The 71,783-nt window shown below is 43.7% G+C and overlaps 1 protein-coding gene and 1 long non-coding RNA gene across 3 annotated transcripts; one reads left to right on the top strand and one right to left on the bottom strand.

Moving 5' to 3' along the window:
- Positions 1–27,145: 27,145 nt before the first annotated feature.
- On the bottom strand, positions 27,146–30,171 carry LOC123462918. Of its 2 annotated transcripts, none has more exons than XR_006638560.1 (2): positions 29,687–30,171; positions 27,146–27,784 (listed from the first exon to the last, which is right to left on the bottom strand). It is a non-coding gene; the product is annotated as an uncharacterized LOC123462918 (long non-coding RNA). The 2 variants fall into 2 exon arrangements; XR_006638559.1 differs by having other exon boundaries at positions 27,146–27,644.
- Positions 30,024–71,129, top strand: Cat (catalase). The gene is made up of 13 exons (XM_004660823.2): positions 30,024–30,181; positions 44,992–45,163; positions 46,018–46,128; positions 47,998–48,128; positions 48,847–48,951; positions 49,778–49,903; positions 54,589–54,780; positions 55,920–56,072; positions 60,936–61,074; positions 64,359–64,489; positions 68,667–68,774; positions 69,796–69,879; positions 70,412–71,129. Exons 1-13 carry the CDS (start codon positions 30,116–30,118, stop codon positions 70,475–70,477), a joined length of 1,584 nt encoding a protein of 527 aa, XP_004660880.1. The 5' UTR covers positions 30,024–30,115; the 3' UTR covers positions 70,478–71,129.
- Positions 71,130–71,783: the final 654 nt, after the last annotated feature.

Raw genomic sequence — 71,783 nt, 5'->3', positions numbered from 1 at the left:
GCACTTTTCATAATAGTTCAAATATGGAATAGAAGTGTCCATCAGTAGATGAGTGGATAAAGATGAGGGATATGTACACAGTGGATTATGATTCAATCACAAAAGGGCTAAACTCTGTCCTTTGAGACAACACAGATGGAACTGGAAGATATTGTGTGAAGTAAACTGAAATACACAGACAAACACCATGTGGTATCACTCATATGGAATCTGCGCATGTCCAGTTCACAGGATCAGAGAGTAGACTAATGATTTCCAGAAACCGGGGATAGAGTGTTGGGAGATGTCTGCCAACATTTCATTCAGAAAAAAGGAGTGGTCCCAATAGATCTATGGTATAGCATGGTGACTATACTTAGTAATATATTCTTAACATATGCTGAGAGTTCAGTGTCTCACTGCAAAAATATGCATATGTGGCGTGATAGCAAATCCTCACTGACAACATAACTGGATTTAGATTATCCATAGATAGACATACCTCCTAGGTGTGTCTCTGTGTATGTGCACACGTGTGTGTGTGTCTTGAGTGTGTTTTCAGCTATGATTAACTGAAGAAGAAAGACCCACTTTGAAGCGGGTGGTGCCAGCCCATGGATTGGGCGCTCAAAATGAAGAGAAAAAAGGAGAAAGCGAGCTGCGTACCGCCGTTCATCTTCCTCTGCTCCCTTCCTGTGGACACAGCGTAACCAGCTGCTGACATGAGGGACTATGTCCTTCTTCACCTGTGAGCCAAAGCAAACCCTTCCTTCCACTAAGTTCCTTTTCATCAGGTCTTTCATGACAGCAGTAAGAAAAGTAGCTAATACTTGGGGGTCATGCACATCTTAGCTTGATTTAGCCCTTTTGCAACTTAAATTTCAAAGCATCCTGTTTTACACGGTAAATATATAAAATAGTTGTTTATTTTAAAAGGTTCCCAGAGCACATTATTAACATGGAAAAAAGATGGAAACTGGGGCTGGAGAGATGGCTTAGCGGTTAAGCGCTCGTCTGTGAAGCCTAAGGACCCTGGTTCAAGGCTCGGTTCCCCAGGTCCCACATTAGCCAGATGCACAAGGGGGCGCACGCGTCTGGAGTTCGTTTGCAGAGGCTGGAAGCCCTGGCGCTCCCATTCTCTCTCTCTCTCCCTCTATCTGTCTTTCTCTCTGTGTCTGTCGCTCTCAAATTAATAAATATTAAAAAAAAAAAGATGGAAACTGGCTGGATCTACGTGAGTCAGCAGGACATGTCTACCTGTTGTGTTCATGACCGGGATGTGTGCTGCAACTGATCCTATTGAGACAGAGTACCGAGAGAGAAACAGGTTTAATTTAGCAACAAGCCTCGGGCTGGAAATGAAATACTGGTTTCATCTTGTCTTGGGCTGCTGAGGGAAAGTTTGAACAGCACCTCTGGGAGAATGCTGTCTGTCTCAGGCGGGTGGGTACTAGAGTACGTCCCCAATCTCCAGTAGCGGCCAGTTCTGGCCTGTGGGTTGTTAGTGTCGTATGTGAGTCCCCAAATCCCTGAGTTGCTTGGATCTGTGAAGGTTGGTGTCTCTGGTTTCTGTCACAGTCTTCAGTATATGCTTATTTTTTTTGCATGTGTGTTTGTGTGTGTTTGTATGTGTTTGGGCACATGTCTGTGTTTGTGTGTGCATGCACATGTGTGTGTATGCATGTGGGCACACATGTATATGCATATTTGTGTGGGGGGCACACGTGTATATGTGTTTTTATGTGTGGTCACATGTGTGAGCATGCACGTTTGTAGGGGGCACACATGTATGTATACATATTTGTATGTGTGTGGACACATGTGTGTATATGTGTTGTTATATGTGTGGCCACATGTCTGCATGTGTGTTTGTGTGTGGGGGTACACGTGTGTATAGGAGGCCAGAGGTTGATGTTGAGTGTCTTCCTCCAGGACCATCCACCTTATTTGAGACACTTGAACTCAGATCTCATAGATTCCAGTAGCTTAGCTAGCCAGCTTGCCCTGGGGTCCCTTTTCTCTGCCTCCCAATTGCTGTGAGTACAGGCAGATCACTGCACCCACCTAGCGTTGACCTGTGTGCTCAAGTTCAGCAGGTCCTTAGGCTTGCAAAGCAAACACCTTGAGCCCTGTTCCAGCCCATTGTTTTGTTTCTTAGTTACAGTCTTTCCCTGATAACTTGGGAATGTGGAGTGTGTAGGGAAAGGGTTAAAGCCTCTAACATTTTATGGTTTCTCAGCAAGATGTGGAGCAAGCAGAAAACAAGGAAAGGGAGTGCACTGGAAAGAAGGAAGACAGGAGAAAGAAAGAGTTTGTAACTCAGGCTCAGCTTCACCACGAGTTGGCAAAGATGCCTTGAAGCCAGCTCCTCTCACTGCACTTGACCTTGGAATACTGCTCATTCTGCCAGCCCAGAAATGAAGGAGACTTTCTTTTGACATCTGGTTATATGGCTGTTTTGACCAAATGTTGAAAAGTATGTGAAAAACCAGTGAGAACTAATAAAGAGATGGAAAAGGAAGGAGAGGAGAATAGGAATGGGGAATTGGGAAGAGTCATTGCAGAGAGCAGGGAGGTTTGTGTGTCTTTATAAACAGTGCTGTGTTAGATGGTGATGGAGCAGTGACATACCACCTGGCCTGCTTGGCAGCCTAAAGGACCGTTGTCGAGCATGGGAGTCACCCCTTCACTAATGCGTTCTGCTCCCCTGCATCAGCTATGGTAGCTTGTGCTCAATGGCACAGTAGAGCCAGATGTCAACACAGAACAATCCTGGGAGACAGATTCAGAAGGTGAGAGCTGCTGGTGGGGCACAGCTGTCACCCCAGCACTCAGGAGGCACTGGTAGGAGGATCACTGTGAGTTTGAGGCCAGCCTGGAACTACAGCTTTAATTCCAGGATAGCCTGGGCTAGAGTGAGACCCTACCTCAAAACAATGAAGACAAACAAACAAACAAACAAACCACACAAGGTTAGATCAATGTTTTTGATGAGCCAAGTCGTAAACCATGAAAGTAAAATGTGACGGTTTAGACTAAATTAGATGTCATGGTTCCATAGAGTATATTAGTCAATCAAATGTCCTCAGGTAAATTGACAAAAGGGCAGGTTTCCCTTCCATCTGTATGTGTATATTAATGCATTAGGTTCTGAGAAGATGATATCATGCGACACTCAATGAGAATGTGTGTGTGTGTGTGTGCGCGCACACACACACGTGTGCATGTGTTGCTGGGGATTATATCCAGGAGCTTCAGGATTAGGGCTGATGACCTGAAAGACCAAGGCTTCATTAGAGAGTTAGAATTTATAGCACCATCCTACAAATCTCTAGGGAAGAGGCAGAGGAGAAAACCAGGAACTGAAGGTTATGTGGCCGACTAATGTCTAATGATGTCATCAACAGTGTCTATGTAACAGCTTCCATAAATCCAACTATAGGGGGTTCACAGAGTAGCTGCATGGCTGAGTTCATGGGGTCCCCGAAGAGTGACATGCCCATTGGGGAATGGATTCTCCCCACCCCTTCCCACCTGCCTTTGCCCCTTCAACTCTTCCATCTGGCTCTTCACTGTATCCTTTGTAATGCTGCTTATCATAAGCAGGTCAACATGGGTGGGTGTCTCCCTGAGTTGTGAGCTGAGCCATTTTAGCAAATTCAACCCAAGGAGGGGTTTATAAGCCTGATTTATAGCCAGCTGATCAGAAGCACAAGGTAGAGAGAGAGAGAGAGAGAGAGAGAGAGAGAGAGAGAGAGAGAGAGAGAGAGAATAGAGAGAATATATGTGTACTTATGGTGTGGTGTGTGTGTGTGATATAGATGTGTGTATACAGAGTCACATCCTTTGTGGAAACCAGAGGAGAACATTTGGGGCCTTCTTTTATCACTCATCTATTTTATTGAGATGGAGTCTTTATCTTTTCATTGTTGTTGTTTGTTTTTTGAGGTAGGGTCTCACCAGCTTAGGCTGACCTAGAATTTACTATGTAGTCTCAGGGTGGCCTTGAACTCACGGCAATCCTCTCACCTCTGCCTCCCGAGTACTGGGATTAAAGGCGTGCACCACCAGGCCCGGCTTGGAGCCTCTATCTTAACCTAGAGAAGCTGCTGGATATTTTGCAGCCCAACAATTCTTCCTGTTGTTTGTTCCCCACAGGACTTGGGTTGTAGGCATGCATTGCCATGCCCAGTTGCTTACATGGGCGATGGAGAATCAAACCTAGACTGTCTCAGGCCCTCTCAGACCCTCATGCTTACATGGTGAACACTTTTAACTGTTCAGCCATTTCCTCAGTCTTGCAAGGTCTGTTTTAAATGTCTGTGTGCATGTTCAATTATGTGCAAGCATATGTGTGTGTGTGTGTGTGTGTGTGTGTGTAGGTCAGAGGATAACTTTAGTGTCAGTCCTTGGGAAAGCTTTCCACCTCTTTCTGAGACAGGGTCTGTCACTGGCCTGCAGCTCACCAGTTAGGTTGGCACCAATGAGCCCTGGAGATCCTCCTGTGCTCCTTTGTTAACTTCCCCAGCACTGGTATTACAAGTCGGTGTTACCAGACCTGACATTTTAACATGGTTTCTAGGCAATCAAACTCATGTCCTCATGCTTGTAAGGTGAGCACTTTACTCACTGAGCTATGGCTCCAGTCTCCAGGTACTCAGAGTGAGTTAGATTCTAAGACATTCAGCTGGTCTCTGCCAAAGAATTTCTTAATGGGTGGGGAAAAATTACATATCTGTGTATAAAAAGTGAGAGAGTAAGAAGCACCCTGTGGTATTTCTTTTTCCCAATGGCCATGTTTAGGACATGCTGTTTTCCCTAATTTAGAAGGTGTAATGTTTGCTCGTAGAAGATGCTGATGACTTCCTTTCTGAATGGATAGGAGATTAAATGAGACTCAGACTGGGATCTGGGAGGAAGTCACACAAGGAGGAAGGACTGTAATCAGATTGCCTCTGTTTCATACTGGAGAAAAGACATTGACAGAGGTCTGGCTGTACTTTCAAGCCTACCTTGGACTGAAGAAAGGAAGCTCTACATGTGGTATGAGTAAGGACTTACTAATCAATTTGGGAAATGGGCTATGAGCATCTTCACTTGTCTATTCACTGGTCAGGTAACCCATCTGGTTGGAAGGAGGTATAGGGGGTGGATTTACTCTTCAGGATATTTGTTTACCTTGGAGTAGAAAATGGGTATTGGGCTGTGACAGGGGGACATTTCTTCACTTTGTGGGGATCTGGGATATGAAGGAGAAGACAAATTCTTCTGGTGTTGGTTGAGTCACTTCTAGCATTACTTGAAATTCCTGTAGCCAGTGTATTGTTGCTTACATAAGCATGGGCGGGGAGTTATTATCTGGAGCGTGGACAATTTTCCAGTGATTAAGACACTGAGGAACGTGATTCCTCTCCCCAAGCAATCATTAACCGCCAATAGCTCCTTTGGGAGGAATGGGGCCCCATCACTTTCATTTTCTTGTTTAAGCACATCACCAGGTTGTTCTTTCATCAAGCATCCATGGATTTCTTTAGGTTAGTAATGTCTTTATTATGCTGGTGCTTTGGAGTGGCTTTTAGCTGGGTATAAAAATTCATGTTTCTATTTCCCTTTAGCACAGACTCCCTTTCATTGCTTTTGAGTATATACTGTTGCAAAGAGAAGTCTTCCACTAAGATGATTTCTTTTTAAATTTATTTTATATAAAATATAGCAGGTTATACTCTTTTATCCCCTTGTCCCTGGCTCCTGTTACCCTGGGGACCCTCTTCAGTGATGTTATAGAATTCACCATTGGACATGAAGGCCTGAGTCAATTATTGCGGGGTAGCAGGGTAGAGACACTGTGTCTCAGAGTATTCCTTCCCATTCTGTGGTTCTTAAAATCTTCCCACCCCCATCTTCTGCAATGTTAGGATGATATTTTGTGCAACTACTCTGCTGTTTCATTTTGTTAGCCTTTGTGATTTTTCTCTTTTTGATGATTTATCTATTTATTTTATAAGTTTGTTATAGTGTGTCAAGGTAGGTTTTACTTTACTTTTTTTTTTTATAAATATTTATTTATTTATTTGAGAGCGACAGACACAGAGAGAAAGACAGATAGAGGGAGAGAGAGAGAATGGGCGCGCCAGGGCTTCCAGCCTCTGCAAACGAACTCCAGACGCGTGCGCCCCCTTGTGCATCTGGCTAACGTGGGACCTGGGGAACCGAGCCTTGAACCAGGGTCCTTAGGCTTCACAGGCAAGCGCTTAACCACTAGGCCATCTCTCCAACCCAAGGTAGGTTTTACTTTAAATTAACCTTTTTGTCACCTAATATATACTTGTAATCTAAAAGTGTTCTTCCTGTTTCATTCTATCCTCCTGGAAACCCTAATAAATTATACATTTAATTAGCCCCTTAACCTAACCTCACTTTCTCTTAATTCCTTATTCACATTTTAATATCTCTGTTGCTCCGTGCTTTAGTAGTAGAAAATTATAGCACTAGCTTCCAAAATTTACTAAGTCTGTCTTTGATCTTGTCTGGGCTAGGGTATAAGCCATTCATACATTTCACAGTGCCATGGGGACTGAAACTTACATATATCAGAACTGTGATTTCAGTTATCACAGACCATGTGAAGCAAGGACATTGTTTTAGTTAACACATACCCTGTAATGTGGGAACTGCCACTATATTCAGTTTATTAATTTTTTTACTGCTTTAGATTTTAATTTATAGAATTTTAAAACAAATGTTTTATCAATTTATTTACTTGAGAGAGAGAGTGAGAGATAAAAAGAATGGGCATGCCAGGGCTTCTAGCCACTGCAGATAAGCTCCAGTCACATGCACCATCTTGTACATCTAGCTTATGTGAATACTGGGGAATTGAACCTGGGTCTGCAGGATTTGCAGTGTCTTAATTGCTAAGCCATCTTTCCAGCTCCATGTATAGGATTTTTAATTATTTCTTTACTACATTCATTGGTTCTTAATTTAATAGGGTTTTTGCTTATCTTTCTCACAATGTTTAAAGCATGCTATTGTCTCATTTTATTTTTCTTTTCTTTTTTTGGCATGTGTGTGTTACTGTGTGTGCAGTATATGCACATGTGCACACACACACACACACACACACACACACACACACACACACATGTGGAGGTTAGAGGAAGATGTTGGGTGTCCTCCTCTACTGCTCTTCCACCTTATTTCCCTGAGACAAGGTCTCTCACTGACCTAATTTATTAGTAGATTGGATAACTAGTGAACCCCAGTGATCCTTCTGTCTCTGCCACCTCAGTGCTGGGGTTACACTCATGCACAGCCATACCTGGCTCTTTTTAAAAAAAAAACAACAACATTTTTATTGACTACTTTCATAAATATAAATAATATACCATGATCATAATTTCCCCATTACCCTCCATTTCCCTCTCCTAAATCCCCCCTCCCCCTCTACTGGATCCCTTATTTACAAATAGTCTCTCCTCTATTTTGATATTGTCATTTTTTTTTAATGCACAACTTAAAAAAAAAAAAAAGTGCTCAGGAGGCAGAGGTAGGAGGATCACCATGAGTTCAAGGCCACCTTGAGAGTACATAGTGAATTCCAGGTCAGCCTGGGCCAGAGTGAAACCCTACCTTGAAAAAATAAAAAGTGGATCCTGGGGATGGAACTCAGGTCATCATGCATAAGCAGCAAGCACTCCTTTTACCTGCTGAGCCATCTCCTAAGTTCTTCACTTTCCTAAAGTTCTTAAATGTACTTTAATTGAAAAATGCTGTTCACAATTGCATTTTTGAGCTTTAATTTTTCTGTGATTAAATTTGTTAGCAAGATCTTTCTGTTCATTCACTGCTCTGGCTTTTTTTTTTTTTTTTTTTTGAGATTTGGTCTCTTTGTTTTTGTTTTTCAAGGTAGGGTTTCACTCTGGCCCAGGTTGACCTGGAATTCACTATGTACTCAGGGTGGCCTTGAACTCATGGCAATCCTCCTACCTCTGCCTCCCAAGTGCTGGAATTAAAGGCATGTGCCACCATGCCAGGCTTTCTATAATAGCCCAGGCTGGCTCTAAACTCATTCCCAAGTGCTGAAGTTACACTGGGATTTTAGGTATGTGCCATTAAGACCACTCTTGCTCTGAAACTGTTACCAAATATTCATCTGGAGTAGTTTTCTTTTCTCTATGCTGAATCTATACTGTTGGGCATGTTTTGAGGTTGTCAGCCATTTTAGTGCAGGACTTGCAAACTAGAACTGGTTGTGCAATGAGAAGTCCAAGGTACTTGTTTTGCATTGATACTGAAGACAACATACACAGTCATTCAGCCAGTGGGAGTTTGCCAGCTCTGGTCCACATGGTGTTCTCTGCCTTCTCCAGCCACCATGTGCAGAGTTTACTTCTGTTACCGTGCACTAGCTCTGCCCCAAGCTTCTCTTCCCAGTGTGAGGTTGACTAGGCTACTTTCCTATGCAAAAGGTGCCTTGCTTCCTGTTGCCCAGATCTTCCTGTCTCAAGGTGGGGTGGATGGCGCTCTTGAATGATACACAATGTTGTCCTTTGGTTTCCGCATGCACATACACACTTGAGTATGAATACACACATACGTATAAACACATTCATATTATAAAAAACAAACTGTGGGGAGTGGAGTTTCAAAGGGGAAAGTGGGGGGAGGGAGGGAATTCCCATGGGATATTGTTTGTAATCATGGTCGTTTTCAATAAAACAAACAAACAAACAAAACAACAACAACAAACTGGAGGCTGGAGAGAATGCTCAATCACTAACGTACTTGCCATGCAAACATAAGGACCTGGTTTGGATTCCCCAGAACCCACATAAGAGCCAGATAGAGGTAGTGAGCTGCCTATAATCCCAGCACTAGGGAGGCAGAGACATGTGATCCTTGGGTCAAACTGGCTAGCTAGTATTGCTGAATTAGTGAGCTCTGAGTTCACGTGTGGAAGCTTATGCCAATAAATAAGGTTGACAGCAATCAAGGAAGACACTTGACATTAACTTCTGTGTGCCCTGACACACATGAACATACATGCATGCATATACAACCACACACACACATGCAAAAGACTCTGGACTTCTTGAATATACAACTACTGATTGCCCTCAGTTTATGATGGGGTTCTATCCCAATAACCTATGTAAGTTAAAATATTAAAGTCCTAACTGTATCCCCCAATTAGCCTGCCAAACATCCTAGCTTAGCAAGAGTATTGAGAGCCCATCACCAGCCTGGGGAAAGATCATACTCAAAGTATGGTTTCAACTGAACACATACTAACTTCTATATTATCACAAAGTTGAACTTGTGAGCGGAACCACTGTAATTTGGGAACCATGTGCAATCATGGGTACTTAGAGGTTTACCAAACATGAATTTCCTGAGAAAGATACATCTTAAAAAATGTTTCAGGGGAGACTTCCAGGTAAGATGGCTACTTAGGAATCACACGAAACCAGCTGAGGTAGGGATTCAAGCAAAACCACAGCAAAATACACTTTTCTTCAGAAAAGTGAAGGTGAATAGGTTCTTATTGGCCACAGCAGAGAAGCAGGAGAGAACAAGATCTACTAGAAGCTTTCTGTTCATTCCCTGGTCTCTTTCTTTTTTGTTTTTTCAAGGTAGGGTATCACTCTGGACCAGGCTGACCTGGAATTAATTAGTCTCAGGGTGGCCTTGAACTCCCAGCAATCCTCCTACCTCTGCCTCCCAAAGGAGGCATGCACCACCATGCCCAGATTTGAGATTTAGTCTCTTTCTATAGCCAGGAAACTGTTAGAGCTGATAAACGCTTTTAAGGAAGGTAGAAAGATACAAAATAAATACATAGAAATCAGTAGCTTTCCTGTATACTAACAACAAACATTTGGAGGATGAAATCAGGAAATCTCTCCCATTCACAATTGCTTCAAAGAAATAAATAAATAAAGTACCTTGGAATAAACCTAACAAAGGAAGTGAAGGATATCTACAATGAGAACTTTAAATCACTCAAGTGAGAAATTTCAGAAGACACTAGGAAATGGAAAGACATCCCATGTTCTTGGATTGGAAGAATCAATTTTGTAAAAATGTCAATCTTACCAAAAGCAATCTACATATTTAATGCAATCCCCATTAAATTTCCAATGGCATTCTTCACAGAAATAGAAAAAATTAATTGGGAAGCACAAAAAACCTCAAATAGCCAAAAAATTTTTTAGCAACAAAAATAAGGCTGATGGTATCACTATACCTGATTTTAAGCTATATTACAGAGCCATAGTAACAAAAACAGCATGGTACTGGCACAAAGACAGACAGGATGATCAATAGAACAGAATAGAGGACCCAGATGTTAATTCAGGCAGCTACAGCCATCTGATTTTTGACAAAAATGCCAAAAATATTCATTGGAGAAAAGACAGCCTCTTCAACAAGTGGTGCAGGAAAAACTGGGTATTGATATGTAGAATGTTAAAAATAGATCCTTGTCTTTCTCCACCCACAAGAATCAAGCCCAAGGGGATCAGCGACCATAATATCAGACCTAAAACTCTGAAACTGCTGGAGGAAAGAGTAGGGGAAATCCTTCAACATGTTGGTCTTGGCAAAGTCTTTCTGAATATAACCTCACTTGCTCAGGAAATAAAACCACAGATCAACCACTGGGATCTCATGAAATTCCAAAGCTTTTGTACAGCAAAGGACACTGTGAATAAAGCCAAGAAACGACCTATAAAATAGGCGAAAATCTTTGCCAGCTACACATCTGACAGAGGATTAATATCCAGAATATACAAAGAACACCAAAAAACAAAACAATAAAAAAATCAAACAACCCAATTAAAAATGGGCTATGGAACTAGAGAGTTTTCAAAAGAAGAAATACAGAAGGCATATAAACATCTTAAAAAGTGTTCTACATCCTTATCCATCAGGGAAATGCAAATTAAAAGTACTTTGAGATTCCATCTCACTCCTGTCAGAATGGCTACCATCAAGAAAACAAATGAAAGTAAATGTTGGTGATGATGTGGAAAAAGGGAACATTTCTGCATTGTTGGTGGGAATGTAAATCTGGTATAGCCATTGTGGAAATCAGTGTGGAGTTTTTTGAGACAGCTAAAAATAGATTTGCCATGTGATCCAGCTATAGAACTCCTAGGCATACATCCTAATGTCTCTTCTCACTACCTTAGAGATACTTGCACAACCATATTTATTGGTGCTATACTCACATTAGCTTGGAAATGGAAACAGCCTAGATGTCCCTTAACTGATGAATGGATAATAAAGATGTGGTACATTTACACAATGGAGTTCTATTGAGTGGTAAAGAAAAATGAAATTATGAAATTTGCAGAGAAATAGGTGGATCTGGAAAGGATGATACTAAGTGAGATAACCCAGGCCCAGAAAGCCAAATGTCATATGTGGATCCTAGCTACAAATGTTTAGACTTGTGTGTGAGCTGGAACCAAAGATTGGTAGCAAAGGCCAGTAAGCTAGAAAAAGGCTATAAAGGAGGGAGGAGAGGGAAGGACTTTAGGGGATGGTATTGTGTATATGTAAGTAGAAGGACAGATTACAGGGAGTGGAATGGCCTAAGTGAGGCCACAGGAAGAGATTGAGTAAAATAAGGGTGGGAGAGGCTCAATAAAAATTTAAGATATTCTGAGTAAGACATATGAAAGCCTACCTTTGTGGATAATGGCACATACAGAAGCCACAGATTGTTACTAGAAAATTTTCAGTGCCAGGGATGGGATACCATCCAGTGCGTTATTGGCCAGGGAGGTCCCTGTTGCCTCAAAACATTATAGGCTATTGTCAAGGCCCTTGGTTTCCTATCAGAAACAGATGGTAAGACCCTATTGCTGAAAACTTCACATTCCTGTGTGGCAAGGTCACTGAGAAATCAAGCTGGGGCTGAACTGAAAACCTCCTCCCTGTAGACCAGCCAACTGGAAGCTGGATAAAGCTGAACTGCACTCCCTACAGGAGACAGAAGTCACCAGCAGTGAAAACAGTGGACACCAGAAGCCTCAAGTTTGGCCAGACAGGCCAAATGATCAAACAGGTGCAATAGTGGCATGTCTGCTCTGGTGGAAACCAACTGCTCTCTAATTAGACTGGAGGCCCACTCTATGGGAGGGAATACATGCCTGGTACTGAAAACCCAATCAAAAGCCTATGTCAGGGGAGGTCATGAGGCTTGTGGCATAAAGCCTGCTCTTGTTTGGCTAAATGCATATACTGTGCTCACTAAACTGCCCTGTAAGCACTATACTTAATGTTCATATTCCTATGTTAACGCTACTCTCACTTTTGGTTAGAGAAGCTTCTCTTTTCAGATGGTGGTGACCACTGGGATGACCCAAAAGGCAACATATTGCTGAGAAGAAGTGACAGAGGAGTGTCCAGCACTGAAACATCACTACCACACCCTCAAAGACTCAGGGTCCATTGTGGAAGAGGTGGTGGAAAGAATGTAAGAGCCAAGGGAAGGGTACCACTCTTTATAATGCAACTGTCCATACAGAAATGCATGACCTTGAAGTACTTAGCAATACCTTCAGAAGACCCTAATAATAGGAGAAAAAGATGATGACATCAAAATAAAAGAGACACTAACAGAGAGAGGGAGGGGATATGATGGAGAGTGGAGCTGTGAAGGGGGAAGTGGGAGAGGGGAGGGAAATATGATTTATTGTCTGTAAGTATAGAAGTTGTCAATTAAAAAAATTATGCATTGGAAAAAAAAAGAAAAAAATGTTTCAGGATTGGGGAGATGGTGTAACAGTTAAGGCACTTGCCTGTGAAGCCTAAGGACTCATGTTTGACTCTCCAGATCCCACATAAGGCAGACACATGGGGTGACACAAGCTTGCAAGGCAGAACATGTGCACAAGATGGCTGATGTGTCTGGAGTTCAATTGTTATGGCTGGAGGCCCTGGCATGCCAATTCTCTCTTTCATAAAAAAATGTTTCAGGGGGCTGTAGAGATAGCTCAGCAGTTAAGGTACTTATCTGCAAAGCCCAACATCCCTGGTTCGATTCCCCAGGATACACATGAAGCCAGACACTCAAAGTGGCACATGCATCTGGAGCTCCTTTGCATTGGCTGGAGGCCCCGGCACACCCATTCTCTCTATCTCTGTGTGTCTCTCTTCTATTTCTCTCGTTACTTGCAAATAAATAAATAGTTTTTGAAAAGTTTCATTCCATCTCTCTTTAATTTCAAGGAAAAATAACCAGTGTCTAGAGTGACAGCAGTTCTCTAATCCAGCCTGCTCATACCCCAGCTTTCAGTTGAGCTTGTCTCTGCCCGCATGTTCTGTTATGTGCAGAATGGACTTAAGAAGTTCCCTAGAAAGCAGCACTGTATCTTCTTCAGTCTGCATTCACATGGCCCATTTCTACTTCTAATGAAAATTTACAGGTTGGCAGGTTTCCCCCGCCCCCTCCACCCCAAGGCAGTGTCTTATTCTAGCCCAGTGACCTGGAATTCACTATGTAGTCTCAGGCTGGCCTCAAACTCATAGTGATCTTTCTACCTTTGCCTCCCGAATGCTGGGGTTAAAGATGTGTGCCACCATACCTGGCCTTGATTAGAAGATTGTAACACTCAACACCCATGTCAAAGTTCACTAGGCATCATCTCAGAGTGGTTAACTTCCCTGTGTGGTTTGAATAGATGGTCCCCAATATATTCAATTGTTTATTTGTTTGTAGATTGCATCTGCAGTCACCTGGCTGGAGGCATTGTCACTGGGTGGCTCTTAAATTGTGGTGGTGGGTTTCAGATTTCAATCTAAAGATATGCAAAGTGTGCCTAGCAGGAGTTCCTGAAGTGTGCTGTGGCTTTTGGTTTTTGGCTTGTACCTCTCTCTCTCTCTGCTTGGTCCTGTGAAAGCAGGCCAGCTTCTTCTGCTATTTAAGGAACTTCTCCTGGATCTGTAAGCTTCAATAAATATCCCTGCCTGGTCTGGAAGTTCATCTCAGTGAACCTGAAGCTGTCTGATACATTCCCATCTTAGGATCTGGGCAAGTCACACACCTAGTTTTTGTGCATTTCTGTGTCACTTAGGACTTTCACAGTTCAAGTGATCAGAAAGCTCAACTCAAACTGATTATGTTAAGGAGAAACTGTATGGGGCAATGTAACCCATAGTCAAGGAGGAAATAGCCAGGCAGACCTGTTAGCTCTAGACTCAGGACTGAAAACATTGTCAGCATGGCTCAAGTTCTTCCCCCCTGCTGGTTTAATTTTGTCTTCCCTGAGTGTTCATTTTATTCTCAGATTCTATGTGGCAATAAATAGCTATAGACATTGTGTCTCATATCCTCTCATTTTACTTTTGTTGACATGTATGTGTTGTGAGTGTGGTGCACCCGTGTGTGCTGGTGTGGGTACATGTATACATGTGTACATGTGTATGTGGAGACCAGAGGATAACCCATGTAAAACCCGGACAATGTAACATGTACTGCTGACCCTAGCATTGGTGAGGCAGCAACAAGGAGATCCCTAGGGCTTACTGGTTAGCTAATTTGGCTGGATTGGTGAGCGAAGGTAGGGTCAGTGAGAGGCAGTCTTAAAAAATCAAGTGGAGAGCAACTGAAGAAGGCACTTGATGTAGACCTCTGGCCTCCACATGTGTGCATGCATACAGGCATGTGAGTACCCCCACACACATACAAACATGCATACATACACATGTACACCGCACACATATATTACATGCCAAAACTATATAAAAACTAAAAACTATAAAAATCAAGTTTAAAATCATATAGACTTCTTTCCAAATCTATCATGTGTGGAAAACCATGTTGGCTAAACTAGGAAAGCAAAGGTATGTCCAGGAGGGAAATAGAACAGGGCTTACCCACAATGGTTAGGCCCTACTTTTAAAGTTGAATGGTGGCTCCATTGGTTTGACTTTATGATTATTTACTTTATGTACATACATTACAAATAGATGAGTCATCATATTCACAATTTTGAATATGCAATATCTCACAACTCAACATTTGCTCTGACTTAAGACATTTAAGTAGTACAATTCTGCATTGGTTTCTTTTTTTTTTTAATTTTATTTATTTATTTATTTGAGAGCGACAGACACAGAGAGAAAGACAGATAGAGGGAGAGAGAGAGAATGGGCGCGCCAGGGCTTCCAGCCTCTGCAAACGAGCTCCAGACGCGTGCGCCCCCTTGTGCATCTGGCTAACTTGGGACCTGGGGAACCGAGCCTTGAACCGGGGTCCTTAGGCTTCACAGGCAAGAGCTTGACCGCTAAGCCATCTCTCCAGCCCTGCATTGGTTTCTTAAGACTTTTTCATGTCTTTTCCTTTTCATTATCACTAGTGTCTTTCAAGTGCTGGAGAGCCCTATTCATGGTTGCCTCCTTTTTAAAACATAATATTTATTTGTTTATTTGCAAGGAGAGGGAGAGGGAGAGAGAGAGAATGAATGGGTGCGCCAGGGCCTCTAGCTGCTGCAAATCAACTCCAGATGCATGTACCACCTTGTGCATCTGGCTTTACATGGGTCCTGGGGAACTGACCCTGGGTTGTTAGGCTTTGCAGGCATGCACCTTAACCACTGAGCGATCTCTCCAGTTGCCTCCTTTTCTTTTTCTTTTTCTGCTTGTGTGTGGGCGTGTGTGTGTGTGCCCTGCAACATTCCATGTGCTTGTCTGTTGTGGCTGGAGCAGGATGTTGGGGTCCTGCTCTCTTACTCTCTTCCACTTTTTCTTTTTTTTTAAACTGGGGTCTCTTTCTGGAGCTGGCTGTTTGTTTCCATGATCTCCAGTGATTCCTGGGTCTCTCTGCTCCCCTACAGGACTACAGGTGTAGATGTGTGAAGAGCCATGTCTAGCTGTTCATCAAATGCCGGTCATTTCTCAGGGCTCCTCAGGCCCTCATGATTGCACAGGAACTGCTCTTGACCTCCAGCCATCCCTCCAGCCCACTTCTTCTTTTCTGTTTTCTCTTATGACTTCCCTCTGCTTCCTTCCTGACTGCTGGTTTCCTTACCCAGCTCTTGGGAACTTGTTTTCACCTGTTTGGACTCAGGTTCTGGCAGACCCATGGCCTTCTCCTCATGGTTCTTGCTTTCTGGAATGGTTTCCTGCCCACAGCAATGCATCACTATCAGTCAGACCAGAATGCCTCTGGGATTTCTCTTCCCTTCAGTGGTGATATTTAATGCAAGGTCTATTTCTAGATATTCTATTTTGTGGACTACTCTGTCAACTATTGTGGAAGATTCATTTACAATGAAATGGAGGCACAGCCAAGAAAAATGCTTTTGTAAGTGCTTCTCTGTGGGTAATTTCTGTGCTATCTACTCAGGCTAAATAACTGGAGTATTCATCCATGAACTACTATGAGATACATGAGATATCATATATGCATTAGGCATCATTATGTACATTATTATTTATTTTTTAATTTTTAAAATTTTATTTATTTATTTACTTGAGAGAGAGAGAAAGAGGGAGAGGGAGAGAGAGAGAGAGAGAGAGAGAGAGAGAGAGAGAGAGAGGGAGAGGGAGAATGGGCATGCCAGGGCCACTGCAAACGAACTCCAGACAAGTGTACCCATGTGCATTGATGGCTAACATGGGCCCTGGGGAATCGAACCTGAGTCCTTTGGCTTTGCAGGCAAATTCCATAACTGCTAAGCAATCCTTTCAGCCCCTCTTTTTTTTTTTTTTAAAGCTTATTTATTTATTTATTTATTTGAGAGAGAGAGAGAGAGAGAGAGAGAGAGAGAGAGAGAATGGGTGCGCCAGGACATCCAGCCACTGCAAACAAACTCCAGAAGCATAAGCCCCCTTGTGCATCTGGCTTACATGGGTCCTGGAGAGTTGAATTGGGATCCTTTGGCTTTGCAGGCAAATGCCTTAACTGCTAAGACATCTCTCCAGTCCCCCCCTTATTTTTATCTTGCCAGGCAATGGGAAGTTGTTTTTTTTTTTTCGATTTTTTCGAGGTAGGGTCTCACTCTAGCCCAGGCTGACCTGGAATTCACTATGTAGTCTCAGGGTGGCTTTGAACTCACGGCAATTCTCCTACCTCTGTCTCCCTAGTGCTGGGATTAAAGGCATGTGCCCCCACGCCCGGCAATGGGAAGTTTTTTAAAAAAAAATTTTATTTATGAGAGAGAGGGGGGGTGGGAGAGAATGGGCAAACTGAAGACCCCAAGTTCCATGTCCAGTACCGTAAAATAAAACACCCTCTCACTGTGGACAGGAAAGAGTCCATGGGGCTGTATGTTGATTACAAGAGGCCATGTGAGGAGCCCAGTGTGGTGGCGCACGCCCTTAATCCCAGCACTCGAGAGACAGAGGTAGGAGGATTGCCATGAGTTTGAGGCCACCCTGAGAATACAGAATGAATTCCAGGTCAGTCTGGGCTGGAGTGAGACCCTATCTCAAAAAACAAAACAAAACAACAACAAGAAAAATCAGGCCCTGTGGTCCATTGGTCCAGAGAGAGGTTTCGGTTGGATTTGAGGATCTGACAAACAAGGTCACTCTGTTTTTGGCCCCAAGCAGTGGAAGTTCCTTATAAACACCATGCTCAGGCTATTTCCTAGCTCCTAGGGAACTTCTGCTCTTAATTGGCCTGTTTTCCTGTATGCCTCTCCATACTCAAAAGCCCACTTTGCCAATGTGTCAGAAAGGTCTGGTTTTTTTTTGTTTTTTTTTTTAGACAGAGGCATAGAAAGAGAGAGAGAGAGATGGGGGTGGGGGGAGAGAATGGGCATGCAAGGGTCTCTAGCCACTGCAAACTAACTCCAGATGCATGCGCCACCTTGTACATCTGGCTTATGTGGGTCCTGGGGAATGGAACCTGGGTCCTTTGGCTTTGCAGGCAAGCGCCTTAACTGCTAAGACATCTCTCCAGCCCCAGAAAGGTCTTATCGAAGGCAGTCCCTCTGTCTTCCTTCTTCCTCCCTGGATAGTGAGGTTCCTCCTGAAGCCATGTCAGCCCCTGCCTTATGCACTGTTCCCTGGACTTTGCTCTGACACACTGCCTTCCTTCCTAGACACACAGTGCTTTCCTTAGCACTTCAGGTTTGAGTCTTGGCCAATATTTTTGTTTTCTCTACTGTCTTCATTTCTTGTTGTTATTCCTGTCCTCCTCCTCCCCCTCTTTCCTTTCTCCTCCTTCTTCTGATGATGGACATCTATTATCTTCATTAGCTTGCCCTTCTCTCTCCAATACCCTCTAAGCCTTCCTTTACAGCCAGACCCTCATAGTTCACTCTGACTTCAGCTCCACCAGAAGCTTGGCTTTCTCAGGGAAACACTGGCCTCTGTTCTAGGATTTAATTTTATTTGGGTCCACCACAGTGTAAGTTACTCACACATCGGTACTTAATTATGATTCAGCCTTCCTGACTCCCCATGCACAAATTTCTGGTGCTGCAGAGGGAAGGAGAGTATGCAAATGTTCCGTGCAGGATGGTGTTGCCAGCTGCACATCATTTCCTAGGTATAGCCAGACACATGCGCAAAAGTGGCTGAAATGGCTGATAGTGGGCGTTGGGGCCATCTGCTGTGGTGTAGATAAGACTTCCTAACAAGTCTACACTCTGTTTTCTTCTTTATCCTCCTCCTCTTCCTGCTTTTATTTTTAAAAATTCTGTCTCTTCAACCTACAGAATGGGAGAAAATCTTTGCCAGCTATACTTCTGATTGAGGATTAATACGTAGGATATACAAAGAACTAAAGAAAATTAAATAATAAGAGATCAAACAACCCAGTTAAAAAAATGGTCTATGGAACTAAATAGAGAGCTCTCTAAAGAAGAAATACAGATGGCATATAAACACCTAAAAAATGCTCTACATCCCTGGTCATTAGGGAAATGCAGATTAAAAATACATTGAAAGCTGGGCGTGGTGGCGCACACCTTTAATCCCAGGACCCAGGAGGTAGAGGTAGGAGGATTGCTGTGAGTTGGAGGCCACCCTGAGACTTCATAGTGAATTCCAGGTCAGTCTGGACTAGAGTGAGACCCTACCTCAAAAAACCAGGGGGAGGGCTGGAGAGATGGCTTAGCGGTTAAGCGCTTGCCTGTGAAGCCTAAGGACCCCGGTTCGAGGCTCGGTTCCCCAGGTCCCACGTTAGCCAGATGCACAAGGGGCGCACGCATCTGGAGTTCGTTTGCAGAGGCTGGAAGCCCTGGCGCGCCCATTCTCTCTCTCTCCCTCTATCTGTCTTTCTCTCTGTGTCTGTCGCTCTCAAATAAATAAATTTAAAAAAAATTAAAAATAATAATAAAAAACCAGGGGGAGGGGAAAACTATGTTGAGATTCCATCTCACTCCTGTCATATTGGCTACCATCATGAAAACAAATGACCATAAATGCTGGTGAGGATGTGGAAAAAGAGGATCCCTTCTACACTGTTGGTGGGAATGCTCAGCAAACTTCCCAGTAAGCACTTCTCTTAATGTTCATACCCATATTAATGATACTCTCACGTTTGGTTAGAGAACCTTCTCTTTTCAGATGGCAGTGACCTTGGGATGACTCAAAAGGCATCATGGTGCTGAGAAGAAGTGACAGAGGAGTGCTCAGCACTGAAGTACCTCTATCACACCATTGAGGTGGTGGAAAGAATGTAAGAGCCGAAGGAAGAGTAGGACTCCTTACAAAGTGCTCCTCCAGGCCTGGATATCCATGATCTCACAGTGCCTGACACTATCTACACAAGACCATCATAATAGGAGGAAAAGATGATGACGTCAAAGTAAAAGAGAAACTGATTGAGAGGGGGAGGGGATATTATGGAGAGTGGAGTTTGAAAGGGGAAAGTGGAAGGGGGAGGGAGGGAATTACTATGGAATATTGTCTACAATTATGGAAGTTGTCAAGAAAAAATTCTGCCTCTTAATAAAACACACTGGCAAAGACTATATACAACTTTGGCTTTGGTTTGCTATTGGTTAGACTATCGTAGTTTATGTTATCTACTTCTCCTGGAGGGGTGTGTGTGTGTGTTTCATCTTTCTGTTATGGAATTTCATGCTAATATGTTGAAGAAGGGCAAAAGATAAAATCCATGGGAGGTATGATATCAGGAGGGCATATGACTGCCTATTTTGATACGGACCACACATGCCCACATGTCTATGCTGAATTCCCAGTTCTTGCAGTCTGGGGCCAGCAGTGCCCTTCTGAGTCATGCTGCTAAGTGGGGTGCTCTGTGGGGTTCTCTGTGCCACAGAGGAGTCTTGGTGGCTGGTATCTTTACACATTCTGTTTGTTATGGGCTTTAGCCACCCCAGTCCCTTTCCCTTTCCAACGTCATGATACTGTGTTTGTGGTCTACTCCATGGCTGATTATCTCTACAGACGCTTGGATATCAGGAACACAGAATGTTTGAGAAATGTGTGTTGGTACAAGGCAGGGCACCTTTCCTGAATATAATCAACGTTGGCACCGAGACTTGTGTTCTCAGGATCTCTGTCCACATAACAATATACTGCATAATCTCTGAGCCTAACAGTGTAAACCTACAACAAGATAGAGCCTTGCTATAAATACCACAAGGTAGCCATAAAATCAGGCCCTGATATTTACTAAACAAACAGCAAATTATATAGCAATAAAAATGTCAGGAATATGTTCATTGTCAAGTAATTCCTTATCTCATGGTAATATATGGGGTAAACTAATTTTTTTAAATAAGAGAATGAGAGAATGAGCAAGGGGGAGGGGGAGAGAGAGAGAAAGAGAGAGAGAGGGAAGGCAGGGAGAGAGGGAGCATATGCGCCCCCTTGTGTGTCTGCATCATCTTGTGCGTCTGGCTTATGTGGGCTCTGGGGAGTTGAAGCTGAGTCCTTAGGTTTTGCAGGCAAGTGCCTTAACAGCTAAGCCATCTCTCCAGCCCGACCTCAATAGTTTTCTAAGTCTTAACACATTAAATCTCACACAAGGATCAAGACACGCATAGGCCATTTCTCTAATGGCTTCTTTGTTTATATTTTTCCTACTTCTTAAGCTCTATCTTTGTGTCTTAACTTGTTTCTCCAAAAACCCACTGGGTCCAAGGTCAAATGCGAGGCAGGTGAAACTGGAATTCTACTTCCTTCTGGGCTTTTTTCTCCCTTGTTCTTGATGCTTCCCTGCACATGTGGTTTAAGTCGGACCCTGTTCTTCCTCTCAGTCTGCTGCTGACGAATTTGTCACTAAAGCATTTTCTGAGAAAGTGCATGCACATGAGCTCTTCAAGGAATACGTTTATATTTTTGGTAACTTTTTTTCTTTGCTATAACACTAAAATGTCAAAAAGTTACAAAAGTGGTACTTAGTTTACCTTTGACCCACGTTTTGCCTGTTTGTCATTTCCATGTGCTGTCATAAACGCACACCTCTTCTCTGACCCATTTGAGTGTAAGGTACAGGCATCATGTTGTTTACAAAAATCTCCACAAGTGACCTTTGTTTTCGTGAGGCAATTGCTTTTGACACTTGGCACACTTAGGAGATATTGCTTCATGTCCCAAAGTCTTAGAATTGCATTTGTTCAGGCTCATATACCCTGGAACGGGCGCTGCACATCCATGGAAATCCAAGTTAATGGATGCTTTTGCCTGGTAGAAATTGAGTCTTTGAACGGACTTTATTTTTCTAGGAAATATTCATTCTACTTTCTAAGAAGTCCAAGTCTCTGTCTGCCCTCGGCTGTAGGGCAGGAGGGGGACTGAAGAGCTCCCCCTTTTCCTCCATTCCTACAGCTCATTTAGAAGCCCCCTCCCCAGCTGGCTGTCCTAGGAACCCTTGCCACCCCCACGGCTATTCCTCAATCTCACTGGCTCTCTGCCCGCCTTTTACAACCACCTCCCATTCCTAACTTCAGAGTTTGCATGCTATTTTCCTGCGGTCTATTTCAATCATGTGAATGTAAAACACGGATTTCACAATCCCCCTGCTCCCCACAAAGCCAGATTCTAGGTGGGCAGGAGGAGGAGCAGTGCTTCAGGGGTAGTCTAAGAATGTAGGACACACACTTCAGGTCTTCCTGTTTTTCTACCCACTTTGTGGCAGGGGGAAAAAAAAATGTAGGAGTTGAGATTTTATCTCCCTAGTGCCTGCCTTGTCTCAACCCTGACCTCATCACTAATTGGCTATGTGATTTTGGGAAGTGAAGATAATTAGGGTTCATAATTAGATAAGTTAACAATGGAGAACTCCTGAATATGGTAGGAGCAATGTAAGTTTTTTTTTTTTTTTTTGTTAAAATTTGTGTTGGAGGGCAGTTTTATGAGATGGGAAGATTTTGTTCTTCACAATGGGAGGTTGTACCATGTGTGCGGTGGCCAGAGGCAGCCTCTTAACCCCAAGTAGGCCCAGTAGGGATAAGGGTAGAATGATCTCCCAAATAAAGTTTGCTGAATTTTAGAAACAGCTGACATGTACATAAAGGAGTCACATGGAGGGTTGGGAGGAGGTTCAGTGGGTAAAGTCCTTGTGGTATAAGCCTGGGTGCCTGGGTTTGGATCCTCAGGCCCAATGTAAAAGCCAGAAGCTGTGTCAGGCTCTCCTGCAGACAGGTGGGAGGGAGAGAGGGAAGGGCAGGAGAATTTCCCAGAAGGTCGTGGGCCAGCTAAGCATGTGAACTGAAATCAGTAAACAATGAGACACTCTGCCTCAAAAGCCATGGAAGCTGACCACTGACACCCACAAGTTGTCCTTTGACCTCCATACATGTGCTGTGGCATGTGGATATCCACAAACACATGCCCCCCCCTCCCCAAAGCCACATGGGGCCAGGAGCAATGGAAATTGTAACTGGGGATACTGGAATACTGATGACTCATTGTCCATTGTCATCTCCCTGAAGCCTCCCCAATGAGGCCGATGCTTATGCCTGACCACCAGTATCTTTTATAATAAAATGCCTCAGTTTTGCTAAGCACATGGTCACCCAGTCAAGTGAATACCTTTCCCAGCTTCCTGTATAGCTAGTCATGACCATGTGATTAAATTCTGGCTAGTGGGATACAGTGTGACCAGAAATGAAGTGTGCCATGGCCAGGTTGGGCTCTGGAAGTGAATATTCCTGCCTATGCTCCCGTGTCCCCTTCCCGCTGGCTGCCATGCAATCATGGCTGTGTGAACTGGGCCCAGACTCAGAGATGGAAGCTTCCAGATAAGAGCTGCCTGCCTAATCCCACCTGCACCTTCTGGGTCTGAGAGACTTTGTGTGGAAGAAACTTGGATCTTCTTTTTTTCATTGATGTTGTCCTTTTTGTTACAGCAGCTTAGGTCATAACCAAAACAGAGGTGCTACGCTCTCCATTTTACAAAAGAGCGTAGAAAGGTAAGTGACCTGCTTGATTCATATACTTAGCACCAAGGACTCTGGCTGACGCTCGTGCTGGGACTTTGAACCAGTTTCCTTGCTATTTGCCTCATGAAGCGCTGCTGGTCTAGGCTTCAGGTTGATGGAAAGAAAGGAAAGGAGAGGGACAGACACCTCTTTTTATTCTTGACAACCATGACAGCTGTGACCGACCGGTGGCTCCTCTCAACCAGATATGCTTTTGCAATTGGCATCTATTTTTTTTTTTTTTTCAGTGCTGGGAATTGAACTTTGGCCCCTTGCACATGCCGGGTAAGTGTTGTACCGCTAAACTATATCCCAAGGCTTTATGATTTTAAATTGTTTTTTGCATGCTGGTGTGTGTGGTGTGCATGTGTTTGTGTGTATATGTGTGTAAGCATGCATGTATGAGTGTGCATGTATATGTGGAGGCCAGAGGACAGCCTCGGGTACTATTCATTCCTTAGATACATTTCTTTTTTAAAAATATTTTTATTTATTTATTTATTTGACAGAGGGAGCGAGAAAGGAGAAAGAAGGAGAGAGAGAGAGAGAGAAAGAGAAAGAGAGAGAGAAAGAGAGAAAGAATGGGCGTGCCAGGGCCTCCAGCCACTGCAAATGAACTCCAGATGCATGCACTCCCTTGTGCATCTGGCTAACCTGGGGCCTGGGGAATAGAACCTGGGTGCTTTAGCTTTGCAGGCAAATGCTTTTACAGCTAAGCCATCCCTCTAGCCCCCTCAGGTACATTTCTTTTGGAGACAGTCTCTCATTGGTCTGAAGCTCACCAATTAGGCTAGACTAGTTGGCCGGTGGATTTCAGGAATCTGTCTGTCTCCACCTCCCTAGTGCTGGGATTACAAGTACACGCTGCTACACGTGGCATTTTACATGGGTACGGGGGGTGGAACCCAGGTCCCCATGCTTGAAAGGAAAGCACCTTACTGACAACAATCTTCTCAGCCCCTACATGTATGCTTTTATAACTATTCATGTCTCTATAGAGGTTTCAATCGCCATCTATACTTTTTTTTCTTTTCATTCTCCTTCCTTCTTTCCTCCCTCCCTTCCTTTCTTCCTACCTTTCTTTCTCTCTGTCTCTTCCTCCCTCCCTTCCTTCCTCTCTTCTTTCTTTATTTCCTTCTTTTTCTTCTTTCTTTTTTCTCTCTCCCTTCCTTTCCTCCTTCCTTCCTTCCCTCCCTTTCTATCTCTTTCCTTTTTCTTCTTTCTTTTATATACTGGGGTTTGAACCCAGGGCTTTGCAATGTTAGGTGAGCACTCTACTCTCTCTGATTGCCAGTGTGCAAGAGCCCAAGAAGCCACGTCTGGTTTCTGATACAGAGCACATCCCAGGGTAAGCACAGGTTCAATGCTTTACAGCACAATACTGGGAGCAATCAAAATACCTCCGACAGCACTGGGGAAGAACTCTACGCCAGGCACACCATCCCTGCTCTTAAACATAACTGCTTCACATTAGCCTTGCAAATCACAGCTGACAGGATGGAAAGTGAGTTAATAACAGGAGGTAAAGCCAAAGTACAACACAGAGGTCAGTGCCCCTGGCAAACTAAAGAAAGACTTAACCCCAGTTGAAAATATTTGCTCTGCTAGTCCTACTCTGTACCTCCAGGAATGAAGTCAGCCTTTCAAGGGAAAGTGGAAGAAATCACTTTAGATCTCTGGGGTGATGAGTGGAACATGATGCTTACTCTTGGCACTGTATTTCTCCTTATGCCTGTGTTTTCACCACAATTCCACTTGTCTGTCAGTTCCTGAGGAGGGCTCCAGGCCTTCCTAGGTGTTCCTATAGCAGCTGGATTCCCCCTTTCTTGGCTCCCTTCACATGGTCACTGTCCACTGCATTGTACCCTGGGATCTTAGGAGGCAGAAGTTTAGGGCATGAAAGATAGGTAACGAGGTGAATGAGTTCTGTTGGGTTGTGGTGATGGCTGAACATGAGACAAGAGGTACTCTCCATTTTGAAGAATCCAATAAAATATACAATTTTATTAGATTCTTTCTGTTGTTGTCACTTTGAGGTAGAGGCTCACTCTAGCCCAGAATGACCTGGAACTCACTCTGTAGATGGTGGCTAGCCTTGAAGTCATGGTAGTTCTTCTACTTCAGGCCCCTGAGTGCTGGGATTAAAGGCATAAACTACCATGCATCTTCTTCTTCTTATTTATTCATATGTGTGTGCGTGTGTGTGTGTGTGCACGTGCGCAAATGTGTGTACCAGAGTCTCTTGTTGTTGCAAGTGGATGCCAGACATGTTTCCCACATTATGTAGGTGGCTTGGGAATTGAACTCAAGCCAGCAAGTTTTGCAAGCAAGCGCCTTTAACCACAGCTATTTTCCTACCTTGTCCTCCACCTTATCCTTTTAAAATGTATTATAATTTTTTTGTGGGAGAAAAGGTTTATTTTGGGTTACAGATTCGAGGGGAAGCTCCATGATAGCAGGGGGAAATGAAGACATGAGCAGAGGGTGGACATCACCGTCTGGCCAACATCAGGTGGACAACAGCAATAGGAGAGTATACCAAACAAGTTCCGGAATACTTCACAAGGGTATTATAATTTTTTCAAGGCATGGTCTCGCTATAGCCCAGGCTTACCTAGAACTAACTCACTATGCAGTTTCAGGCTGGCCTTGAATTCATGGCTCTCCTTCTACCTCTGCCTCCAGAGTGCTGGGATTAAAGGTGTGCACCACCACACTCAGCTTATTATCATTATTTGATAATACCATATGTGGTGGTTTGATTCAGATGTCCCCATAAACTTAGGTGTTCTGAATGCTAGATTCCCAGCTGATGGAATTCGGAATTAACACCTCCTGGAGGCAGTATACTGTTGGGGGTAGACTTATGGATATTATAGCCAGTGTCCCCTTGCCAGTGTTTGGCATACTCTCCTGTTCCTGTTGTCCACCTGATGTTGGCCAGGAGGTGATGTCCACCCTCTGCTCATGCCAACGTTTTCTCCTACCACCGTGGAGCTTCCTCTCGAGTCTATAAGCCAAAATAAACCTTTTGCCCCCACAAGCTGCTTTTGGTTGGGTGATTTCTGCTCGCAATGCGAACCTGACTGCAATACCACATTATATTCAGATTTTACAATGGAGTGCTGAAAGGGGAAGGCTGAGAGGTAAGGGGAAACAAAGTGGGGAGAAGAGAAGTACACCATGTGGAGCCCCAAAGCCCATGTGGGCCACGTGTAGCTCAGGAGTCATGTAGCTCAGTCTGGCCTCAACATCAGTATGATATAGCTTTGAACTCCTGATTCTTTCTCTCTCTCAAATGCTGGGATTACATGGATATGTAACCATGCGTAGATTCTGAAGTATCTAATAGAACATGTTACTTATAAATATCCAGAATCCACCTTCTCACCATTAAAGTTTTACTACCAACCCATACTTTTGAGTGCCAGTGAGATTATAACTGGCTCAAATGTTAGAAAAACAGACATAGTGTCAGAGGAACCTTAACATGTTTAAATAACTCAAACCAAACACTACTTCTAAAAATGGATCTTAAGGAAATAAATGCAAACTGGGATAAAGGATGCCACTATACTGTTAGAAAAAATAATTAATGTTTACCTTAAAGGAATATGTAAATAAACTATCTTTGCAAAATGCAACCATGGGGAGAAAAATCACATTTGGGGAAAAATATTTAATGACCTGGTAATAAATTTCATCCTATAACGCTAAATGAAAAAGAGCACGACATGATTATATATTCTACATTTAAGTCTCTCTCTTTCACACACATATACTCATGTATAGGTAAGAGGGAACAATTGGTATAAAGATAGTTATTTATTAGCATCTATGAATAGTTGCTTCTTTGACATACTTGTCTGCATTTTCAAGCCGCTATTAGCAAATATACATTATTTTTAAGTTCAGAAAAAAGAAGTAAGAGCAAAACCCAACTTCAGGTCTTGTTTTTCTTCTTTTCTCCAACACTAAGATTAGTAGCGTGGAACATATGCAGTAGAGAAAGAGCATAAGAACTTCCCCTCAGGAACTATGGCCATAACCAGATACCAAGGGACCTCTGGGCTGTCTCTGAGTTATGGAAACAGATTTGTGGTGGTAAAGCAATATAGGCAGAGCAGAGGCCACATGCCACTTAGATCACGAATCTTTGTCTTCTGCACATTCAGACCTGGTCTGCGGCGAGCTGGGACCCCCGAGGTGCAGTGTGTTCACTCCACCCCTTACAGCCAGAGGCCCACTGTGAATTGTAATACATCTCTTCCTGTGCGCTTCTCCTCCTCCACTTGTCCATGTTGACTTCATAAGGCCACAGTGAAGAGAACAGAAGAGAAATATGTGAAGATTCTCAGTTTGTTAGAGACTGGGTGGACTCCAAACATAAGTAAATAATTATCTTGGCTTCTGTCACTGCTCCTGTGGCTTGGTACCTCCATCCTCTGCCAAGACACACAGTTCATTTACTCCACTTTTTTTTTTTTTTTTGCTTCCATTATTGATGTGAAAAAACTTATCTGTAAATATCAGTAGTTGAGGGCCCAACCTTTTCTCTTGAACATTGACATTGAGTTTTATGACATAAGGATTAAAACATTGTGTTTTGTGTCAGTATATTTTACTTCACTGAGTTCTGTACAATTGGAGAAGAGCTTTTTTTTTTTTTTTTTTTTTTTTTTGAGTTAGGTCTTGTTCTAGCCCAGGCTGACCTGGAATTCACTATGTAGTTCCAGGCTGGCCTTGAACCTACAGCTTTCCTTCTACCTCAACCTCCAGAGTGCTGAGATTAAAAGCATGAGCCACCACACCTGGCTTGTGCGAAGAGCACTTTCTAGTCAGCAACTTTATTATCAACAAAGTGCTTTTGTGTATATGACTAAACCTTTGAAAGCAGGGCAAATTTGTTTACTGAATCAGTTGCTTGAATTACCTTTAGGAGTGATACAGTTAGGTTTCAAGTACTTTCAAGTTATGGAAGATTTTTAGAAGGCTTTTCAACTTAAACTATTACTATGCAAGAAATCATTAAGCTGGCGAGTAGAAATTCTGCCTGTGCCTGCATAGCCAGAATAAATTCATTGCCTTTGCTGGAAGCACACACATTATTGTAAAATACAAGACATGACAAGGACAAAAGGAGTCATGTTTCTCTGGAAATAACTCCTTAGGAATCCAAGGTAACAGAACTCACAACTCAACATGACAATGCACATTCAAAGAAACAAGGTGACTTATGACTGGTCTCTTAATCACTTTGTTGATGTACATCTTAGCTAAAGAAAGGACTGGTTTGACTCTTTTAGCATCCACTTGGCTTATTTAACAAGTGATGGATGCGGGAGATGAACAGACAGGGCTGGCATCTTGATTGTGTCCCTTAAAAATTGTGTGACTTTGGGTAAGTTATTTATTTAACCTCCTCATACCTCAGTTTCCTAATGTATATAGTGAGGAAAGTATTAGTATATAACTTACAGTGTTTTTGGGTAAATTCAGCAAACATACTTGAAAACTGGCATGTAGTAAGCACTCAAAGCATTCTAGATGTGAAAAGACCCTGTACTCATGGTCTAGGGGTAGTTTGAATGGTGTGGGTAGCAAAAAATACCAAACCAATCTCACAGCGAACAGAGTTTGCACAATTGCATTGAGTACAATATAAGAAAAGTTGTACAGGGATAAGATCAATTTGGGGACTGTTTCTTCCAAGGAACCGCTATCACACTTCTGTAAAATCAAGAACAAAATCTAAAATGTCCCCTACCAATTATCCATAATCCAAAGTAGTAGCTGAAAAATTTTAATTTGAGGACGGTTCCATATTCACATATGTGTCAAAGTATTTAAAGATAAGCCTAAGAACTTGCAGAGAGAAAATATTCAATTTGTTGATTAAAGTGAAACATCAGTCGCTTAGTACTATCACTGTTTTCTAGCGCAGACTTTTTTTTTTTCAAGGTAGGGTCTCACTCTAGTCCAGGCTGACCTGGAATTCACTATGAAGTCTCAGGGTGGCCTCGAACTCACAGCAATCCTCCTACCTCTGCCTCCTGGGTGCTGGGATTAAAGGCGTGAGCCACCACGCCAGGCTTCCAGCGCAGACTTTTAAAGACACAGAGCTTCCCAACTTCTCCCTTGAAGAAGAAAACTGTCTCTTACTACGATCCTTCGATGCCAATTTGACACAGTGGGACAAATCAGATGACAGTCTATCTTGGTTGTTCCCCCACACCTATTTGCAGTAAGATCATGTCCCAGAGCGTTCTTTCATAATAAGTAATTGTCTCACTCGCTAGGTAAGTGATAAGATAGGAACAAGAGAAAAAAACAGAAAAACAACTAACCAGCCATCCTTCCTTAGGCCAATGCTTGCATTAGGGGACGATAAATTCACCAAGAGGAACTGAACCCTAAACTTGTGATAGAGTTCAGAGAGCACCCTTCACCGGGAGTGGGGTGGGGGGATGTCACCGAGGCGCCCTGCTTCCTCCCAGTCTCCGCCCACCCTCTGCTTTTCGCCCCACCGGGCTTCCAGTCCCGTTCCTCTTGGAATCCAAGCGACCAATCAGGAGACGCGGTCCGAGAGGCCACCCAATCCTGTCCCTTCTGAAATCCCAGGGACCAATCAGAAGGCTGAGATCCCGAGGGGGCGGGGGGCGGCGCTGATTGGCGGAGCCTGAAGTCCCCTACTCCGGCCGGCCGCTGGAGCCTCCGCTCTCCGAGGGTGGAGACCGTGCGCTCCGGGCCGTGCTCCGCCGCTCGCGTCCCTCAGCATGGCGGACAGCCGGGATCCCGCCAGCGACCAGATGAAGCTGTGGAAGGAGCAGCGGGCCTCGCAGGTAGCCGGGGCTCGGCGAGCTGCAGCCCGCGGGCCGCGCGGACGAGGGGGCGGCGGCGGCGAGTAACGGGAGCGGGGCGCCCCGCCGGCTCGGGCGGTCCCCAGGACGGTTCTATTCCGGGCGGCGGGGGGACTGGACTGCTGGCCACGCCGGCGGCCGGGGCGAAGGTGGTTGGCTCTGGGGAGGGCTGGCACTCGTGCCAAGGAGGGACAGAGGTCACATCTGGAGGGAGGAGCAGCCGAGCCGCCCGGGGAGGGAGGCCGAGAGCTGCAGCTGCTGCCAGGGAGCCGAGTGGCACCAGGGGAGCTAGCTTCATCTTCCTGAGAGAGCATCCGCACGCTTCCGTGTTGGTGAGGTGTTGCCCACGCAGGGGCTGTGCCCCTTGCAGTATCCGTTCGTGGAGGACATTTGCAGCATGCACAGCATGAGACGACCATACAGAAGCATCCACGATGTCTTTTGCACTTAGAAACATCAGGCCCAGCCTTTTGGAGCTGAAAGTGAGCAATCCTTGAGTTCATGCATTGAGTGCTCTTTTAGTACCTGCAGATGCAGGGCCCGAGTGTACAAATTCCCATGAAGTAAGACCACGCCCTTGGGAAGTCCAGAGTTGAGCCTTGGAGGCTAGACACGTAAACACGAGTCCCATCCAGTGCTGATACAGGCTCTCTGCGGGGTGGAGAGAGGGACCTGCTTGGCAAGGCAAAACAGGAGACATCTGAATAGTGTCCTTAAAGATGGGTGCGATTTCAACACAGTAGTCATGATGGGACATTCCTGGCTTAAACCCAAGGGTGCCGAGTCTCAAAAGCATCTCTGAGGACGTTGGAGCAGACCAGAGTGCATCTAGTTCGGAGGTTTCTTTATGACAGTTGGCCCATGCTCGGGTCCCATGGCTGCTGCTTAATACAGCAGAGACAGGACAGGAGCCCGACTTTCTCTAACCCAAGCTCATGTTCCTGAACTGAGAACGGATAGCAGCTCCTCGTGGATTGTGGCTTTCGTGAAGGGGGCCTTTATTCTCTTAAGTCCTTCATTGTATACAGGTAGTCAGCTGTTGCTCGAGTTAGTTCTTAAAGCCAACCAGAGACGGTCTTAAAGACACGCAGTTCAAGATTAGAACTGAGCTTCTTGGAGCTAGGACTTGTATCAAAATCAGCGGCTGTTAAATCCTGGTTCATACTGTTGTCATGATATTTGAGGAATTGAGAAAAATACAGGCAATGTAGTGTCATTTTAATAAAGTAAACCATACACACTCATTTTTCAAGGACAGCCTTTTATTTTGAGACAAGCTTGCCTCTTCCGTATTTGAGAGAATTATTAACTTTTGTTGAGTCAGTAAGTCCCTGACACAGTTGTCCATGTGAGGCACAGCTGGCCAACGAGCACCCGTGTAACGGGGACTTGGGTGAAATATTGACGTCCTCTTTGCCCTTGGCATCGCCATTCACTGCAGATGTCTCCTGTTGTCTTGTTCCTCAATTTGTGTTACTCTGAGTGAACATTGCTAAGGTCTTGAAGGATAAATGCCTAACCTCTCTGAAAAGAATTTTGCATATCCTGAAGCCTGAATAAATTTCAAATACTTGATTATGAAAAGTGTAAGGCATTCAGAAAAGATGAAAAAAAAAACATATAGTGCCCACCTATATATATCGACCATCTGGATTCCACAATTGTTTGATAAATACCTAGAATCAGATGATTTCATCTGTCCACCCTTTCATATATCCAGTAACTTATTAATTGTCTAATGCATCTCATCATTAGTATACTCTACGCTTAAAACACTGCAAGCAGGCAAATGGAGAACTCCCCCTTGTTCATATTTACTTTTAAGGTGCTGTTTACACACAGCAAAACACAGATATTAAGTTTTCTGGTCCACGAGGCTTAATAAACACATATAGCAGTGGATCCCAAGGTGGAGAGATGGCTCAGCTACTAAGGCGCTTGCTTGCAAAGCCTTAGGATCCTGGTTCTATTTCCCAGTACCCATATAAGGTGAGATGCACAAAGTGCCACATGTGTCTGTAGTTTGCAGTGGCTCTCTCTCAGCTCTCTCTATCTGCCTCTCTTTCTCTCATAAATATATATATATATATTTTTACAAAAAGATATAGGTGCTTATTGTCACCCTGAAAATTTTCCTTATGCTTCCTAGACAACCCCCGCAGTGGCCCCAGGAAACCATGGCTTTGATTGGTTTATGGACTTTTATATATAAGGCTTTTTTTTTTTTAAGTCACCAAAAGTGTCTTAAGATTCTTTACACTGGCGCATGTACCAGTAGCTTGCGCCTCCTTTGCTTAGCAGTTCATTGTTATATGGGCACACCACCATTTGCTTGTATAGTTCCCTGACTCCTGCATTAATTCCAGTTTTTAGCTGTTAAGAAATAAGTTTATGTGATTTTTCCTATACTAGTATTTTTGTGCACCTGTGCTTTCATTTTCTTTTTTTTAATGCCTAACTTGGGAAGTTCATGTGTGTGATTCCAGCACTAGGGAGGTGACAGAAGAATCACAGGCTTGAGGCCATTCTGGATAGCATGGCAAGGTCCTTCTCAGCAAACAAGACAAACAGAATGTTGAGAATGGATTCGTTGAATTCTGGGGTCATGGCTGATTCGGGAGAAGATGTGATTGTGCCATCTTACACTCCCATCAACAGTGTATTACACTCTGGTTGCCTCACTTCTGCCAGAGCTTGGCGTCTTTAAGTTTAGTCATTGCTCGCTGTGGTTTCAGTTTGCATTGCATTTCATGCTTACTGACCATCGGCATGTACTCCCTTGCAGTGTCTGTTAGAAGTCTTTTGTCCTTTGAAAATTTGCATTGTTTCTTATTGTTGATTCGTCATGCGTTTTTAAGTTAAATCGTGTGTGGCCTATATAATGCTATTGTAATGGATCCCAACACGTGTAATGTCATAAGCACATTAGAAATTCCTTTCTTACCTGATTCTCCAAAGTGGTTTGAAGTTGAAGGGAGTGAGTAGGTGGTCTGTTCTTCACAGCTGCTAAGGCTCCCCCCCCCCAGTTGAAGGAGGTTCTTAAAGTCCTACTGTTCAGTCACAGAAAGATTTAATGTATGGAGGAATTTGAGGGGTCAGGCTCTTTCCCGCTCTCATTGCCTTGGCTGGAACTCTGTTATGGGCCACATCTAACTATCAGAGAGGCTGGGGAATGTGCTCTACCTTTGGACCTAGGAAGCCAACTTTATTGTATTACGTAAGACACACATTTCACATTGGGTGAAAAAATCTATCCAGCCTTTTATCTGGGAGGCAGAACCAGTATCCTAAGGCTTAGCAGGCATGATCTCTTTTAATTAAATTAGTTAATTAATTAATTTGAGGGAGAGAGAGGAGAATGGGTGCAACGGGGCTTCTAGCCAGTACAAAGGAACTCCAGACGCATGAGCTACCTTGTGCAGCTGCTTACGTAGGTACTGGGGAGTTGAACCTGGGGCCTTTGGCTTTGCAGGTAAATGCCTTAACTGCTAGGCTATCTCTCCAGCCCTCTTTTTATTTTTTAAAAATACATATGTATGTATTTATATTTACTTATTTTTGCATATGTGTGTGTTTAAGTATACATGCTTGTGTGTGTGTGTGTGTGTGTGTGTGTGTGTGTGTGTACACGTGATCAGAGGTCAACAATGGGTGTCTTCCTCAATTACTTTCCACTTTATTCTTGGAGACAGTCTCTCTCATTGAACCTAACCTAGAACTCACTGATTCACTAGATCAACTGGTCAGTAAGCACTGAGGATTCTCCTGTGTCTTCCTCCCCAGCACTGTGATCGCAGTCACATAATATCATGCCTGCAGTTTTATGTGGGTGCTAGAAATCTGAACTCAGGTCTTCATGCTTGTGCAGCAAGCACTTTACCAACTGAGCCTCATCCCTGACCCCTCTTTTTATACTTTTTAAAATATTTTGGTTTTATTTATGAGAGAGAGAGAGACAGAGTGAGCGAGAGAGCGAGAGCATGCATATATACACACCAGGGCCTCTAGCCACTGCAAACGAACTCCAGATACAAACACCACCTTGTGCTCTGGGGAGTTAAACCAGGGTCCTTAGGCTTCTTCACAGGCAAGTGACTTAACCACTAAGCCATCTCTCCAGCCCTAACCCTTCTTTTTAAAGAATATATCAGTGTTAGTTTCTGATATTTAAATGCCTTTTCTTTTGCTCCTTTGTGTATGTGTGTGAATGTTGTATATATGTGCTCATGTATTTGTGTGTGTACATGTGTGTGCACATGCATGTGGAGAGTAGAGACGTCTTCCTCAATTACTCCCTACCTTATTGTTTGAGATGGAAATCTCTCACTAAACCCGGAGCTCACCAATTTGGTTAGATTAGCTATCCAGCAAGCCCAGGACATCTTCCTGTCTCCATCTTGTCTCCCCAGTGCTACGATTATGCATGCCCTTGCTGTGCCCAAATGTTTTTTTTTTTAATACACATGGTTGCTGGGGATCTGAACTCAATAATTCATGCTTGTGTGGCAAGCATCTTGCTGACTGAGCCATTTCCACAGCTTTTTTTCCACTAGACTTTATGAACTTTAAATCTTGGAACTGAAGGAGAATGCTCTGCGAGCTTCTCCCTCAACAACCAGATGCTTTGGAACCATAGTGTTGGATACTCGAAAGCAGTTTATTGGGCATCTCCTGTTGACAGAAGTTGTTGCTGACAAGAGAAATGGGAGCTTTGTAAACCTTAACAATTGGGCATCGAATCATGGGTAGTCTTCATAGGCATTACTTGGAACCACCTGAAAAGTCTTCATTTCTCTTCTCTCAAAATGCACTGGAGGAGGGGGTTCTATAGGGATTCCCCAGTCACTTTGAATGGGATGGAGACAAGATTTCTGTTGCTCACTGTTTGGGATGCACGGGCTCATCCTTTGGGATTCTTAAGTTTGATAAGTTGTCTCTGATACCCTCTGATCACATTGGTGAGTCTAAACATTTCAAGTCTGACCTTTTACACAGCTCCCTATTACCTGGGATCTGCTAGGTCTGAGCCTGTCCATTCTATCAGTGGACTAGTTGTCTGTAGCAGACCCTGAATTTTTTAGGGTAACCCTGATACAGGCATGTTGATGGTACCCTGACAGAATGACAGAGATGGAGAGGGAGTAGCGTAGGAATTTATCCGTTCATTTCGCACAGGAATCATCTAGGAGCAGAATTGAAAAGTCATGGTGTGTCAGCAGGACAGACATGAGAGATAGAAATATTTTCGAAGTCTTCATTTCCACTCCTTAGCCAATGTGTAGCCCGTTTGAGAAGTTGATTGTACATCAACAAATATTAATTCATCTTCATTTCTTCATTTTTATTTTCTTTCTCAGTACCATGATGACTGCAGCTTCTAGTACAAAGAGAAAAGGACTTTTCTACTTGTGGATTATGTATCCTTCATTTTTAAATTTTCATTTTTTTAAAATAAAATTCACTCTACTTGAGAGAGCGAAAAAAAGGAAAAATATATAAAGAGAGAAAAGAGGAAGAAATATATATCTAGATAGATATAGATAGAAAGGGGGGGGGTGGAGGGAGAGAATGGTGTGTCAGGGACTCCAGCCACTGCAAACAAACTCCAGATGCCTGCACCACCTTGTGCATCTGCCTTTCCGTGGGTACTGGGGATCTGAACCTGGGTCCTTAGGCTTCACAGGCAAGCACCTTAACTGCTAAACCATCTCTCCAGCCCTCCTTCATGTTTTACATGCCTTTCCATCCAAATTCTTCTATTTGCCTATTTTGAAGTTCGACGTAGGCTAGGCCAGTTCTTACTGTTACCAGACTTAAGATGTTTTCAAGACAGAAAAAGACCTCTGCTGCAGTAGTTATTTTGTGTTTTTTTTCAAGGTTTGATTTTTCTGTGAGATTATTGTGAATGTTTTTATTATTGACAAGTAGTAGCAATGTTTTGGCCATTTTTGGCTGGAAGCATTGAAGTAGAGAAGGGGATAACTCAAAAAGTACCAGCAACTGCTTTAATGTGTTGGCTCTTGGAGAGGTAATATAACAGGGCTTTGCTTGAAAAAGAAGTATTTCTCCTTCGAGATAATCGAGTAACTGTTTGATCAGCTTGTGGTCACCAGTCTGACTCGGAGTATGGAGCCTGGCATTTATCGTTTTCCTTGGAAAAACATTATTGCTTTTTTTCTGGAACTAAAATGACCTGCTGGTTCTCTTCTCAGCCATTCTTGGAATGACTGTTTTCCTTTGTCTCTTGCTGTCTCGGTCCCTATGCAGTTAGGTGGGGAGGATGGGCAATCCTTTGCTTGTTAGGTACTTGGTCGTTCTGCCTTGCTGTGTGTGCTGCTGGTAGCCAGAGGCCTGTGAAAATTGGCACAATTAAAATGTGCTTGTGTCAAACCTTAACAAAAATAATAACAAAAGTTATAGTAAAGTTGAGAGGTTGTGAAGGAGGTGAATCTCATATCTAGCTATCCATGCACATATGTGCATGTATACATACATATATTTGTACATTGATCTATACCTGTATTGTCTATATCTGTATCTATCTATAGCGATCTATCTATCTTTCTATCTAAATATACCTGATAAAATAACATATAAGAGTCTTATAAAAGAGTCTGCTAGAACCACAGCATTACACCAGGGCCACTGCAACCTTACACAGAAAATCCTTCTGCAAGGACTTCTGTCTAGCAACTGCTCGATCTTGGACTACTGCTGCCTGTTATTGACCCATGTGGCTAAAGGTTATTATTTTGAAATAATTTACATTGTTGTCTCCCCCCTTTTTGTGGCTAAAGGTTATTATTTTGAAATAATTTACATTGTTGTCTCCCCCCTTTTTTTCCCCATTAGACCTTTCTCGTGTCCCCTTTGCAAATATTCATGATTTCCATAACGCGTGTGTTCCACACTGCACTTCTTGTGTATTCCCAAATCAATAGGCGCGTTCCTTAGGTTGGTGGGCCACAAGGGGTGCAGAGGCAGTAGCAGCTGGGATGCTGTGGGGAGAGGACTCCCTGAGAGGAGGGTGCTCACCATCGCTGTTCCTCAGCGAGACATGGGCTTAGCTTTTCATTGTCCTTCTTCAATTTCCCTTACATTTCTATGTTATGTTGCTTACCACTTCATTGGATATCTTATTTGTTGAGCACTTGGACTATTTTATTTCCTTCTTTAGATGGACTATATAGGTTAATTTAGGCAATAAATAAAGTACCATTTTTATCTCTTGTGTTTAGACTATCCCAATTCATATTGATTTACAACCGAGGCACAATTTGTAAACTAGATAAGTGTATCTCAGTACGAAGTCTTAGTTTATGGTCCAGAAAGCATAGGTTTCACCTGGAACTTGGCTGTAAAGTCCAGGTTGGCCTTAAACTAGTAATCTTCCTGCCTCAGTCTCCCAAATGCCGAGCCTGGCTAAGCATACGTTTTTGCCTTTAAAGATAGAACATTCTCCCTGGGTTGTGCTTTCCTTTTTTCTGTGCTTGGGAATCTTGTTAGTGTGGTGGGCTTGTGTGTGTTTGGGGGTAGGGCTTTCACATACTTAGAATGTTTTAAAATTACATTGTATTTTAAAAGACAGCACATGAGACTCCATTCAGAGCTTAGGATCACCTGGCCACCATGGAAGTTAAGGTTTTTCACATTTCCCAGGCATGACAAGAGACAACATTTCTGATACAGACAGTTGCTTAATATGTATTTGGTATACAGTGCTGTTCTCTTGTCCTGTCTGGTTAAGCATGTCCGTACAGGAAAAGTAGAACAGAGCCTGGCCAGAATTCCGAACTCTTCCGTATTCTTTTTTTGGGGGGCATGTGCACATATGTATGTGTGTTTGAATGTGTGTGTGTATATGTATGCATGTAGAGGACAGAGGTCAATTTTGAGTGTCTTCCTCAGGCACTCTCCACCTTATATATTGAGACAGGGTCTCTTGCTGAACCTGGAGCTCACCGATTCAGCTAGTGTGGCTAGCCAGCTTGCCCTGGGGATCTGTCTGTCTCCACCTCCCAAATGCTGGGATTAGAGGCGCATGTTGCCACACCTGACATTTACATGGGTTCTGGGCATCCCAGCTCAGGGCATGCTTGTGCAACACATGGTTTACTGACTAAGCTATCACTCCAGTCCCCCATATCTCTTTTACTAGATATTTTTCTTTGAGTCTTCATTGAACACTCCCAAGACCTGTATAGTGGCAGATGTCAAAGCAGTCCTGGAGGAGAGGCCAGTGTGACGAGCCTCCTTGTGCCTGGCCCTCAGCCTCAGTGTTGATCTTGTTTGGTTACTGCCCCACCTGCTTCCCCTTCATTTTCTGGAGCAAGTTGCAGATGTGATGCCATCTCATATGCAAATATTTCAGTGTTTGTTGCCAAAAAGGTAAGGACTCCTTACCAATACCATTGTTACACCTAAGAAAAAAAAAAAAAATAACAGACAACCCAGCCAGTGTGTCCTTTACTCTGATTATCCCTGAAGAAGAGTGACCATCACAGGTATGAGACTACAGTCTCCAGAAAGACATGCTTGCAAAGCTGGCCCTTGCCTGGTGTCTGGAAGTTGGATTTCACAGGACTCCTGCCACTCCCAAGAGCCAAGTTTAAACTGTGCCTATGACATTGTTCATCCTGAATGCCTGCTGTCCTTCTGGAAGCCTGGGGGTGCCTATATTGCCAATTCTGGATTAACCCTCCATACTGCATCTTGAATGAGTTTTCCTGATACACATCATTTCACATGTGTGACCATAACTTGCTGCTGAAGAAATTAGATGTAGCCTGTGTGACTTCTGGAGTGGACTCTTGCAAGCTTGGGCCTGGTTTCTTTCAGGCTGCACTCCTTGTGCCTTTTCCTGTGGCCAGTTTTGCTATAACAGATTAAAGCCATGGCTGTACTAGATACATCGTACTGGAGAGTCACTGAGCTTGAGGGCAGGCTTACGGTCTCTCACCCAGTCTGTCTTACTCCCTCTCAACACTGTTCAAATCCAGACCCCACTGAGGTTCCCATATTACACTGGTTGATCCTTCTCTTCGACTCTGTCTTCTTTTCTTTTTTTTTTTAATATTTTTTGTTCAATTTTTATTTATTTATTTGAGAGTGACAGACAGAGAGAAAGACAGATAGAGGGAGAGAGAGAGAATGGGCGCGCCAGGGCTTCCAGCCACTGCAAACGAACTCCAGACGCGTGCGCCCCCTTGTGCATCTGGCTAACGTGGGACCTGGGGAACCGGGCCTCGAACCGGGGTCCTTAGGCTTCACAGGCAAGCACTTAACTGCTAAGCCATCTCTCCAGCCCGACTCTGTCTTCTTTATGGCGGTTTTCTTGCTACTGTGACAGAATACCAGACAGAAGCATCTTAAATCAGGAGAGGATTGTGTTGGCTCACAGTTTCAGAGGGAACAGCCCAACTTGGTGAGCTGTGGAGTGGGATAAGTACTATTCCTTAAATAAAGACTTAGGATTATGTCTGTATAATGCCCTGACTAATAATAACATTATTATTTGAGGTTTGAGTGAGCCTAATATGTAACACCCTTTACCCCCATATTTAATTAAGAAACATGGAGTCAGATTGGTAGTGATTATAGGTATAAACTTCTGCTGGAGACTATGGCTTAGGAACCATGTTGTCCAGTGGGCTTGCTGAGATTGCTCCCTTAATTGAATTCAAAAAGCTTTGGGATCGTCAGCCCAATAGGGAAGCAAGAAGAATGCGGGCCCTCTGTACCTCCTTGCTTTGGGAGGTTGCTGCCCCCCCCCCCCTGCCCCCAGCCAGTATGGAAGTCTGGCTCCTTTCTTCAAGTTCCCTGGGCATGAACAACTGTCCCTTATCAGGAGCAGTCAGCCCTGTGGTGATTTTTCTGGGGGAGGCACAGCCTGTCTTTCCAGTCAAAATGCAAACATACATCTAGCCCCCCCCTCCAAGGCCAGGGCATTATTATTTTTCCACTTGCTCTTTTTTTTTTAATTTTTTTTTTCATTTTTTATGTATTTATTTGAGAGCGACAGACACAAGGAGAAAGACAGATAGAGGGAGAGAGAGAGAGTGGGCGCACCAAGGCTTCCAGCCACTGCAAACGAACTCCAGATGCGTGCGCCCCCTTGTGCATCTGGCTAACGTGGGACCTGGGGAACTGAGCCTTGAACCGGGGTCCTTAGGCTTCACAGGCAAGCGCTTAACCGCTAAGCCATCTCTCCAGCCCCACTTGTCTCTTTTTTACTATCTTTTTCACAGATGAAAAACTTGAATCCCAGGCCAGTCTGGTTTTCTGTATGTATGTGGTTTATGCATCGTAGGCACGCAACTCCTTGATGCATAAATACATGTAGCATCAGGCAGTTGCTTGCTAGCAAAAGTCACATGTACTCTATGTTGATCATTGGGAATGAGCAGCTGCCATCACACTCCTTTGTGACAGAAAGTCAGGGGCACTTTATATTATCTATCTTTCAGTTAAAAACTGGGAAAATAGGAGAGTTCTGTGAATAAAGAGAACTGATAAGGGGAAGCTGCATTGATAAAGTACTTCAGAAGAGGAAGTCAGCTGTTCTCCTCCCAGGAAGGTTCTTCATGATAAATGCTGGCTGTGGCCAAAACTGCAAAGCCCAAATTTTACTTTACAATTTACCTCTACCATAGTGCCCAATCTTTAGACAGGCCACAGTCTGCAGCAGTTTACTATTTATTTTTACGTTACACTTTAAAAAAGTATTTTTCTTTATTATTTATTTGAAAGTAGGGAGATAGATAGGTAATGAGAGAATGAGCATGTCAGGGTCCCTCATCACTGCAAATGAACTTCCGATGCATGCGCTTCTTTGTGTATCTGGCTTTACGTGGGTACTGGGGAATTGAATCAGGCTGTCAGGCTTTGCAAGCAAGTGCCTTTAGCCACTTAGCCATTTCCCCCATTCCTGCAGCAATTTTCATAGTATGTTTGTCTAAAGGTATGTGATCAGAATTTAAACTTGTATGTTTAAATTTTTCCTCTTTTTTGGGGGGGGGGAGGGGAGGTGCAGGCTGTTGCTGCTTCCTCCTGCTATTTAAAAGGGGGTTGTCTTGGCTATTTTATGTCAGTTGCTCACACGAGGAACCACAAACCTTTGTCTTGCACTGCATTTGTATCTGAGAGAGGTGAAAGGAGCGTACTGTATGGAAAGGAAAAAAAGCAAGAAAGCAGTTATGTTTTGTCCTCTGGGGCGCAGAAGGACACACTTGGCCCTGCCTGACAGGCAGTGGGGGTGCAGCAGGAAGTGGCTTAGGAGAGGCATGGGTGGGTGCTTTGCACATCTGGTGGCCAGAATGTCAGTATCTTGACACATTCAAATACACTTTTCTGGAGAGGGCTCTTGCCTTGTTGTTTACTTTTTTAAAAAATTTTGTTCATTATTTATTTATTTATTTGAGAGAGAGAGACAGAAAAAGAAAGAGGCAAAGAGAGAGAGAGAGAAATAATGAGAGAGAGAGAGAGAGAGAGAGAGAGAGGGAGGGAGGGAGAGAATGAGAGGGAGAGAATGGGTGCGCCAGGGCCTCCAGCCACTGCAAACGAACTCCAGACGCGTGTGCCCCCTTGTGCATCTGGCTTACATGGGTCCTAGGGAATCGAGCCTCAAACCGGGCTCCTTAGGCTTCACAGGCAAGCGCTTAACTGCTAAGCCATCTCTCCAGCCCTGCTTTTGTTTTTGAGATCTATGTTTCATGTAGTCCAGGCTGGCGGCTGAAGATCTTGAGTTTAGGATCCTCCTGCTTCTACCTCCGAGGGCTGGGATTGTAGATGAGCACCAGCATGCCTGGCTTATGCAGTGCTGAGGTTCAAATCCAGGACCTGTGCATGCTAGGTGAGTGCTCTGCCAACTGAGCTGTTTCCAGCCAGAGAGAGAGAGAGAGAGAGAGAGAGAGAAAGAGAGAGGAGAGAGAGAGAGCGCTCTAACAATTGTCCAGCAACAGTAATTTTTCTTATGCCAGCCCCATCTTTAAAGGGATATTTTTGGGGGGATGTGAGTAGAGTATGTGGTGTGTGTGATGGGTGGTGTATGCACATGCCTGTGCAGAAGTGCACACCCCCTGCACGTCTGTGGAGGCTAGAGGCAAGTGTGGGGTGTCCTTCTCTTGTTGCTCATGTGCATGTTTCTGTCATTGAGACAGGATCTCTCCCTCTACCTGGAGCTGCTGTCCACCAGTGAGCCCCAGCAATTCTCCAAGGCTGCATTTTAAAATTTAGGTCAGAAGCCCTATCTAATGCCACCCTAAACCTCTGAAGTTGGGGAGTCTTTGCCCACTGGCCTGTCTTTGGTGCTGGTGATTATTAAAGCTTCTCTGGTGTGTTTGTTCTGAAGGAATTGCATATACATGAGAGGGTGTGAGGAAAGCTGTTATAATTTAGGACAACTGTTTGGTCAGAGTGGAGAAATGGAAGGGATTCTTAATTTTTTTTTTTTTTTTTGGTTTATTCGAGGTAGGGTCTCACTCTGGTCCAGGCTGACCTGGAATTAACTCTCATCTCAGGGTGGCCTTGAACTCATGGCAATCCTTCTACCTCTGCCTCCCGAATGCTGGGATTAAAGGTGTGCGCCACCACGCCCAGCTCGATTCTTAATATTTTGTTTGCATTGTGACACTTGCTTAGCATGTGCAAAGACCTGGGTTCAATCCCTAGTATCAGGAGGGAGGGAGGGAGAGAGGGGAGGAGGGAGAAGAGAGAAAGAGAGAGAGAGAGAGAGAGAGAGAGAGTAACAGAGACAGAGACAGAGAGAACGAGCGAGAGAGAGAAAGAGACTCAGAAATACCTTGCCAGGAGCTGCATAGTTAGTGACGCACTGAGCTGGAGTTTGGGCTCAGGCTGTGAGGCCACCATTCCTGGCTTCTCCATGGTGCCGGGTCGACCTTTTCCCATTCTGATGTGAAAACAGTTATTGAGCAAAGGAAATTGGCTGCTGTGTACTAGATTTGTGTTTATGGTTTTTACAAACACCAATATTTTTTCATTGTCTATTATCTTCTTGTTACTGTGACAAAATACTCAACCAGAACCAGTTTATGGAAGAAAAAAGTTCATTTTAGGCTTAGTTTCAAAGGATGACTTTCATAATGGTGGAGAAAACCATGGGAGAGCAGGCGTCATACCCCTGCCGGAAGGAAACCACCCGAGTGAGCCAGATGTCAACACCCAGAAGGGCTGAGCCAGGTTTCAACACCCAGTAGGGCTAGACTCCTTAACCCCAAGATTTGCCCCTAGCAACACACCTCTTCCAGTAGGGCCCCCACCTTCCAAAGGCTCCAGTGGACTAAAGTAGAGGGCTTGATCACAGACACCTAAGGCTGTGGGAACATTTTACATTCAAGCCACCACAGTGTGTTTATATGGCCCAAAGGGCTTTTATAGGTTTTGTTGGGGGTGCTGAGGGTTGAATCCAGGGCCCATCCCCACGTATAGATTTGTAAGTATCCACTCCTTACAACATTGCCTTCTGGAGAAGGGGCAGGCATTATCTTTCTTTTAATGTGCAGGATAGGTGTGGAAGGGTAGTGAAACTAGTCCAGGGGTATGGAAATACATAGAGTGCCTTTCTCAGTGCTTGAAGTTGGTCTGTTGACTTTGAATGGTAGATGCTGTTGAGTTCTTCAAGGAGAAAACCAGAACCTTCCCTCCATCCTTCTATTTCTTGATACCCTGGGGACTAAGGGAAGCCACCAAAGAGGCAGTTACCTGTGTCTAGAAGTACCATAAGTTTGTAAATATGATTGAAGTATGTTATGTTCCTGTATGAAAATTTCACAGTGAAACCCACTTTTGCAAGTGGTGTATGCTAATAAAAATGTTTAAAACCTACTTTGTGGGCTGGAGAGATGGCTTAGCAGTTAAGGCACTTGCCTATACAGCCTAAGGACCCAGGTTTTTTTCCCCCCAGTACCCACGTAAGCCAGATGCACAAGGGGGTGCATGTGGCTGAAGTTTGTTTGCAGTGGCTGGAGGCTCTGCTGAACCCATTCCGTCTCTTTATCTGCCTCTTTCTCTCTCAAATAGATAGATAAAAAAGGAAAAAGTGTTTTGTGACCATGGGATACAACAAAGCTAGGAGCTACTCAGAATCATGTGGGACTGAAACACTATCACCACACCAAGGGAGAGCCTTCTGATGTAACTGAAGTTGGAAAATCGGCTGGGTTAAAACTAGTTCTTTAATATGGTAAAATAACCTCTCCCATTTTGAGGGCATTTGACATCTTTAGAACATTAATACCATAATCAATCTTAACAGAAATTAAGTTAATTTGGGGGATACTAAAAGTTACAGCTTTGTTTAAGTTGAGAAATGCTGTTGCAGAGCACTGGCAAACAGAACTTGAGAGAAATGAGCTCATGGTCTGGTCGGTGCCCTGAGCATGCCCAGTGTGGTAGACATGTCACGCGTAGCATCTGCGGGAATAGTGCTTCCGCCAGCTTTTCCCTGTTTGAGCATTCAGTGTGGAGCACGTGTGTCCTTCTGGAGGGCCCTGGGTAGGTTCATGCTTGTAGAGCCTGATGACTCTAAAGTGGATGCTGAGCACTTGACAGGCATTTAGCCATTTTTTCTGCTCCTCAGAGCAGGCGTCTTAGCAGGCTGGGTGGTGTGGGTTGTCAAAGGTTTCTTGAGAGCTGACTCAATTTACTTTGGACAAAGGAATTTTGAAAATGGGGTACAAGAAGGACGCATTGCTAGTGTTTTATCTCAAGGCAGTGTGAGTTAAGGGTTTGACAGCACTGACTCTTGTATTCCTTTTTCTTTTGTGTTCACACAGAAGCCAGATGTCCTGACCACTGGAGGTGGGAACCCCGTAGGAGACAAACTTAATTCTATGACTGCAGGGCCCCGTGGGCCACTTCTTGTTCAGGATGTGGTCTTCACTGATGAAATGGCACACTTTGACCGGGAGAGAATTCCTGAGAGAGTTGTGCATGCTAAAGGAGCTGGTGAGACCCTTGTTCTTGACTCATAACAGGCTCTTTTCATAACACTGGGGTCAAAACTATTCCTCAAAGTATTGGAGAATCTTAGCACACAGAAGCAGTTCCTTTCCTTTCATAGAAGTGCAAAATCCCCATTCTAAGAAGATGAGAAAACTATCTGTCAATAAGGAAATTTCTTGAGTTTGCATTATAAATTATACATCAAATAAAATTGTAAAATAGTAATTTTCCAGCTTGCTGTGGCCACACGTTCCTACAATTTCAGCATTCATGAGGTAGATACAGGTGGGTTAAGTTCAAGATCAACCTGGGCTATATCCTGTCTCAAAAAACAAAGGGCTGAGGATGTAGTTCAGTAGTAGCATGCTCATTTTGCAAGGTTCCAGGTTCAGTCTTCAACACACACAAAAGTAACCTTTCATCATACACTTCAATAAAGGAATCAAAATGCAGAGAGAGAAACACATAGCATAGTTTTAACCCAGTTTAAAAGATGTACCTATGGAGAACTGTTGGGCTACATTGCAAAATTGAGCACTGTTGGGCTGGAGAGATGGCTTAGCGGATAAGCGCTTGCCTGTGAAGCCTAAGGACCCCGGTTTGAGGCTCGGTTCCCCAGGTCCCACGTTAGCCAGATGCACAAGGGGGCACACGTGTCTGGAGTTCGTTTGCAGAGGCTGGAAGCCCTGGCGCGCCCATCCTCTCTCTCTCTCCCTCTATCTGTCTTTCTCTCTCTGTCTGTCACTCTCAAATAAATAAATAAATAATTTAAAAAAATTATTACTAAAAAATTAATAAAATTATTAGTAAAAAATTACTGTTGTATGAAATGCCCATAAGACTTTGTTCTTGATTAGGTGCCTTTGGCTACTTTGAGGTCACACACGACATCACCAGATACTGCAAAGCGAAGGTGTTTGAGCATATTGGAAAGAGGACTCCCATTGCGGTTCGATTCTCCACCGTTGGTAAGTTTGTCTGCATTCCCTGTGTGCTTCATCCAACCTGCACCTTATTTGTGGGGCTTCTGTAACTTAATCTCAAGGGAAACCTTTTATGAACTAGGAAACAAGGACTTCTCCAAATTTTAGCAGGTTTTATAATAGAAAAAAAGTATCTGGAGATATAGAGGAAGTTGCTTACATTTCTGTTTGCTGAAGTCTTAAGAAGTCACCAATGCCGGGCATGGTGGCACACACCTTTAATCCTAGCACTTGGGAGGCAAAGGTAGGAGGATCGCTGTAGCCTGAGACTCTGGAGTGAATCCTAACTCAGCCGGGGCTACTTCTGCAGTTCTGTGACATTTAGAGTGTTCTACAAATGATTGCTTCAAAGGGAAATGTGGAATGAGGATCTTCTTCAGTAACGATGGTAACAGTTGCCCTTTGCTGAGCATTGACTATAGATTCTATGCCCGCTGTGGCCAGGTGGCTGACAGACAATCATCTGTAAATCTCCTTAGCAAGTTGGGGGTAATCCTTTGCAGAAAGGTTAAGTACATTTTCACAATCTTTATTTTTATTTTCTTTTTTTGAGGCAAGCCCAACAGCCTGGCCTTTACTTTTATGAGAGAGAGTGTGAAAGAGAGAATTGCCACACCAGGGCCTCCAGCCAATGTAATTGAACTCCAGATGCATACGCCACCTTGTGTGCATGTGTGACCTTGCGCATGCATCACTGTGGGTGTTTGGCCTATGTGGGATCTGGGTAGTCCAACATGGGTGCTTAGGCTTTGTAGGAGGCAAGTGCCTTAAATGCTTAGCCACTTTTCCAGCCCAGGTTAAGTATTTTTAAAAAATATTTTTTTAAAGAGGCCATACTCGTGTATCCCCTCTCCCTCCCCCTCATTCCAGTAGACACCCTCCTCAGTGCGGTTGCTGGTATTCACTATGTGGTCCTAAAGGCCTCAGTCTGACTCCGTGGGAAGGTGGGGGATGGTGCTCAGAACAATCCCACACACCCTGAGGCTCAAGGTTAAGCACATTCGTTCATGTTACAGAGTTAGTAGATATTTGGACCTGCCATGCCATCCTTAACTCAGCATAGTGCATGATTATACTGGGCAGCATACACAAGCTGGGATGAACATCCAACCACAGTTTTTATGGGAGGAAGGGACTTATTTCAGGCTTACCGATCTGGGAAAGTTCCATCAATGGCAGAAGAAGCTGACTGCCATTCATAAATCCAGGCAGAGAAAGAAACTATCAGCAACAACCCCCCCCCACCCCCAAAAAACAAAACAGCAAGCAGGGACTCCATCAGGGGTCAGACTGCTCTGCATACCTTTGGGCTGGAATTCAGATCACCCCCCACTAACACCTCCCCTAGACAGGGCGCTGGAAATCCAAGCTACAAGTCAATGGGGGCATACATTCAAACTGCCACAGTGATGAATGAGGTTTCTATGTTAGCCTGCGTGCTTTAACAATAGAGCTCTATCAAAGAATTTTCTTAATACTGACCTAATTTTGGCAACTCAATTATGCTTTGTTCTGTACCTTAATCTTCATAATTATTGTCTTCTCTTACTTTAATTGCCTATTTAAGTATTATCTTATGTTAAATGGATAATCTTTGTGGCTGTTGTCCCATGTACTCTCTCATTACACTTAATTAATTCCTTTATTTGGTTTGTAGACTGAATTAGCAGGTAGGTTGTAGAAAAACAACAACAACAACAGCAACAAAAAAAAAAACCACCCCAGGCATTAACATGCCTAGTTCATGTCTTGGAGGCAGATTGGAAAAGGCTGGCTCTAAACATTCCTCTCTGGTCCTTGGCTCCTTGGGCGCAGTGCTGTGATTCTGTTTCATCTTCTGTTTGGATCTTCTAGCTGGGGAGTCAGGCTCGGCTGACACAGTTCGAGACCCTCGTGGTTTTGCAGTGAAATTCTATACTGAAGATGGAAATTGGGATCTTGTTGGAAATAACACCCCTATTTTCTTCATCAGAGATGCCTTGTTGGTAGGTGATGGAGTATTTTGTGCCAAACAAATGTTGATTTAAAGTACTCAGCATAAGGCCGGGTGTGGTGGCTCACACCTTTAATCCCAGCACTCAGGAGGCAGAGGTAGGAGGATTGCCATGAGTTCGAGGCCATCCTGAGACTACATAGTGAATTCCAGGTCAGCCTGGGCTAGAGGGAGACCCTACCTCAAAATAAAAATACTCAGCATAGATTGGCATTTGAGGATAAGCCCTGGGAAAAACAGCAAGTCTTGATTGCCTTTTAAAATATATTTTCAGAAGTTAGTATCTTGTATCTTTTTTTATGATCAAACAGTAATTACTATTGGCCTTAGGTTTGGTATTCTGAGATTTATTGCTAATGGGCATAGTTTAGCATTACTTCAGAGCACTGGGGATTAGTGAATAGGGGCTTTGCCCCAGAAACAAATAGAGGATATCTCAATATGTCTTTCCATCACTGGGTCAGCAGGAGATGTGTGTGTGCATGTGTTGCTGTTTAAAGAACTTGTTCAGCTTTGAATATGTTTGAAATACTTTTCGGTATCTGAAGAACTGATTGTGTATTCTGAGCAAATTTAATTTTAGGGTTTAGCATTTTTAATTTCAATGAGCAAACTGTTTAGAATTATAATCTGTAAATGAGCAATGTATTGTATAAGATATATTATCCTCCACAACTTAGTTTTTGGACTTTTTCTCTTTTTCCATTTAGTTTCCATCCTTTATCCATAGCCAAAAGAGAAACCCGCAGACTCACCTGAAGGATCCCGACATGGTCTGGGACTTCTGGAGCCTCCGTCCTGAGTCTCTTCATCAGGTGGGAACCCCTTCTTTCTTTTTCTACGCTTACTGTGGTGTATACCACCCAGATAGAATTGTTTATTAGGCTTCATAATGTATTTTGCAGTTTGGGCCCTTGATGGAATTGGCTTTTTTTTTAGGATACTTCTTAGATTTTTTAAAAAAATATTTATTTATTTGAGAGAGAAAAAGGGAGACAGAGAGATAATGGGTGTGCCGAGTCCTCTAGCCACTGCAATTGAACTCTAGACACATGTGCCACCTAGTGACTCTGGCTTTATGTGGGTACTGGGGAATTGAACCTGGGTCCTTAGGCTTTGCAGGCAAGCACCTTAACTGCTGAGAAATCTCTCTAGCCTTACTTCTCAGATTTTTTTTTATTTGAGCATGAAGTGTTTTTTAAAGTAGCTGATTTTTTCTATACTCTCAGGTCATAAGTGATGTTGCTAAATATCCGGAAACATTGTCAGTTGATATTTAGCATTTTGAAGGATTCAGGTCTCTAATTCGAGGGAAAGCTGTGCACTGGAGAAATGGGGAAGTAGTGTAAACTGCTTGCTATTGAAATGCATTTGGAATAACAGCTTAGGCTGGTGTCCACATTTGCCGTAGCTTTCCTTCATAGAGTTTTATCATGGCATTAATGATAACTGTGACATTGTGATTTAAGATTCTTGTTATTTTCTATAGATTCAATAATAATGGCAAACCTTCCCATAGAATAGTAACTGGTATTTTCTATGTCATGAAGGGATTTTCTGGTAATGCAGGGATATTGTTAAGACCTAGGATGTTTCTATTTAAACTGAAAGATTTCAGGCTGTGTCTATCCATTTTTTTAGGTTTCTTTCTTGTTCAGTGACCGGGGGATTCCAGATGGACACCGGCACATGAACGGATACGGATCCCACACTTTCAAGCTGGTCAATGCAAAGGGAGAGGCAGTTTACTGCAAGTTCCATTATAAGGTACATATTCTTCTGGGTTGGATGGTACAAGGCTCTCCTTACTTCTCCTGAAGGACTTAGCAGAGGTTAAGGCTTCTCCCACCTTCCCCCAAGAGTGTGAAGTGCTGATAGAGCTGATTTGTTGGCTAGTGAATAAATTCAGGCTTGTCAAGTAGAGCTATGGGTGGTCTCTCTTTTTGTCTCTTCTAAACATGTGTGCGGAAGTAAAAGTACATGGCTGCTGTCTCTTTTTTTGTTTATTTTTATTTATTTATTTGAGAGCGACAGAGAGAGAGAGAGAGAGGTGTGGCATGGGGGAGAGAATGAGCCTCCAGCCATTGCAAATGAACTCCAGATACATGTGCCACCTTGTGCACCTGGTTTACTTGGGACCTGGAGAATCGAGCCTTGAACCGGGGTCCTTAGGCTTCATAGGCAGGCACTTAACTGCTAAGCCATCTCTCCAGCCCAGTTGCTGTCTCTTAGTATGATCTTGGCATATGTTTTAAGCGGTATTGCTAGTGAACTCTAGTGGGCTAGCAGGATTCCCAAAGAGCCCCAGAGGGTTCTTTAAAAATAGATAGCTGAGAATTGAGAACCAAACACTACTGCTTGCTGAAAGGGGAGTAGACAATATAGTTTTCCTCTGCCTTCCTTCTATCTCCCCCTTCTCTCTCTCTCTTTTTGCAGTACTGGAGGTTGAACTAAGTAAGGCCCCATACATGCTAGGCAAGTGACCTGCCACTGAACTACGTAGCTATCTTCTCCCCTCCTTTTCGTATTTTTATTTTTATTTATATTTAATTTTTTTGTTTATTTTAAATTCATTTATTTGAGAGTGACAGATAGAGAAAGAGGCGGGGGGGGGGAGGGAGAGGGAGAGGAGAGTGGGCACACCAGGGCTTCTAGCCACTGCAAATGTGCGCCCCCTTGTGCATCTGGCTAATGTGGGTCATGGAGAATCGAGCCTCGAACCAGGGTCCTTAGGCTTCACAGGCAAGCACTTAACCACTAAGCCATCTCTCCAGCATATTTTTATTTTGACCCAGTCTCACTAAATTGCTCAGGCTAGCCCTGAGCTTGCTCTGTAGTCCAGGTGGGCTATTCACTTGCAGTTCTCCCCCTACAACCTCACAAGTAGCTAGGATTACAAGCTTGCACTAATAGGTCTACTAGCTCTCACTTTTTAAAAAAAGACTTTATTTTTATTCATTTATTAGAGACAGAAGGAGAAAGAGAGAGAGAAAGATAAAGGAAGAAAGAAAGAATGGGCACTCCAGGGCCTCCAGCCACCACAAACAAACTCTCAGGTGCATGTGCCACCATGTGCATCTGGCTTACGTGGGACCTGGAGAATTGAACCAGGGTCCTTAGGCTTTGTAGGCAAGTGCCTTAACGGCTAAGCCATCTCTCCCCCCACTAGCTCTCACTCTTGATGACATACAAATGCCTTGTTTTCCTGTCATGTTTTAGTGCAGTTGGTTGGAGAGAACTCAGGTTCAATTTTCCAGGACCAACATAAGCCAGATGCACATGGTGGCACATGCTTCTGTAGGTTATTTGCAGTGGCTAGAAGCCCTGGCATACCCATTTTTTCACTTTCTCCCTTTTTCTCTCTCTAATGAATGAATGAGTAAATAAGTAAATAACGAAGTTGACTCCCCTGGTTTGTAATTGCCAAAAGGACCTCCGTCAGGTCACTTAGGGTAAGACTCAGTGACTATGTGGGAAAGCCTGCTCAGTTGGCATTTTTAGGGTTAGACCAGCCTGAGGTCAGATCTTTACTGGGTAGGCATGACCTTGGGTATACTATTAAGGTTTTTTTTTTTTTTTAACTATAAGGTTATGGTGTAACTACCAGCTGTCTACAGGACTGCAAAGATTAGATTGCTTATTGGTCTGTCTAGCAGAGGACCATGAGGTAGAGTAAGATGTACAAGGATTTTATCATTCTGGCTTACTGTGACCTAAAGTTAATGTCTTCTAAACCAGAGATACTCAGTTAAAATCGGGAGAGTGTTGTCACACATTCAAACAGTTTAATGTGTTGGCTTGTTGGGCGATCTGTAGGTGGTAGCCTTCATAGTTTCATTCTGAAGGTGGCTTCCCTTCCGGTCCCTTCCTGAGTGGACTTGGCAGAGGAAGTCTGTCCATGGCACTTGGCTCTTTGGAGTGCTTTAGAGTAAAGAAGTCAATTGAAGAGCAAGATTGTGATAGGCATGCTGGTGAAGGTGACCCTATGCCTGTGGGTTTATGTGGCTTGTTTGGAAAGTCAGACTGTTCATAGTCAGAGAGCTGGTTCAGAGTGCTTGTACTAAGGGTTACTTTTAGCTATATGAATTCTGGTTGTATGGTTTCAAAAAAATAAAAGGAGGTGAGTAGATCTGGAGGGAATACTAGCTGAACACAGTTTGCTTAAGCTGTTTCAAAGTGGGAAATAAATTATTCCAGCATTCAAAGCAAATGAAGTTGGCATGTCAGAGATCCACTCTCTCACGTTCAGTGCAGCAGTATTCTTGATAGCCAGGAAATGGAAACAACCTAAGTTTCCATAAGCTGATGAGGGGATTAAGACAGTGTGGCACGATGAAATACTGATTAGCTATGCAAAAGAATGGATGGAACTGTAGATGATTGTGTTAAAAGAAATAAGCCAGGCGTAGGAAGGCAAATAGTGCACACACTCTCATGTGGATTATGGAAACACCTTGGTTTCATGGAGGATGAGAGGAGAATGGTGGTTATGTGGTTACCATAGGCCAGGGAGAGTAGGGGGCTGAGGGAGGGGGGAAGGCTGGTCCATGGGGACCAAATCATAGTCAGGGAGGAGCATGTCCTTGTGCCCTGTTGCCCAGGAGGGTGACTGTGGACAGCAGATGTCCTGCAGATCCAAAAAGCTGGAGGAAAGGATTCAAATGTTCTGTCATAAAGAAATGACCATGCAGCTGACCATGGTGCTGCTCGCTTCTCATCCCAGCTCTCAGGAGGCTGAGGTAGGAGGTTTGCCATGAGCTCAGGGCCAGTCTGGGCTACAGTGTGAGGTCTAGGTCAGTCCAGACTACAATGACGTACTCCTTCAATAAAAGACAAACCCGGGCTGGAGAGATGGCTTAGCGGTTAAGCGCTTGCCTGTGAAGCCTAAGGACCCCGGTTCGAGGCTCGGTTCCCCAGGTCCCACGTTAGCCAGATGCACAAGGGGGCGCACGCGTCTGGAGTTCGTTTGCAGTGGCTGGAAGCCCTGGCGCGCCCATTCTCTCTCTCTCCCTCTATCTGTCTTTCTCCCTGTGTCTGTCACTCTCAAATAAATAAATAATGAACAAAAAATATTAAAAAAAAAGACAAACCCAAAATGGCATGTTATCCCATTAATATGCATATGTTTTGTGTTTTATGTATTGGTTAAAAATAAACTCAATTTTCGAACAATATTAAGGGCTGGAGGGATTGCTTTGTGGTTAAGGTGCTTGCCTGCAAAGCCTAAGGACTTATGTTTGATTCTCCAGATCCTACACAAGCCAAATGCACAAAGGTAAGGCAAGCACAGGGTTTTACATACCCACTAGATGGTGCAAGCATCTGGAGTCCGATTCAGTGGCTGAGGCCCTGGTGTGCCAATTCTTTCTCTCTCTCAAATTAAAAAAATTAAAATAAACAATATTAAATGACTGTCTTTTAATTTCACCAATTTCTTATTTTGATTTTTTTTTCTGATTCAAAAAGTAACATGATTAAGGCCATTCTGAGTAATATAGTGAGTTTGAGGCTAGCCTGGGCTAGAGGTCCTATGTTAAAAACAAAACAAAACTAGAGCTGGAGATACAGCCCAGCAGTTAAGGAGCCTGCTTGCAAAGCCTACTGACCTGGGTTTGATTTGCCAGGACCCACATAAAGCTAAATGCTCAAAGTAGTGCATTCATCTAGAGTTCATTTGCAGTGGCTAGAGGCCCTGGCACACCTATTCTTTCTGTGTGTGTCTCTCTTCTCGCTGTTTATAGATAAATTATTTAATTAATTTTTTTAAAAAACTGGGTCTGGGAAGATGGCTCAGTGATTAAAAGTCTTTGATTGCAAAGCCTTCTAGCCCAGGTTCAATTCTCAGTCCACTCACATAAGCCTGACACAGAAAATGGCATGTGTGGCATTCATTTGCAGTGGCAAGAAGTCCCATATACACATACAAATAAAAACTAAAAAAAAAGTTAAAATTAGGGATGTAGAGATGGTTTAGTGGTTAAGGCATTTGCCTGCAAGGCCAAAGAACCTAGGTTCTAGTCCCCAGAACCCATGTAGGCCAGATGCACAAGGTGGCGCCCATGTGTGGAGTTTACAGCAGCTGAAGGTCCTGACATGCCCATTTTTTCTACCACTCTCTGCCTCTCACTCTCAAATAAATAAATAATATCTAAAAAATAAAAGTAACATGAATAAGTTTCTAGTAACACAAAATACATAAAGGGAAAAAGAGGACTGAGTCCTAATATGAACTATGTGGAAGAATTCCGTTAGTATTTAAAAGAGTCAGAATGAACAGAATTTTTTGTTAATGAATTCACTAGCATCAGGTTTGACCAGTAATAAATGTATTGTTACACAGAAGGTTCAGTCTTCGGGAAGTGTTACTAGGACCCTTCAGTGAGTTGCTGATTATGTTGTGACAACCTGCCCTTGGAACTCGAGTTTGAGCTCCCTTCTTTCATTTTCTGCAGACTGACCAGGGCATCAAAAACCTCTCTGTTGAAGAGGCTGGAAGACTTTCCCAAGAAGATCCTGACTATGGGCTCCGTGATCTGTACAATGCTATTGCCAAAGGCGACTACCCCTCCTGGACTTTCTACATCCAGGTCATGACGTTTAAGGAGGCAGAAACTTTCCCATTTAATCCGTTTGATCTCACCAAGGTAAGCCAGCAAAGAACTACAGTGTTTTCTCTCTTAAGTCTCTTTCCACTTAATTAAAAAAAAGTTGAGCCGGGCGTGGTGACGCATGTCTTTAATTCCAGCACTCAGGAGGCAGAGGTAGGAGGATCGCCCAGAATTCTAGGCCACCCTGAGACTACATGGTGAACAAAACAAAACAAAAAATAAAAATAAAAATAAAAATAAAGTTGAGAACTGCTCATGGTGTCAGGGACATCACAGACAAGAGGTGGCGGTCCTGACTCCTGGGAGTGAGTACCTGTTCCTGCTGGCATCACATCCGTGCCTGCTTGGCATGTTCAGTGGGTTCACGCAGGTGGCTTCCCTCTTGTTAGCAGGCAACACTTGTTAAAATGCAAATATGTTTTTTATCCTGGGAAGGTGTCAGTATTTGTCATTTACTATTATAAAAGATTTACTAGTGTGATCATCTGAATTGCGTATCATGTATTTTAAAAAAAATTATTGATTTTTTTAGATAAAAAGATTGCACACATAGGTCTCCCTTTCCCAGCCCCAGTTCTGATGAGGGTCCTGGGTGGGGTTATTGGTATTCATTGTGGAGACCAAGAGAACTCCATCTCTGCAGGAGTAGGGGAACCATGGTATCTTTCTATCCCCCTGTTCTGCAATGCTTCCTGAGCCTTGCTGGGCAAGATGGAGATTTGAGGTAGTGTTGCTTTCTCTGTAGAGTCTGGATCTCTGTTGATAAGGTTTGAGTGACCTCAGTGTGTGTTATTTCCCTGAAACTGCTTTTTAGGCTCAATATGAGAACAGTATTCATGTCACCATTTCCCCTGTAATGACTTCTGGGCCCTGGCAGATGAGGTGGAGGTGACCCATCTCCTGGTAGATAGTCTACTCCCTCTTCTTGATGTATTGATGTATCCTTGTTCTCCCCTGTGTTTTCCTCAGTGCCACACATGCGCAGGGTCCCAGCCTTCCCACCCACACCAGCCTCCAGGGAACCAGGAGCCCGGGAACTGGGCTCTTATGTTTTATTGGGTTAAGAATTATTATTTTCATTCGTTTGGTTGTATTTGAAAGTTGGTATTTTCTGGGTACTTTTTAATATTCTTCAGTTGGATGTCTGGTAATTGTGTATATGACATTATTTCCAGGTTTGGTCTCATAAAGACTACCCTCTAATCCCAGTTGGCAAACTGGTGTTAAACCGCAATCCAGTGAATTACTTTGCTGAGGTGGAACAGATAGCTTTTGACCCTAGCAACATGCCTCCTGGCATTGAGCCGAGCCCTGACAAAATGTTGCAGGTAAGCCAGCGTGGAGATGGGCCCAGGTGGGTGTCTGTGCACACACACACACACACACACACACACACACACACACACGTCTTGCATGATCTTCCTATGAAGTATTTCTAGAACTTTCACTTAAGTATAACTTGGGTGCTTAATTCCATGTGGGATTTATTGGATGAAATATCCTTAGATGGGTATTCCTTGAACAAACTAATTATAAAGTAAGTTCCATAGTCAATCCCCAACATGTGAAGGTGCGAATGTTTGAGCTCTTAAAAAAAGACAGAATAGAAAAGTCTTTTGTAGAAAAATAAAAAGGCATGGTCTGTTCAGCCTGTAATTGATGGTGTCATTGAAGGTGCCCTTGCGTTTTTCCATCTGTGACAGTAGCTCATGGAGGCCTTTTATGAACCAGGTCTTGTGCTGCCAGTGACTCGTGGCCATGGATGGTTTAATACTGCTGCCACTGAACACTCTCTAAATCACTTTCCAATGCATTCTTCCAAGAGTGCTACGTGAAAACTATACTTTGGACTAGGAACCAGTAGGGAAATAATTGGCTTGATAATTGCTGTGCAAAGCAGTCTTCAGTGTTTTTAGACTGTGAGCATAAAACAGAGGTTAAAGATTGTACATGAGGTCAGAGCGCAGAGCCAAGGAGGGCTGCTTATGTAAGGCCTGATTCCCGGGCAAGTGTCAGGCTCCATGGAGGGCAAGCTAAGATTGTGTGCACATGAGCGCATGTGTGCATGTATGCACTTTCATGAGTATAAACAATTTCTGCTTTGACAGTGGGTATATCTCATGCTTTTATAGGAAGTTTTATTAGGGCTAGAGAGATAGTTCACTGGTTAGGGCCCTTGTCTGTAAAGCCTAATGACCAGAGTTCAATTCCCCAGTATTCATGTAAAGCTGGATGCACAAAGTGGTGCATACGTCTGAAGTTTGTTTATGGTGGCTAGAGGCCCTGGTGCACCCATTCATTCTCATCATCCCTCCCAACCTCCCTCTCTTCTTCCCTTCCTCCCTCCCCTCCCCCGCCCCCACCAGACTTGGTGCACAACCTTTAGTTGCATTACTCAGGAGACAGAGGTAGTAGGATCACTGTGAGTTCAAGGACAGCCTGAGAATACCCAGTGAGTCCAGGCCAACCTGGGCTACAGTGAGATCTTACCTAGAGAAAACAAAAGGCATAACTGAAAAAAAAAAAAAAAAAAAAAACCCAAAGTAGTTTTATCAGTTTGGGGCTAGTTTACTAGAAACTGGGTTTCTTCCTGTTGGGTGTGATAAAGTGACCCAACAGACCCTGAGGCGCTGGACAGACAACAGGATGAATCTGAAGTGGAAGTCTGTCTGATGGGAGGTCAGGGATGATGTTCTAGAAACAAGATAGCACTTGAGATGGGTTTTGAAGGGTCCAGGATCCTGGTTTTCAGCAGGCAAAGAGGACAGGCACAGAGGTGAGCTGTGCTGGGACTATTTAAGCTGCATCGTCATGTGTTCTGGATGAAAAAAAATTGAGCCTGGAAAAGTTCACTGAATATCTGCCAGAGGAGCCGCTGGTGCTGGGAAAACAAAAAGTTTCTTCAGTTTTGAGAGTGTGAGCTGGAAGATATTAAGTAGAGTCACTCTCCTGCGTGTTGCTGAAAAAGAGCTGTTCTGTGTGAAGGCAGGGTTACCCGAGTTCACCAAGACATGAAATTGGTCATAAGCAGACCTAAGATGCCATCACCCTAGTGTTGACAGAGATGATGAGAAGCTGAAGGAATAAAAAGTGTCTCGGGGGCTGAAGAACTGACTCAGTGGACAGAGCACCTCCTGAGCAAGCGCTCATACCTGAGTTCCACTCCCGAGCACCCACGTGAAGCTGGATGCTATGGCGTGAGTGGCTGGAGTCACAGCGTGCTTGCAGCCAGAAGGAGGTTGAGACAGGAGAGTTCACTGGAAGCTCAGGAGCTCACAGGCCAAATTTTCTGGCAACCAGAACAGGAACAAGTAAACAAGAGTCCTAGCCTCAACTGAGGGGGAAGGTGGAGACTGACGCCTGAAACTTGCCCTCATACATGCTCTGTGGCATGCAGGCACCCACATTCACTCACATCATGTACACAATAGCAATAATCCAGTTCACGGGGCTGGAGAGATGGCCTAGCAATTAAGGCACCTGGCCTGCGAAACCTAAGGACCCAGGTTCAATTCTCCAGTACCCCTGTAAGCCAGACGCACAAGGAGGTGCATGCATCTGGAGTTCATTTACAGCAGCTAGAAGCCCGGGCATGTCCATTCTCTCTATCTGCTTTTCTTTTTCTCTCAAAAGAAATGAATAAATGTAATTGAAAAAAAAACCCAGTTCACCATGCGTCTTTGGGACCACAGTCCATTTGAAGACTTTCACACAGATAGCAACCCAAATCACACACTTATAAAAGCACTTGAGAGTTTATGGAGTACTAGGTCCAGGGGAAAGGACCACATTGCAAATACATATTCTTTACAACAAACAGTATACATTGAGAACTACTGACAGTCTGAGGAGGAGGCAAGTGAACACTAACCATGTAATTGCTGTTAGCATTCATTTTAGTTCTGATAAATGTATATCTTATATTGAGCATGGTCTCTTTACAGTGTTTTCAGTAAGGTTTAACAAAGCATTTGAAAGAGCTTTCATAAATTTCGCCACATTATTATTGCTAGCCTAGCCTTTCCCATAATTTCTAGGCCAATTGGCCTTGTTTTTTAGTTCCATGGAGCCATGCATTTGGGGAAAAGATGTTGGGCTCATTTAGCCATTTGCTGACCACTGAGGAATTGTCGAAGTAGGAGGAGTGTGACCTCATAGAACCTTAGGAAGATTCTTTTGTGGGAATGTTGGTGTTAGAAGGGCCGAAATCATCCCTGGAGAGTTAATGGACACTGCCAGTGTCCATTTACAGCAGTGGCCCTTGCTGTTAATGGGAAGTGTCCTTATTGACATTTCAACACAGTCATGTTCCTAAGCCTACAGACTATCGAAAGTGGCAAGCCAGAGCACCAAATAGTATAATACTGGAAATAGTGACTGTTCTGTGTGCCCGACCATACAAGTGTGTTTATCAGTTGGAGCTAGAGAAATTGGGCTGGTTGGTTTAGGGGGAGAATTATGTTCTACCAGGCTGTGCAAGAGAGTAAGGGGTGAGGCCTTGAATAAGGTCTCCGTTCACGTTGCAGTCAGAGTGCAGCCTCACTGTGCCCGTTTCCCAGCCTGGGTGGGTCTCCACTGTAGGTGAGGCAGGGTTGAAACACACAAAGTCCCCAACAGAGAGTGTGACAGAGGCTTCACCCAGGAGCTGGGCTTGCGTCGCCCCGCCTCAGCTTCCAGAGCCGCAGGAGGCAGCCAGCTTCTAAACTGTGGCTGGGACCCAGTTTTGGCTGCATGACCATCTAATTGTTGGATGATGTGGCAGCGTTGTCATTCAGCCATGACTTTGAAAGGTCCCACGGGGCTGCTGGTGCGAGGGACTTGGCATCAAACAGTTGCTTCAGTTGCCCTTTTTAGTTTTTAGTTTTGATTTTTTTTAATGTTCATTTAACTTTTTAAAGGTGTGAGTCAAAATTTGTAAATGAATTTTCAAGTTAGCATATGAAGTAATGGGTTTTCATTCTGAGAGTTTCATTACTATATTGTCATTATACTTTGTTTTTATTCATCTCCCTTCCCCAGTGTCCTTGTCATTCCCCCTTTCTCCATATGGCTTTCATTTCCCAAGTATTCCATTATTTGCTTTTCTCTTCCCTTCTCTATTAATGTCTATCATCCCGAGTATCCTAGTTTTCAATATTTTTTTATTTGCAAGCATATATACACACACATGTAAATAGAGAGGGGGGGGAAGGAAGGAAGGAAGGAAGGAAGGAAGGAAGGAAGGAAGGAAGGAAGGAAGGAAGAAAGAAAGAAAGAAAGAAAGGGGGGAATGGGTGTGACAGGATCTCTGGCCACTGCAAATGAACTCCATACGCACGTGTAACTTTGTGCTTTGGGCTTTACATGGGTCCTGGGGAATCAAACCCAGGTTATTAGGCTTTGCAGGCAAGTACCTTAATGCCTGAGCCATCTCTCCAGCCATTATCCTATTTTTTTTTAACCTTGCTTTTATTTTCCTTGTATAATTTGGAACATAAAAATATTCTTTAAGATTCAAGTTATTTATCATATCAGCAAATGAAAACTTGCTCACAGAGTAGATTTTTGTATAATGAGAATAATTCAGTAATTGGATATTAAGATTAGTGCAGAGTTGTTCTAAAGGTTTTAGCTGAAGGAAGTTTCAGAATGCTTCTCAGTTTTAGACCTGAGTTAGTCTTAGAGTCGCCACCTTTGGCACTGAGGGCCAGCATTGCCAGCCACAGCTTTCTCCTTCTGATCATTTCCTACTTCTAGTAAGTCTCAGAGATCTGAGGTAATTTGAATTGCAGCATGAGAGGTGCTTCTTTGAAGAATTTCCACATAGTCAGTTTCATAGAAATTTTAACAGCAAATAATCAATTCTTCCCCTGGAGTGGAGAGGTCAGGAGGTTTGGAATTAATTTAGGATTCTGGTGAATTGGGATCTGCCGAACTTACTTTACAATTTGAGACCTCTTTGGGATGTGAATTAATATGACAAGGCACCTTCTTATGGAGGTGGGGTAGGTAATACTGTCTAGGCCAGATGGGACAGGAGATCCAGGAAATTCATCCAGGCAGAACTCACCTCATAAGTGGGAAGAGATGTGGCTCTTCTGGGGGGTGGGGGTAGGCACAACTTTGTGGTAACCATGTACTTAGAATGAAATCCATAGCATTTCAAATTTCCTATGTAACTGTCCTTGTGTCTGTCATGTTTCTTACTACAGGGCCGCCTGTTTGCCTATCCTGACACTCACCGCCACCGCCTGGGACCGAACTATCTGCAGATACCTGTGAACTGTCCCTACCGTACTCGAGTGGCTAACTATCAGCGCGATGGCCCCATGTGCATGCACGACAATCAGGGTAAGCGTGGACATGCTTGACTCCTTGTGAGGGCTGAGGGCACAGAGACCATATGGGATGAGATACCAGGCCACTGGCTCACAGACTCAGCTATGGGGTCTCCCGTGGGGCAACCTTGCTCTGTAGGTGTTTGACGGTGACCCTGAGATGTTGTCTAGTAGAGAAATAGCCTGCAGTCGCTCCTAGTGTCTTGTCTGTTTAATATACTTTTTTGAGAGTTCCCACCTCAGATATCACTTGGTGTCCACGCCATAGTTAAAGGGTGGATGAAAGATCTTGGACAGTGGTTGTGATGGGTACACCCAACTTAGGTGTTCTCAAATGCACAGTTCCTTAAACCATTCTTACTTTGCATATGAATGTAAATGTGGTGTACGTGTGTGTACAGGTGTGTGCGTAGGTGTGTGTGCTTGTGTGTGCATGCATTGAGGTTCGGGGTCTTCTTCAGTCCCTCTCCACCTTATTCTTTGAGACGGGGTCTCTCACTGAACCTAGAGCTCACCCATGCGGTCAGACTAGCTGGTCAGCAAGCCCCAGGACTTCTCCACCTCTGCCTCGTAAGCACTCGGATTACAGGTGTGTGCTGCCACACCTGGCTTTTATGTGGGTGCTGGGGCTCCACACTCAGGTCTTCACACATGCATGACAAGTACTGGACCTACTAAAGCAGTCCCCCAGCCCAGCTGAAGTCAGTCTTAATTCATGAGGGCTTAGAAGACCCAGAGCTCATGCTTTTGCTTCCTTCTGCCAGAGCAAGCCCGCATGGAATCTGGGAGGGAAGGGATGGGCTGCTGGGGGTGGATAGAAGAAATCCAGGGATTCTCCTATGGGGACTGAAGAAAATGCGCTTGAATTTATATAAACCATTTGCTGAGATGAAACTACACTGCACTTTGGTATCTTGGAATTCATTTGTCAGATTTATGTTTTTTTTGTTTTTCTTTTTTTGATTTTTCAAGTTTTCAAGGTAAGGAAGGCCTCACTCTAGCCCAGGCCGACTTGAAATTCAGTATGTAATCTCAGGGTGGCCTTGAACTCATGGTGATCCTATTACCTCTGCTTCCTGGTGCTGGGCGCTGAAAGGCACGAACCATCACGCAGTGAAACCGTTCTTGCTTTGCATATGAATTTTGGTGCCGTGTACAGACAGCCTCTAGTTTTAATTTCTTATTCTGATTAGCCAAGCAAAATACTTAATTGATGTGTTACTTTTCAATGTTTCACAGTTTAGTGTAGATCTTAGTTTTTAATTTCCTGTTTAGGACTTGTGTTTCAGTAATAGGTTGCTTAAGTAGATCTCTTCAAAAGCTTTACTGGGGCTGTGTATTTATAGCCATAGAAGCCTGTATTAAAACACAGTGTTTTGAACATTATTCATTGTGTGCTACATGTATAATAAAATGACCATATTTGCCCTAGAGGGAATTTTGAAAAACAAGAAAAATAGTACCAACACCAAACAAAAATATAACATGTTACATCTTGGCTGTATTACTTGCTCTTTAGTGACCATTCTTATACACTTGATTATTTGTGCATTGCTCTTGTTACCAGTACCCCTAAGCCTGTTCCATGTATTTAATAAGCTTATCTGCTTTCCAACTAGAATTAGGTAAATAGAATTATTGAGTGGTTACAGGATTTCAGCCCCTTAGGTCTGTAGAGGCATGAACCATGTTTTGGCCCATGGTGGCAGATCTTCTGCGTCTGTTGCTGCACTTTTATTCTCTCTCTGTCTTGTGTGTGTGTGTGTGTGTGTGTGTGTGTTTCATGGTTCTTTGTCACTACAGCTTTATGTAACACAGGGGCCATGTTTATTTTGAGCTTCCGGAAGCTAATCACCTCATATTTGCATTCCAGTGGTATTCTAATGAGACAGGTGCTGAAGGACCTGTTTGACACAGACTGTGTTTAATTTTAGAAGGAGACCATTTGGTCTGTGCTCTGACATCTTATGAAGGAGCTAAGTTGTTTCCAGTAGTCAGTGTCTTAAAGACAAATTCCACTTTGGGTAAAGGTCAGCTTGTTTAGAACTAGAATTTAAAAATTACTCAAAGAGGCACATTTCAAAATGTGAAATCTTTTCTTTTTACAGACAGAGAGAGAAAGAGGGCAGGGAATATATGGATATCAATGGGTGTGCTGGGGCCTCTTGCTGCTGCAAATGAATTCCAGATGCATGTGACACTTTGGGTACCTGGCTCTATTTGGGAACTTGGCCATTAAGCTTTGCAAGCAAGCACCTTTAACCAGTGAGCAATCTCCGTAGCCCTCAAAGAGTAACTTGTTAGTGTGGAAAGTATTGTGGTGGTTGGGACACTTTGCTTTTCACGCAGACCTGGCTGATCCTGTGAATCTTTTATTTTTTTTGCATGAATAATTGTGCTCCCTAATGCTAATAGGGGTGTCCTTTCCCTGAAGACACCTCTGGTGCCTTAGTCAGTGTGATGGTGGTATCTCCTAGTTATCCGTGGTCATTTCCTGTTCTGGCCAGGAGCCAGGTAGCATTCCCACCAGGCTGGTGAGCATAAACACTTCCTGTTTCTAGACCTCTCCTCCGTAGGCTTCTGGGCTTGGGAGATGGCTCAGTGGTTAGAGTGCACAAGTGCATGCGGCGTAAACACGGAGACCTGAGTTCGGATCCCCAGAACTCATGTACAGCCCGACACAGGACTGTGTGTCTATATTGTTAGTGTGTCTGTGGAAAGCTGGGAGGCAGAGACAGGAGAACCCCTGGGAGCTAACAGACCGGCTAACCTGGCTGCCTCAAACTAGGTGGAAGGCGAGGACTGAAATCCACACGTGTGCCATGGCACATGCCTGTCCCCATTCACACACATGAACACCCACACGTAACTATAAGAGAGTCGTGTTTCTGCTAATACTAGCTAAAGCGCAAGGTAGAATTTGGAAAATAAACATTTCAAAATGAGGGGGGCAAAAGCTTCATAAAAGTCATAGACATCACAGAAATTTTTGATTGTATTTGTCATTATTTATTTCATTCAGTAAGTCCAGATAAATGAGTGCTAGCATATTGCAAATATTTTTTAAAAAATAGTTAAATCCCCTAAATGTGCCACATCTTCCCTCCCAGCACTGGCTGTCCCCACATCTGCGAAGCGGGGAGTTGCGTGTGTGGTGGAGTGTATGTCTCTGTCAGTATACATGTGTATTTGTTCACCACTGGAGTTTACTTCTCCCCATGCCAACGACTTGCTGACTTGCAGACGTGCTTCGTTCTCCATCTCCCTGAGTGAGAGAACCTGTGCTTCTCTTTAAAGGCGGGGCTCCAAATTACTACCCCAACAGCTTCAGCGCGCCGGAGCAGCAGCGCTCAGCCCTGGAGCACAGCAGCCAGTGCTCCATGGACGTGAAGCGCTTCAACAGTGCCAACGAAGACAACGTCACCCAGGTACTGGCTGCCTTGTTTGCTGCGGAGGTCACTTGCTAGTTCTCCTTCTCAGTGCCTCATGTCTGCTTCTTAGTGTCTACTACATCTTCAGCTGAAGCCAGGGAGGACAGCTGCCTAGTGACTCAGGCCCTGTACAGCATGGAGTTGCAGAGTTGTGTGGCGCTGTTCTTTCCATTCCAGATATGGGGACTCACCTCAGTTTCTGTATTATTTAAAATTTTTTTTGCTTATTATTTATTTATTTGAGAGTGACGGAAAGAGAAAGAAGCAGAGAGAGAGAGAGAGAGAGAGAGAGAGAGAGAATGGGCACACCAGGGCTTCCAGCCACTGCAACTGAACTCCAGATGTGTGTTGCCCCCTTGTGCATCAAGCTAACGTGAGTGCAGGGGAATCGAGCCTCGACCCGGGGTCCTTAGGCTTCACAGGCAAGCGCTTAACCACTAAGCCATCTCTCCAGCTCAGTTACCATGTTATTGAAGGGACACAGCTGGGGATGTTGGGCAACATGATCTCATGGAAATGGAAGAAATGGGCAAGTTCTACACAAGCACTGCAATCTAAGCCTTGGGGAGGAACGGCCCAGAGACCAGGGACTAGAACTGGAGAGCCATAGCAGCCATGGATAGAGGGCCGTCCACTGTTAGGTGCTTAGTCCCACCATGGCCCTCACCACTCCCTCTGCCTCCCAGTTTCTGTTGTTTAGTCATGTCCACAGCCTAACTGCCCTTTGTGGTGGCTTTACCCAAACATTCCTTTGTGTTTTCTTTTTTTTAAAATTAATTAATTATTATTATTTTTTGGTTTTTCGAGGTAGGATCTTGCTCTAACCCAGGCTGACCTGGAATTCACTATGTAGTCTCAGGGTGGCCTCGAGCTCACAGCACTTCTACCTCTGTCTTCTGAGTGCTAGGATTAAAGGCGTGTGCTATCACACCTGGAATGTTCTTTTTTCCTTTTTGACTAGCTTTCTCTCTCTCCACAGTTCTGTATGGGGTTTGAGAGAGTTAGGTTGGCCTGGCTGATCTTCTTTCCTCAGGTTGCATCTTTGGCTTGATCAGCTTGCAATTGGCTGTCCTGTTGCAAATACTCCTGGTTCCAGTCCCCTATAGCTTCCTTGAGTGGTTGTACTACAGCGTGCAACTTACAACTTACTGCAACTCCAGTGCATCTTACACCACACACACAGCCCAAGAATGCAGTTGCCCTAGAGTTCTCTCTGGACCATCTATGTTAAATTAGTGTTTAAGTTAAGTTAGAACCTATTTAGAGTTTCTCAGCTTGAGCATGTGAATTCTAAATAAAATATACATAACTACACCATTCACTGTGAGGATGTCTTTAAAAGCATTTGTATGTGTACATGTATATTATTTTATTGTGGAATATAAACCATACAGAGGTGAACTCACAGTAGCTCTTATAAGCCTCTGATATGACCGCATTATTTTTAGTGATGCAGGTAACACCAACTATATTCCAGGAGACTCCCTGCCTCTCAAAGAATTTTGCTTGTGTAAGGTCTATACAGTGTGAAGCAAGCTCATACAACTCCTGTAACAGCTGATTGCATAATGAGGCTGTTACACACATTGGAACTGATTGTATGATTTCTTCATATATTACTGAGAGATTTTCTTATCACCATAAAAACTTAATTAAAAAATTTATTTATTTACTTGAGAGGGTACATGCGAGAGTGTGGGGGAGAGAGGGAAGGAAAGTATGGGCATGCCAGGGCCTCTTGCCACTGCAAACAAATTCCAGATGCACGTGCCACTTTGTGCACCGAATTTTATATAGGTACTGGGGCATCAAACATCAGTCTGCAAGCATGCACCTTTAACTGCTGAGCCATTTCTCTAGCCCCTAAAACTCACATTTTTAAAGCAGCCACGACACTGTTACTATGGGCTTATAGCATAGACAAGATTCTCTTGGGAAAACGTTTCCTTAAAAATGATCCTCTTGGACTTCCACATCTGGCTGAGGGGCATTTCTCATATCAGATCTATTTTCTCATGTAGAATATTGGAAAGCCAGATAAGAAGTTTTGGAGAGTTAACACAGCAAGGATTTAAGAGATGGAGATCTCAGAAAAGAAGCACAGAAATCAAAGGGGAGGAGGTATGAATAATTAGTTCACAGAATTCCTGAAAACTTTGACAGTGGGCTTTTGTGACAAGATGGCTGCAGAGGACGGCGAGAAATACAGCTAGAAATTCTATTTTGTCCAAGACGGTAGAGTGAGGTGACAGGCATCTGCTCTCCCCGCTCCCTTCTTCCTTCTTCCATGCATACACATACTAGATTAATTTTGTTGTTGGCTTTTTGAAGTAGAGTCTCACCCTAACCCAGGCTGACCTGGCTCACTCTGTAGTCCCAGGCTGTCCTCCACTCACAGCGATCCTCCTACCTCTGCCTCCTGAGTGCTGTCCTCACGCAGGACACGTTTGAGAGGAGCACACGTGGAGACGTCCTCACGCAGGACACGTTTGAGAGGAGCACACGTGGAGACGTCCTCACGCAGGACACGTTTGAGAGGAGCACACGTGAAGACGTCCTCACGCAGGACACGTTTGAATATTATTTGTAAGACAATAGAATATGAGGGAAAGAAACAGATTTGGAAGAGAATGGAATAGAAACTTCTAGACATAAAAATATAGTCTCTGCAGTTTATGGAGATTGCTTAGTAGTTAAGCCACTTGCTTGAAAAGCAGGCTGACCCAGGTTCAATTCCCTAGTACCCACATAAAGCCAGATGCACAAGTTTGTTTGTAGTGGCAAGAGGCCCTGGCACACCTATATTCTCTCTTACTCTCACACATATACTCTCTCACACAAATAAATAAAAATATTTAAAAACATATATATACATATACATATACATATATATATATATATATATTTTTTTTTTTTTTTTTGAGGTAGGGTCTCACTTTAGCCCAGGCTCACCTGGAATTCACTATGTAGACTCAGAGTGGCCTCAAACCCACAGTGATCCTCCTACCTCTGCCTTCTGGGTGCTGGGATTAAAGGTACGTGCCACCATGCCTGGCTTAAAAATGTATATCCTTAGAAATAAAAATTTAACAGGTATAGATCTCTGTACATGATGTCAAATATAGCTGAATTTATATAAATACATAAACTAGTGAATCAGTGCTAGATCTGAGGAAGTCTCTGGGGGCTAGTAATTTGGTTCACACTGATTTTTAACTTTGGCATAAGATTTAAAATATATTCTGGCATTTGATAACTTAGAAAATTATGCATATCTCATTGTGAAATTTGATAATGTAGATAATTGGGATTTATAAATATTAATAGTATAGTGCATACAGAGAAGCTTCTGGCATATTATAGGTACTCAGAAAATGTTGAATGAATGAATGAAATGTTACAAGGAAATCCCAACCATCACCTAGGGAAATGATTTCAGAACTGAGCAGAGGCCACTAGGGTGCCTGGTACTAAGCTCCTAGTTTTCATTTTAATGAACTAGCGTCCACTTTAGTAAAATGTCCAGTAATCTAAGCAAAATGTCACAAATCAGTGCCTGTCCTTCTGCAGAAATCTTGGCTGCTGAATAATTACAGATACCAGTACAAGTAAATGACTTAGTTTCCTTCTTCCTCCCTAATTCTGAGTAAAGTGAACAAAGGTTGTGGTGTGCGTGCTGACTTTGCACTCAGAGGTCACGAGCACATTCTGGACTGGATTAAGAAAGTGGCCGGGCTTGATGGTGTGCATCTGTAATCCCAGCACTTGGGAGGTGGAGGCAGAAGGACGGGAGTGTGAAGCCAGCCTGGGCTGCATAAAAAAATAAAAGGAAGGAACGGGGTGGGGGGGGGAGAAGGAAGGAAGGAAGGAAGGAAGGAAGGAAGGAAGGAAGGAAGGAAGGAAGGAAGGAAGGAAGGAAGGAAGGAGTGTAAGAGGGGAGAATAGATTTATAAGAATGGCTACAGGGATATGCTGAAAGGCAGGTGTGAGCTATTACCAGCAAATGAGGACAGAACAGAAAGTGCAGACCTCTACAAAAATTAGTCTCAGTGACAGTTTTCAATTATTCTGAGATCTCGGTTTTTAATCTTGCATTTCAAAAGTGTCCTCCTGGGTAAGTTTTGTTCACCATAAGGTGGCTCTTCTGTTTCTTGCCTCCTGCGGTGTTGAGCAGGTGCGGACGTTCTACACGAAGGTGCTGAGTGAGGAAGAGCGGAAGCGCCTGTGCGAGAACATCGCTGGCCACCTCAAGGACGCCCAGCTCTTCATCCAGAAGAAAGCCGTGAGTCATCTTGGGAGGCGGAGGGTGACATCTGCTGGCTGCAGGAGCTAGTGCAGCTGTGTGGGAGCAGCCTTACAGGAAGAAGAAGAAAAAAAGCTGCATTTCTGGGTTACTTTAGCTAAGAAGACTTAAAAAGAAGTTCAATAATCTTCAACTCACCTCTGATTATTTCCTCTCCTTATTGTGTCTGGTAGGAAATATCTGCTGATCCTTGGCCATTTTTCTGGCCTGTAGTAATTTAGTTGGTTTAGAGTGAACACCCTCCTATATTGCTTACAGCTGCAGTCATGAGGTGACTGAACATCATCTCCAGGCCCCCTCCTTCTCAGTCACGAGGTGACTGGACATCATCTCCAGGCCCTCTCCTCTCTCAGTCACGAGGTGACTGGACATCATCTCCAGGCCCTCTCTTCTCTCAGTTATGAGGTGACTGGACATCATCTCCAGGCCTCTCCTCTCTCAGTCATGAGGTGACTGGACATCATCTCCAGGCCCTCTCCCCTCCCAGCTGTGAGGTATCTGGACACCATTCTCAGACACTCTCCCCTCGCAGCTGTGAGGTGACTGGACACTGTCCAGGCACTCTCCCCACCCTGGGAGCTCAGGACTGGGGCTGGATGGCTCAGCCTTCTAATCACACGTTTTCTGTTTCTGGTACCAGCTCCATTCTGAAAGTGCCCAGGCCTTCCACTGGCCATCTCAGCAGCATACAGAAGACAGTAAATAACAGAGGCTTCAGGAGCATTGTGCCAGGATGAGACAATGATGCAGTTAGAATTATCTTGCTCCTTTATCAGGGGTTACACTGAAGCTCAGATAGGTTAAGTGACTTCGCTAAGTGTATGGAAGTTTTCATGTAGCCCTGACGTCTTCCAGGAAGATCTGTATCATTGACACAGTGTGACACTACTTCCTGTTAAGATGTCCTTCTTCCTCTGCTGAGTGAACACTGTGGAGCAGAGGCTCTGGGGAGCAGTGGATGGGGTGCAGGGTTGCTTCATTCATCTTTCTTTGTTTCTAGGTCAAGAACTTTTCTGATGTCCACCCTGAGTACGGGGCCCGCATCCAGGCTCTTCTGGACAAGTACAATACTGAGAGGCCCAAGGTGAGCCCAGCGGCCTAGGACCGAGGAGCATGTGTGGGGCTTGATCAGGCACTTTGATTTCCACGAGTATTGTTGTCTTTCAAGGACTGTTGTCTGCAACTAAGCAGTTCAGAAGTTCATCTAAACAACTTCACCTTAGCTCTGAGCAGCATGAAACAGTGTACAGTGTTAAGTTCTGCTTATGATTTTCATTTGGGTAAAAAAGGGAAAATAAACCTTAGTGCTGCTGCCTATGAGTGAGTTAACCTGCTGGTCTTGTTCTTTTTTTTTTTTTCCTTTTCATATATTATTTATTGTTAACAACATATTTTGTATGGACACATCATGTGTTGGTATTCTCTTTTCTCTTATCCCTGCCCCCATTCCACTGGGGACCCTCCTCAGTGGGGTTGTAGGTATTCCCAATGGGGTTGTGGGTTATGCATTGTGGGAGCAGCATTCAGTTATGTTTTTTTGTGGGGGGGAGGGAGGGAATGCCTCTTGGTATGATGTCTCAATCTGTGGCTCTTATGGTTTTGTTCTTTTGAAACAGAATGCGATTCATACCTATATACAGGCCAGATCTCACTTGGCTGCAAAGGAGAAAGCTAATCTGTGAGTCTGGGGCCTTGCCCTCCAAGGAGATCTCTTCAGGAAGCTGAGCATAAGGATTGCCTGTAATCACTCACTGCTGGATGGAAGGTTCTCTCTCCTGTGCTAAAAGAACAAATGCAGGCTGATGTCTTTCAAATGATAATCCAGGTTTCTAGAGCAAATGATGTAGCAGTGCTTCTAATGCTGTTTTCCTAGGGGACAATAAAGGTTAGGCTTAGCAATCATTTAACAGAACCACATATGAGCATGTGACACTTGGATTATTCATTTAAAATGACTAGAAGGAAAGTTTCTAGCTCGAAATATGATTTTATTTGATAATAGAAATTCTTGGTCAGATCAGTATGTTTGCCTGTCACCTCATGGCCTGTAATATGAAAACATGGCTGTAGTTATGTGGGAAGAGCAGATCAAGATGATCCACTCAGAAATTTCTGTTTTTCCTAAGGTACTTACAAGAAAAACACACTTAATGTATCAGTGCCTTCAGAAAATAACTTGAGCACCGTCAGAACTTCGTGTTTATTCCTGTGTAATTGATCAGATAAATTCTGTTCATTTGAAACTTATTATGCTAACACATAATGATTTCACAAAAGACTGATTTGTAATTACTTACATTTTTACAATAAAATAATCTATATGTAAGGATGGAAGGACGGTGTTTGGTTTGTTTCAACCTTTTGTATGGTATGGACTGTGCCCCCCAATCATCTGAATCTCATCTGCCCTTCGTGCTAACCTTTCATGATGAAAGAGCCAGCACCAGCTTCCACTGTGCTGCTGTTGTACTCAGCGGTCTTCCTGAGTGCACTACGAATGGCCTGACTTAGTACTTCGATCTTTCCACTAGACTACTCATCGCTTCTTAAAATAAGACTTTAAGAAACCATTTTCCTTCTTCTTTTCTTAAGCTTGTAGTTGCTATTATCCTTGAAAACCACATGGAAGACTTTAAATGTGAATTGTGAATATTAAACTAAATAAAAACCAGTATTTTTTTTTTTTTTAAATCTATCCCCACTGTCTTGAAAGCCAATTTATGCTGATTCTCAAGAAGGTACCGAGATGTGGGTGTCAGAAAACCATGAGGCCTCCAGCAGGTAGATACCAGTTCACTCTTCCATCACCAACCTCTTTGCTCTTGCCAAGCCCTCCTTCCTGACTTTCTTTTGTGTTTCAGTAGATTTGAAACTTGTCTGTCTGTTGGCCTAGAAAATAAGTGACACCCTAACATAAATGTGTCCGTCTACACCCACCTGTGTCAAAGTGGTGATTGTGCTACACTTGTCTCTGTAGAGGCCGATAAG

Source organism: Jaculus jaculus, chromosome 8 (genome assembly GCF_020740685.1).
Source record: "Jaculus jaculus isolate mJacJac1 chromosome 8, mJacJac1.mat.Y.cur, whole genome shotgun sequence".
Lineage (NCBI taxonomy): Eukaryota > Metazoa > Chordata > Mammalia > Rodentia > Dipodidae > Jaculus > Jaculus jaculus.
This window is presented reverse-complemented; position numbering and strand designations above follow the sequence as displayed.

Bases quoted from the DNA above. Each gene is read 5' to 3' on its own strand.
- Cat (XM_004660823.2), top strand. From the start codon at position 30,116: ATGGCGGACAGCCGGGATCCCGCCAGCGACCAGATGAAGCTGTGGAAG. The intron at 48,129-48,846 runs GTAGGTGATGGA...TTTTCCATTTAG, and splicing joins TCATCAGAGATGCCTTGTTG to TTTCCATCCTTTATCCATAG. The intron at 48,952-49,777 runs GTGGGAACCCCT...CCATTTTTTTAG, and splicing joins GTCCTGAGTCTCTTCATCAG to GTTTCTTTCTTGTTCAGTGA.